The 72,089-nt window shown below is 44.9% G+C and overlaps 1 protein-coding gene and 1 pseudogene across 1 annotated transcript; both read right to left on the bottom strand.

Annotated features, from left to right (window-relative positions):
* Nucleotides 1-4,852: 4,852 nt before the first annotated feature.
* Nucleotides 4,853-31,147, bottom strand: LOC126184841 (putative glutathione-specific gamma-glutamylcyclotransferase 2). Its single transcript, XM_049927449.1, has 4 exons — nt 30,917-31,147; nt 14,410-14,445; nt 9,409-9,695; nt 4,853-5,299 (listed from the first exon to the last, which is right to left on the bottom strand). Exons 1-4 carry the CDS (start codon nt 31,076-31,078, stop codon nt 5,050-5,052), a joined length of 735 nt encoding a protein of 244 aa, XP_049783406.1. The 5' UTR covers nt 31,079-31,147; the 3' UTR covers nt 4,853-5,049.
* LOC126186064 (5S ribosomal RNA) lies at nt 16,662-16,779 on the bottom strand (annotated as a pseudogene).
* Nucleotides 31,148-72,089: the final 40,942 nt, after the last annotated feature.

The raw sequence follows: 72,089 nt of genomic DNA on the forward strand, positions 1-72,089 counted from the left end.
CAACGCTATTCTGGTGTCTTAGCAGGCAGGTAAACTTCGTATGGAACAAGAGAACCAGTATAAAACATACAGGGCACTCTCAATAAATAGTTAAAAACTAACATTTGATTATACAGGGTGAGTCACGTAAGACGTAACATCCTTTTTATTTCCTGAACAGTTCCAAATATCGAATCGAGGTTTTCCGAAATTGATGATATACTGGGTAGGACGTATCGTTTTATGTGGATAATGCACTGCATTCTGGTATCAACCGAGATATTGAAACAAGCGTATTTTTTTTAGTGGGGAACCTTATGCTTTTGATAACTTCATTCAATAGCTTTTGGAAAGACAATTACAGTGATTCAGTAATTTTGGAAAGCAATGCTACAAGAGTCGGCTATTGCGTCACGCAGAGCTCTTGTGCCAGGCATGCAGAAAGACAGGCTTACACTACTAAGATAAAACCGTATTTTCTATATGACACAGACACACGGTGAGCTACAGTTTTTGTATATGAAACTATGACACGTTCAAACATTGGAAAATCCATATGCTATCTAATGGCATACACTAACTTCTGGCGCATCAGACTTAGGAAAACTACTTCAAATGTGTGTACGTTTCCAGATTTTTGTGGAAACTTCTACAGTTTCGTCAAGCAATTTTCCGTTATCATTTCGATAGCATTGTTGGATATTCGCCGTACCATCTCTAACCTCTACTCACTGATGTATATGTCTCCACGTAAGAGGACTGATGACCAAACAGTTTGGGACTCGCCCCCCTTTTGCACCAACCAGCCAACCATCCACGCAAGAAATACTGCAGCTGAAATGACCCTACGATAGACAACACAGTTTCTGCAATTTCTGCAACGCAGACAAGTAAACAGTCGAAAGGTTTGATACAACGACGTAGCCTGGCATGAGCGTACTTACGCAATAGCCCATTTCGGCCGACTAGTTTTCAATTTCAGAATATTTCTCGGATACTTTGGTAAAGAGTTCCAACTCAGAATTAACAGGTAGTATACAGTCTGGATCACTTAAAACCTGCACCGCAAGTATTACGAAAATGGGAATTGCTATTGACGTGCAGGTTTCACAGAATGGGCTGGTAGTCGGAGGCTTGTACTGTTAGCCAATCAACAGAATGTAATAACACTAGAAGTATTTTTTATGCAAACCTACACTTTCTTAAACGGAAAAAATGCCTACCAAGAGGGTTGTATCAACATCAGCTAACGTCTATGCCTTAACGGATTCGTATACAATTATGCATGGTAAATTGGCTTAAAAGTTATTTATTGTACTGTGAAAGTCGGAGGTGCTCCGTCCCTACGTTTCTTTCTTGTGTGCGTGATCTTGCAAGGGCAGTAGGAAATATTTAAGTCACAGTAAGCAAGAGCGGGAAAATAGGCGTAAGAGAACTACAACTGTCGTATGAACACTGCTTTTTGTCAATAGCTGGACAAAATAACCTGCTTTTGCCTCATTCCTAGTCAGTGTATAAAAATCATACTCCTTTAGAGCAAACTATTCATCCTGAAATTTGTGTGACACTGCAGGTCATGCCACATGGAACCAGAGGACAAATCCAACCTCTGGACGTTTATTTTTTCCGTGCCTATGAAACATATTATCGCACTATCTGCAGCTACGCCTTTAAGGAGAGCCAGTTTCACGGTAAGCTTCACGACAGACCGTTTCGAATTCGCTTGCTTACCATCACATCCCATCTGTTCTCATCACCCCGTTACACCAATATGATTCTGTATGCATTCTTTAAGAGTGGTTACCTAGCTAAACCTCGTACACGGTTTGTCACACCAGAAGAGTTCACCTTCGATCCTGATGGTGCGAATATTTGTGATCATTGTGGCGCGCCATTTTTCATTTTGTGAAGTGTAATACATACATCGCATCGAAAGTTGATTTCTGCGCCTCCCAGACACTCATTTTCTGTTGCCCGCCTGATACACATGTTGAGTCATTAGCAGCTAGTATTTTTCCTTTCATAACTATTAACACAGTTGTTTCAAATGAGCCTTACTAAAGGCTGATCTTGTGACCTTGCACTCAGAGTGTTCCTTGTATGCTATGTAATCAGTTCATAATCCTGCTGAAAAAGCTACTGTAGAACATTGTTATCTATTAGTTGACTCCAGAATTTTACCAACTATCATAATGTTTGTTGTGAATATGGTCTGTAGAAATTAGCTAAAAAAACTATTTGCACTTCCATTTAATTAATGTAGTAGTCTTTTGTGAAAAAGAAAAGATTTTTGCTTGGCAAGAGATGTCAGGTCTCTAAAGCAGTTTCCACACATCTCTCTGCAGGAAGGATCTGTGAGACCAATTAACAAGTTTTCTTACAGATCACACAAGTCTGTAGTCATATGGTTGTGTAATTAAAATAATTCTCTTACTTAGTGTTAGTATACTGAATTGGCTACAGTTTGCTAGATTTATCTATATTTTTATTGTCCATAGATGATAAAGTAAAGAAAATGTAATTGATTTTCTGTTCTTGGTTCACAGACATGCCTCAGAATGGTAAAAGGTTAACTAAGAGGAGCCTCTGAATACATGTACTCCTTTAAAACAAAAAAGTAAATTTGCCCATTGTCTTAATACCTGAGTAGTTTACTTAGTTATTGAATAAAAAACCTGTATGCTACAGTTATAAGATGGTATTAAAATATGGCAGTTCTCAACTCGGACTGTGATGTATTTAATAAGTTCATAAAAATTAAAAAGTTTTCCTTCATTTGATCTTCACCTTTCTCATGAAAGTTTTATACTTATGACAACTGGAATTCTTGGCGCTCTGCTATACAAATAGATGATACAAAAGTAAAATTCACTGCAATGTCTTAGTATAATTATCATGTGGCTCTAGCTGTATAATGTCACAATTAATGATTCAGTGAAGTTATTGTGTGCCTCACATACATGTTTTGCAGGTTTTTGTCTGAAAGAAGTCTTTTTAAGAAAGTCTTGTTTTCTCGAAAGTGATATTCTGTGTACACTGGAGATCAGTGGATAAGAAATAGTTTGTAGCTATCCTGAATGGGTCACAAATGAAGTGTCGGTGTAAATTGCTGGAATGTATCCAAGTTTATTTTGGAATAGTTTTTTATATAGAGAGGTCCATAGACAGCATGATGTGTTAAAAGAAAATTCCAGTACTTCAGAATAGGTTTCCTGCAAAATTTAATTTCCTCTATTTACCTTTGGTAAATCCACTGCTAGGTTGACTGTTGACTGCAGTGGTGCTTGTGAGAACTACATGAGAATACAAATTTCACCAATACCCAAAAATCAGCCTGTGTTATTTCTGTTAAGAAACTTGCTCATATCTTATCACATAGTTACATAATATGTTACTTTGTAAGACAGGTAGGTGAGTACAACTGGTATCAAATCGGCACTTTCGAATACTGACTGTCGATCTGGAAGACTGTCGTTTTAAGGGAGTTTATTGTTTACTGTATCTGTGTAGCCTAATACTGGGCTAGCCACCAATCTTCGCCTCAAACACACAGTACCCCAACAGTTGTATAAAAGGGCAGAAGTTCACAGGATTTGTACACAGATGATGTACACGAAATCCCTCCATTTGGATAATGGTGGCGTTGTACCATCTGCTGCCAGGTTCACATCAGTGCGTAAATTGACTGCTGGGAAGGGAAAGCGCACCATTACGTAAGAACGGTGATTTTAGTAGTTTGGTATTGAAGGATATAAGTGTCTGGGGAACTGCGATCTATTTAAAAAAAGAGTCTCTTTCAGGAGGGGTAGGACGTCAAACGGGCCGACTTGGAGCAGGAGAAGCACCACAGGACATTTTAATTTCCGCTGTCTATACTTTTACAAGTAAATTCATAAAACTTTGTCAGCATGACCAGGAAGGATTCAGGATGCGCACTCGTAGCAGCGGAAGTTCAAAAACATAACAAAATAATTGTTTTACATGTGAAAGTTCATCATTTTTTTCACTTACTATTGGCTGCATTTGTTGCTATGGGTGCACTTTTCTCCATAAGTAAGAGAGACTGTTCGATGAATTTTGCACAGCATACAAACCATACTTACAGGTGTCTGAAACTCTAGAATCTATTTAATTTATGAAAAAATGAATGAGCTATTACGTTTTAAACTTTATGTTTAGAAAAAATCAAATTTTGTAGTTAATTATTTCAAATTTTTACGACAGTTCTTAATAGATTTGGAAAATTCTAGAGTCTCATACACCTGTAAGTATGGTTTGTATGCTGTGCAAAATTCATCAAAGAATCTCTCTTACTTGTGAACAAAAATGTACCTATAGCAACAAATGCAGCTAACAGTAAGTGAAAAAACGATGAAATTTCATATCTAAAAAAAAAAATATTTTGTTATGTGAATCTTCAGGTTTTGGCAGCGCAAAGACTGTTCCATTAAGTTTCGGGTGTGCAGCCGCAAGAAAGCTGGCTGAACGTTATACGGCCGAAATATTAGAAGAAGAAGGAGATTTCTTGCGGCTGCACACCCGAAACTTAATGGAACACTTATTTTGTTATGTTTTTGCACTTCCACTGCTATGAGTGTGAATCCTGAATCCTTCCTGCTCGTGCTGACAAAGTTTTATGAATTTATTTGTAAAAGTATAGACAGTAGAAAATAAAATGTCCTGTGGCGCCTCTCCTGCTCCAAGTCGGCCCGTTTGACGTCCTACCCCCCTTAACGAAATTTCTCGTTTCTTCTAGCCTCAGCCAAAGAGAGATACCTGTGGGAAAGTACAAACTGGGTACAGGAGACAGTTCTTTAATTTCGAAAGGGTCGGAAAGAAGGTTTGTTAGGAAGGCGGAAAACTGAACAACATGTCCGAAAATAAAAAAATAGCTTTAATTATCCGCAAATAAAATTTTGCGATAAATAAATATCTCGCTTGTGCAGCACAGACTAGATAAGCGACGCGACGTAAACGACAGCAGACGAGGAACGGACGAGCGGACGAACGGAGAAGCGACGAGACGCGACAGAAAGTCAGTCTTGTAATTGCGGCGGCAGCGGCGGCCGCCTACATGTTGAGGCAGCGCAGCTTCTTGGAGGGGACGGTGGCGGTGAAGTGGCGGCCGACCCCCGCGCCGGCAGCCTGGCCGTCGCCGTCGCCGTCTCCGTCGCCGTCGCTATCACTGTAGTCGTCGAAGCAGTGCAGCGGCTTGGGCGGCGCGCCCATCAGCGCCTCGACGCTCTGCCGGCTCTCCCGCACCGCCGCCACCACCAGCCGCTCCAGCTCGAACAGCTCCTCGTCCGAGCCCGGCGCTATCCTGGCAAATTCATCTTACCGTTACATTACAATTTTAACGAATAGACGGATCATTTTTATTACACTACTGGCCATTAAAATTGCTACGCCAAGAAGAAATGCAGATGATAAACGAGGATTCATATTATACTAGAACTGACATGTGATTACATTTTCACGCAATTTGGGTCCATAGATCCTCAGAAATCAGTACCCAGAACAACCAACTCTGGCGGTAATAGCGGCCTTGATACGCCTGGGCATTGAGTCAAACAGAGCTTGTATGGCGAGTACAGGTTCAGCTTCCCATGCAGCTTCAACACGATACAACAGTTCATCAAGAGTAGTGACTGGCGTATTGTGACGAGCCAGTTGCTCGGCCACCATCGACCAGACGTTTTCAGTTGGTGACAGATCTGGAGAATGTGCTGGCCAGGACAGCAGTTGAACATTTTCTGCATCCAGAAAGGCCCGCACAGGACCTGCAACATGCGGTCATGCATTGTTGTTTGTTGTTGTGGTTTGATGCAGCTCTCCATCCTAATCTATCCTGTGCAAGCTTCTTCATCTCCCAGTACCTACTGCAGCATACATCCTGCAGAAATGTAGGGTTTCGCATGGATCGAATGAAGGGTAGAGCCACGGGTCGTAACACATAACGTCCACTGTTCAAAGTGCCGTCGATGCGAACAAGAGGTGACCGAGACGTGTAACCAATGGCACCCCATACCATCACGCCGGGTGATACGCCAGTATGGCGATGACGAATACACGCTTCCAAGGTGCGTTCACCGCGATGTCGCCAAACACAGATGCGTCTACCGTGATGCTGTAAACAGAACCTGGATTCATCCTAAAAAATGACGTTTTGCCATTCGTGCAGCCAGGTTCGTCGTTGAGTACACCATCGCAGGCGCTCCTGTCTGTGATGCAGCGTCAAGAGTAACTGCAGCAATGCGCTCTTAGCTGATAGTCCATGCTGCTGCAAACGTTGTCGAACTGTTCGTGCAGATGGTTGTTGTCTTGCAAACGTCCCGATCTCTTGACTCAGGGATCGAAACGTGGCTGCACGATCCGTTACAGCCATGCGGATAAGATGCCTGTCATCTTGACTGCTAGCGATACGAGGCCGTTGGGATCCAGCACGGCGTTCCGTATTACCCTCCTGAACCCACCGATTCCATATTCTGCTAACAGTCATTGGATCTCGACCAACGTGAGCAGCAATGTCGCGATACGATAAACCTCAATCGCGATAGGCTACAATCCGACCTTTATCGAAGTCGGAAACGTGATGGTACGCATTTCTCCTCCTTACACGAGGCATCACAACAACGTTTCACCAGGCAACGCCGGTCAACTGGTGTTTGTGTATGAGAAATCGGTTGGAAACTTTCCTCATGTCAGCACGTTGTAGGTGCCGCCACCGGCGCCAATCTTGTATGAATGTTCTGAAAAGCTAATCATTTGCACATCACAGCATCTTCTTCCGTCGTCCTCCTGAATGCGAGTCCAGTGTGCTAGCCACTGCGCCACCTCGCTCGGTATGTCGTATGTTCATCCCTATGTTTCATATTACAGTTTATGCTCGATTTTTGTTTCCATTTCGAATATACAGGGAGATAATTATTGAACTATATGAAAAAAAACGTAAATTAGTTACAAACTACAGCGATCACACAGTTTATTCAACCTGTAAACGTCACTGCAGATGTCCGGATGTAGGTTATGAAATGTTCGATATCCCTGCCGTCATTGGCGATGGCGTGGCGCAGACGAATAGCGAAATATGCATGACCCACAGAAGTATCGGAACATCAGTGCTAACGATGATCTCTGTAAGGTGCCTCTTACGTGAGGAAGACATTTTTACCAGTTTTAATAAATTATTGTCTCTCAGTGATGTATTCGCGATAGTTAGGAAGTGCTGTAGTTCGTAGCCGGCCATGAGTCGGAGAGCATTTCCCGCACTGGCTGGCTAGGTGACGAAGCGACCATATGTCGCGCGTAGTGGAGTGGGGCTCGGCGCTGGACCGTAGCAACAGTCAGCCTGGGAAATATACATGACGGGAAGTACCGCCATCTTGGCGCCAAAGTCACCGATTTTGTTTATTTATATTTAATAATTAAAGTCATTTATGACAACATGAATACTAGGAGGGCCTCTGGATGTTTAAAACTATTTATCATAATTTTGCGTCGTTAAAATACACAACCGTTCATTAACAAATGCATATCTTGTACGAACTTGATCGGAAATCCACGAACTGTGACGAAACTAGTAAGAGATACAGACTGCGCGCCAAAGTCGGCAGTCGGCGTTAAGAGCTCTTCCTGTCTTGTTCGATGGTAGACATGCTCTCGGTTACGAGTAGTTTGTGACATGAGTGTTTCATTATTGATCTAATAGGAATAAAAGTGATATTACGGCATTCTGAATGTTAATTTCGAGTAAATAGATACCCCAAAGTTGACCGGCAGCAATTTCAGATAATTAGCTTCCACCGACAGAGACATCCAATGTGCCAATGAAGAATCTGCACGAGACGACATTTACAAGAACTGCACAGCGCACACGTGGGAGGAAATCCTACGACACGACCCACCAAGGCGCATCAAGGAACGTCCAACTTACACTCGAAAATTCCGGGTGGAAATGCTGACCAGTCATACTGTACGTCACATATACCACCCTCTACGGACTCGCGGCTAAGCTGAGTAATAACAGTATCAGTTTAGAAGCGAGGGGATCTTGCACCTCCTGAATGGCTGATTTCAACTCAGCAATGGTATGGGAGTTATTTCTGTACATCTTGTGTTCAGATCCGAAGAATTGAGGCCCATGCCAGTGGCCTCCGTGTGCCCCAGAGCCAGAATGAGGTCCGAAGGGCTCCTCCAGGACATCAGTCTCCTGCTTCGATGGGGGTCGAGCTCCGTCTTGCATGAACCACATCTTGTCGAAATTGGGGTCACTTTGGATAATGGGGATGAAATCATATTCCAAAACCTTCACGTACCGTTCGGTAGACACCGTGCCATCAAGGAATATCGCACCGATTATTCCATGACTGGACGTTCCACACCACACAGTCACCCGTTGAGGGTGAAGAGACTTCTCGATCGCGAAATGCGGTTTTCTCAGTCCCCTAAATGCACCAATTTTGCTTACTGACGAACACATCCAAATGAAGGTGAGCTTCGTCGCTAAACCAAACAACAATGCGCAAACTAATTCCCATCATAAGTTTGGAAGGTAGGAGACGAGGTACTGGCAGAAGTAAAGCTGTGAGGACGGGGCGTGAGTCGTGCTTGGGTAGCTCAGTTGATAGAGCACTTGCCCGCGAAAGGCAAAGGTCCCGAGTTCGAGTCTCGGTCCGGCACACAGTTTTAATCTGCCAGGAAGTTTCTTAAGTCCCATCATGCCCCGCGGCCCACCGTACAGTTTGAAAGTCCTAACGCAAACCGTGCAGAAGTTACGGCAACTTTATTTCATATAGTTCAATAACTGTCGCCCTGTATCTCTATGACAACAAACTCTCATACTTTTGAGAACATAGGAATTTACACAATCCAAAATCAAAGTCCGCATTTACTGTTATCAAAATTTCACTTAGAACTACGATTAGGAACTCAGGTCCGCAGAATATGACTGTACGAGCGAGTAAATGAAGGGATTTTTTTTTTTAGTCATTTCGGCCTACCCTCCGAAAGTCTTTCTCTAATTTTTTTCCTTGTTGGGGGCGGGGGTTCTTTCCCACTCTGACTTGGCTTACTAAACTTCCTGCGGTTTACCTGTTCTGCTTGTGGACTCTCGGCCCGTGTCGGATTTGTTGTACGGTCAGCCCGTGAAAGGGCGCCTTTACCTGGATTCGATGTTCTCTACAATCACCCTGAACTGAAGCCCATCCAGAAATGAAAAGTAGTTTGTAATTTTCTAGATTTCCTCGCCACCTTAGCGATTCTTAGTTTCTACGGCACTCTATTCCCCGAAAGTTACCAGAGAATCTTGGAAATGCACACGTAAAAATATAAACGTTTGTACTAAAATTACACCTCGACCCCCACCCACCGTTCGGATCCGCGCCCGGTGGATAGAAGCAGAAAGTGCAGAGGCAGGAGAGGGAGACTTACGTGCGCACGAATTGTGCCAGCCGCAGCACGTACTCGACGTTGTGGCCCGAGGCGCCACTGGAGGAGGCGATGTGTCGCGCCATGTCGGGCAGCGGCGCGTCGCCCAGCCAGTGTCGGTTGTCGGGCGTGGCGACGTACAGCAGCACGGGGAACGCCGGCCGGTCGGCGCGCCGCGGCTCGAAGTTGGCGACGAGTGTGCGGTAGCCGCCCAGCTCGCACTCGCGGTCCTTCAGGTACGGCAGCGCCGCCTCGCCGCGCACCAGGAACGCGCAGCCCCACACCTCGCCCTGCGCAGCCACAACACGCACCACTGTAGGTTATGCAGTTCCACTAAAAATGGTTCAAATGGCTCTGAGCACTATGGGACTTAACTTCTGAGGTCATCAGTCCCCTGGAACTTAGAACTACAACTGACCTAAGGACATCACACACATCCATGCCCGAGGCAGGATTCGAACCTGCGACCGTAGCGGTCGCGCGGTTCCAGACTGTAGCGCCTAGAACCGCTCGGTCACCCCGGCCGGCGCAGTTCCACTAACTCGACAATATAAGCATTGGGGCCAAACATTAGGAGACAGTCTGCTAATACCGCCTAACATCGCATCTAGCATCGATTCGGCGAGGAACGGAGTCTCCGAGTTCCTTCGAGTATGCCGTATCGACTGAAGCCTGTCAATCGACACTCGATGATCAGGTACGCTACGTTTCATCCACTGTACTGGATAGTCCTCGGCATTTTCTACGGAATTAACAACGGATCTTTTAGCGTTCCAATCGAGATGCGGAATGTTATGGCGTAAAGTCGAGCGCCGGCACGCCAGTCAGGAACGAAAGAGCAGAGACGGCTGTGAAGAAGAAGTCAGCCAATTGCACGCTAACCGAGCCCTCTCCAGGACGACAACGCGACGGTAGCGGCCTCTATGTGAAGAGAACGTAAGCGCCGCGCCCGATTTGCCTCGGCCCAGTTCTACGAGAAGCTTCGAGACCGGCGACCTGAATAGAAGTGTCAAAGCTCATTACTTCACTTGTATTAGAATTGCATTTTATTGTATGTTAACCGGGGACCTAGAAACAACAGAGAGGCTCCGTCCCCGCCGCAGCCACAGTGGTCCACAACCCCACGACGACTGCCGCAGTCCACTTCACCCCTCCTCTGCCCCACACCGAACCCAGGGTTATTGTGCGGTTCGGCCCCCGGTGGACCCCCAAGGGAACGTCTCACACCAGACGAGTGTAACCCCTATGTTTGCGTGGTAAAGTAATGGCGGTGTACGCGTACGTGGAGAACTTGTTTGCGCAGCAATCACCGACACATGAGGCGGAATTAGGGGAACCAGTCCGCGTTCGCCGAGGCAGTTGGAAAACCGCCTAAAAACCATCCACAGACTGGCCGGTTCACCGGACCTCGACACAAATCCGCCAGGCGGATTCCTGCCGGGGACCAGGCGGTCCTTCCCGCCCGGAAAGTCGTGCGTTAGACAGCACGGCCAACCAACCGCGACGGCTTGTATTAGAATCGTTATACTAAAGAATATTGATTATTTTGTCTGTCGCTCTTTGCTTGCGACACATCTATTTAACACGAAGTTAAGTATCGTCAATTAATTTTCGTAATAAAACTCGTTAATACGATTTGCTTGAATTGTTGTACAGCGATCCGAAAAAGCAGGTTTCCTAGACGCCCCATATTCGACGACTAGGCAGGATTCAACACGGAATGTTCGTCGAAATAGCGACGTGTTTACGCAGCCCTGTGAACACGGCTGTCGATATCTCGGTAGACGGGACTGCCCAGACCAGACGACGACCTAGAAGATGGAGAAGAAAGGCAACACTTGGTCACCGAGAATCTGTTCACGGTAACCTGATCGAGCGGGCTCAAGTCGTGATACGAACAATACCCAAGGGACATCACAGTACCATCATTCATCTCGAAATACACCATCCAGAAAGTGCAGGTTATACGCCTCATTAAATCATCTGTGCACTCGACACCTCGCTTCATTCGAAAAGAGGCCAAATCGAGACCCGTCGGAGTACACTAGGCGCCCACTGTCCGCTGTGTGCAGTTTCTACGTTATTTGGTCTATCGAAGACGGGCAGCTTTACGGGCCACTGTCAAAAAAAAATGGTTCAAATAGCTCTGAGCACTATGGGACTTAACATCTGAGGTCATCAGTCCCCTAGAACTTAGAACTACTTAAACCTAACTAACCTAAGCACATCACACACATCCATGCCCGAGGCAGGATTCGAACCTGCGACCGTAGCGGTCGAGGGTTCCGGACTGAAGCGCCTAGAACCGCTAGGCCACTGCGGCCGGCGACTGTTTCTGACCACCTCGTATAGCACCATGTGGCTTTGTACAGATGATGTGATGTTTGTTCATCAAACTTGTAGTCATACTGTGTAATGATTCACACGAGTGGAAACACTGTCTCTCAGGTAGGTAAGCCCCGTCATAGACAATGATGGCCTCGGAAACCTGACTTCGTGTATACTCTCCGATATGCTATGAACCATTCGCCTTGCACCGCTAATCATCTCACGCTCAAAGTCGGTTAACTCGCGATGCGGTTCCACATTCACCACAGACCTGCCTCAACAAATTGCTTAGAAATCGTTTTTACACTCGCGCCATATGCAGCATCTGTCCTCAACATGCGGGCGTCATACACGGCACATCTTCAAACGGGACAACCGTTCCCTTACTTTTGGTCACTCAGTTTACGTTCTGTAAAGCAGTTTTAAAACGACTGCTCTAGTTGCCCAGAGAGCAGTAACAACAAAAACGTATAAAGAGAAATATAGATACATATACGGATAGATAGATAGATAGAGAGATAAGACTGCCGCGCAGGATTAGCCGAGCGGTCTCAGGCGCTGCCGTCATGGACTGTGCGGCTGGTCCCGGCGGAGGTTCGAGTCCTACCTCGGGCATGGGTGTGTGTGTTTCTCCTTAGGATTTAGATTAAGTAGTGTGTAAGCTCAGGGACTGATGACCTTAGCAGTTAAGTCCCATAAGATTTCACAAAAAAAAGAGAGATAAGACTCGATGTTACAGAGAACAACATGTGCACACAAAATCCTTAAATTTACATCTACATCCATACTCCTCAAGCCACCTGACGGTGTGTGGCGGAGGGTACCTTGAGTACCTCTATCGGTTCTCCCTTCTATTCCAGTCTCGTATTGTTCGTGGAAAGAAGGATTGTCGGTATGCTTCTGTGTGGGCTCTAATCTCTCTGATTTTATCCTCATGGTCTCTTCGCGAGATATACGTAGGAGGGAGCAATATACTGCTTGACTCTTCGGTGAAGGTATGTTCTCGAAACTTTAACAAAAGCCCGTACCGAGCTACTGAGCGTCTCTCGTGCAGAGCCTTCCACTGGAGTTTATCTATCATCTCCGTAACGCTTTCGCGATTACTATACGATCCTGTAACGAAGCGCGCTGCTCTCCGTTGGATCTTCTCTACCTCTTCTATCAACCCTATCTGGTACGGATCCCACACTGCTGAGCAGTATTCAAGCAGTGGGCGAACAAGCGTACTGTAACCTACTTCCTTTGTTTTCAGATTGCATCCTGCTTAACAGAAACGTGTGTATTCTGTCTATGGACGTAATTCAAATAATCGTGGATAGTTAAATGAGACGAACGCAAATAAAGCTTAGAATATTCATGAAGACAGTGAAACATACGTAGATACGTAGTATTCATCGTCATGTCCGAGCCTTGTCAAAGGTTTTTAGACAGATCCGATTTTATTCAGCTCATGTGTAATAGTATATCGGAGATTGTAAGTTTCCAAAGAAGCAGATAAAAGAAAACGAGGCACAACACGTCCAACGTGTATACATTCTGTAGCATTCATTACAAGAGAAAAGCACAGCAATGTGTATGTTCTACGGTATTATACTGTAAAAATGTACAGCATTGTGCTTTTGATTTGCAATTATGAAGTTGTTCTACTAAGAAGCGACGGAAGAATCAGTTAACACGAATTGTATCTCCTGATTACGGAGGAAATCAGTACTTTTGGTCAAACTCACGAACTTGTAAGTACGAACCACTGTTCAGTTACGAGCAGTTGTGCACAAATACGATTGTACAGAAGTTCTAATGGGGACTGCAAACCTAATATCCAGCGGTCCTAATGTTTGTTGTTTGCTCCCCTATATTCGTTTAGGTGAACTCTCAGGTGACTCTCAGTGGCACTTAAGTAGCAGCTCATTATCTGTGCGTGAGCATGTGTAACACAATTTATATTTCATAAACAGGTCATCACTCAGTGTACCACTGTTACGTAGTTGGGGTTAGGTGTCTCGCCTAGCCTACTAGACAGCACTAACAACCAAAGAAGTGCTGCAATCATTGGACAAATAGAATGGAAGGCTAAAAAACTTTAACGAAGTCGCGGGTCACACACCGTTGAAATCAAAAATCTATGGAACTGACTACGTTTTCCCTTAATAATTACCCTTACTCAGTTTTATGCAAGAAATGCACACTCAAGCTCAATGAAAGACACAGATAGACTGAAAATCGGATCTGAAGCCCTCATTCGAGAGCACGGTTTCAAATACTCTCGCAGTTGTAACTGTCGGTGAAAACTAACACGATAAGAAAGCGGACACTTCCTAGCTTCTATAAAATGCCACACTTTCATTCCAGAACATTCTTTAACATACCATTACCGCCAGGAGAATACCTCCACTGTGATTTATTATCTTTTTTATGGTCTCACACTGATGAGGAGGAAGTTAGGAAAGACTGAATACAGAGAGTTTTCATTTACGCATGTAGTTCATACAAAGTTGCGTCAGAGCACTGACAGCCCAACAAAGTTACGTATTTGACGTAGAAGGGGATATTTACATGTTGAACCACTTTTGTAGATATCTCAAAAGTGATAAGCAAACAGCGCCCCGCTTGTAGTGCTTAATGTCGCGGAGATGTTAATGTTCAACGTTATCAAAACAAAACAATGTCATGACTCACCTCTTTCTCCTGAACCATCGTCGCAACGCGGCCAGGCTGTTGACAAAAGAGAAACTACAATTAGTATTTCTATATACAAAATGTGAAGGAAGAAGTTACCTTTGATAATAATAACTTGTAAGTACATTGCTGCTGGTATACCAGATAATTATAAACACGAAAATCGTAGGTATAGTAAAAAAGGACATCAGTTAGACTAATACCAATTCTTAACTACGCATGTATCAATTATTACTTAAATATGATTACTACTATGCTGCTTCACTACAAGACTTTATATAAACACTAAAACCATATTACGCAATGTTCTTACGGAATACGGAGTCAGAACTTGTCTTTTTATTAAACGATCTCATCTGCGCCTACAATGAGAGTGGCAGTGAACTGGTTGAACAACTTAACTCGCATTTGATAGAATCTAAGTTCACATCTCGGCCCAACAGTTCTGTATTAGATCTTCCCTTGTTTCCCTATATGCAGCTTAATGCTCAAAAGGCCCCTTAAAAAGGCTACGCCTACTAATTTGCCCCAGGCCAGCTGAACTGACGATTCCTCTGTAATGATCTCTCCATCAGCTACACTATGCCTGGACATTGATTCCTGCAATGGCCAAAATCCTTTTTCTTTTATATATCATAATATAGAGGAACCTGAAAAAAATGCTTTTCTACACACATATCGCAACAGTATTCAGATATTTTCTCCTTATTAGTTAGGAGAGAGAATGGCTAATTACTGGAATTTTTTTGTTTTCTAAAAGCTCGAAAGATAATCTTTGTTGTTTGGAGAATATTATCTTAGAATTCCGCGAACATGAACTCCGTCGAAATCTATCCGCAAAGAATATCTCCGAGTTGAAAAAATTCTATAGAATGCAAAAATATTATTTCATCATGTAAATGAAACGAAATGTATTAACAGATAATCTTCCCGGCGGAAGTTTACACAGATAACGCACAGATCGCCTTCTCATACAATGAGGTGGTAATTTCGTACATAACTTCACGACCGACTTCACCGCGAATAAGTTCAAAATGGTTCAAATGGCTCTGAGCACTACGCGACTTAACTTCTGAGGTCATCAGTCGCCTAGAACTTAGGACTAATTAAACCTAACTAACCTAAGGACATCACACACATCCATGCCCGAGGCAGGATTCGAACCTGCGACCGTAGCGGTCGCTCGGCTCCAGACTGTAGCGCTTAGAACCGCACGGCCACTCCGGCCGGCGCGAATATGTAAGAGAAAAGATAAAGAAAGGATAATGTACTACCGCATGTTGCAGGTCCTGTACGGGCCTTTCTGGATACAGAAAATGTTCGACTGCTGCCCTGACCAGCACATTTTCCAGATCTCTCATCAACTGAAAACGTCTGGTCAATGATGGCCGAGCAAGTGGCTCGTCACAATACGCCAGTCACTACTCCTGATGAACTGTGTTGAAGCTGGATGGGCAGCTATACCTGCACACACCATGGAAGCTCTGTTTGACTCAGTGCCCAGGCGTATCAAGGGCGTTTTTACGGCGAGAGGTGGTTGTTCTGGGTACTCATTTCTCAGGATCTATGCACCCAAATTGCGTGAAAATGTAATCACATGTCAGTTCTAGTATAATATATTTGTCCAATGAATACCCGTTTATCATCTGCATTGCTTCTTGGTGTAGCAATTTTAGTGGCCAGTAGTGTAAAAGGAGAATAAATTTGCAGTCTGTTAGTGTTCACATATTTACAAGAATCCATGTCATATTACGGCATAGAAACAGGTTAAAAATGACATCAGCCTTGTAGGGCTGTACCACACTTGATGGTAATAGAGTTAACAGCTGTTATCAATGACACGAATAACGTGATACTTAGATTTTTGTTACTTACAAGCAACTTGAAGTCGGTCATCGTGCGGTGGAGATAACAAAGAGTAACTAGTCAGCAGCAAGTTATCGATCATGACACTTCCTTTTCTGTAGCGTAATCTTGAGTGGGCGATATACATCACAGTGGGCGTTTAGATAGCTAAAAGAGTGTACTGATAGCATACTAGAGTAAACAATCACTCCGTGTACAGGCCACAAGTGGCCCATCGGGACCATCCGACTACCGTGTCATCCTCAGCTGAGGTTGCTTATAGGACGGGCGTGTGGTCAGCACACCGCTCTGCCAGTCGTTATGATGGTTTCCTTTGACCGGAGCCGCTACTATTCGGTCGAGTAGCTCCTCAGTTGGCATCACGAGGCTGAGTGCACCCCGAAAAATGGCAACAGCGCATGGCGGCCCGGATGGTCACCAATCCAAGTGCCGGCCACGCCCGACAGCGCCTAACTTCGGTGATCTGACGGGAACCGGTGTATCCACTGCGGCAAGGCCGTTGCCTAGAGTAAATAATACAGCGATGAAAAATCTCTTATGTCTGAGGTCCGTTAGTTCACTGAATATATATTTCGGTTGCTCTTTGAAGGCTCTACAAATTTCAATTTCTTCCAGAGCGTCCATTAATATGCTCTTCTATGCACTACCTCCGAAGATTCCTCACTGCTGCTGATATTACGATCGTAAATAAGCAGATGTACACTACACGAGGACCTCTCTCACATGTCCTTGCTTGCTCTCCGAATCTGGCGGAGACACAATGCGAATAACGCTATAAAAGGACGTGATGAGTGGGTATGTGTGGAGGAGTGTGCAGATGGAGAGCGTGCGTGGCAAGTCGTCACGGGTGGGAGCAGGAGAGCAGGTGGAGATTTAAAGGTCCAGGTGGAGAGCCGGCACGAGGCGGAGACAGGCGGACGCGTGACGTGGGCGCCAGCAAGGCCGGCCGTCGACTTTGGCGTCATGTGTGTGTTGCACGTGAAGGCCTTGTGCCGCGCTAAGAATACGGGCTCACGGCCGCGCGCCGGTCCCTCTGCACAGATAAAAATATGCCACCACCTCACTGCCTGCACTACGCCAACTGCTCATTACTTATTATCCCTTTTCGTGGAACCAAGTATTTAGATGTGCAAGTCTCCCACATGCGCTGCAGCAATCTCTTTTATGATGAGAATACGTCCTGGTTAACTCGACTTTGCATAAGTATTGGAAAACCACCTTGCAGATAACAACTGTACGACAGATCGGAACGCGAAACACACTACTGGCCATTAAAATTGCTACACCAAGACGATATGCAGATGATAAACGCGTATTCACTGGACAAATATATTATACTAGAACTGACATGTGATTACATTTTCAATCAATTTAGGTGCATAGATCCTGAGAAATCAGTACCCAGGACAAACACCTCTGGACGTAAAAACGGCCTTGATACGTCTGGGCATTGAGTCAAACAGAGCTTGGATGGTGAGTACAGGTATAGCTGCCCATGCAGCTTCAACACGATATCACAGTTCATCAAGAGTAGTGACTGGCGTATTGTGACGAGCCTGTTGCTCGGCCACCATTGACCAGACGTTTACAATTGGTGAGAGATCTGTAGAATGTGCTGGCCAGGGCAGCAGTCGAACATTTTCTGTATCCACAAAGGCCCGCACAGGACCTGCAACATGCGGTCGTGCATTATCCTACTGATATGTAGGGTTTCGCAGGGATCGAATGAAGGGTTGAGCCACGGGTGTAACACATCTGAAATGTAACGTCCACTGTTCAAAGTGCCGTCAATGCGAACAAGAGGTTACCGAGACGTGTAACCAATGGCACCCCATATCATCACGCCGGGTATTACGCCAGTATGGCGATGACGAATACACGCTTCCAATGTGCGTTCAACGCGATGTCGCCAAACACGGATGCGACCATCATGATGCTGTAAACAGAACCTGGATTCATCCGCAAAAATGACGTTTTGCCATTCGTGCACCCAGGTTCGTCGTTGAGTACGCCATCGCAGGCGCTCCTGTCAGTGATGCAGTGTCAAGCGTAACCGCAGCGATGGTCTCCGAGCTGATAGTCCATGCTGCTGCAGACGTCGTCGAACTGTTCGTGCAGATGGTTGTTGTCTTGCAAAGTCCCCATCTGTTGGCTCAGGGATCGAGACGTGGCTGCATGATCCGTTACAGCCATGTGGATAAGATGCCTGTCATCTCGACTGCTAGTGATACGAGGCCGTTGGGATCCAGCACGGCGTTCCGTATTACCCTCCTGAACCCACCGATTCCATATTCCGCTAACAGTCATTGGATCTAGACCAACGCGAGCAGCAATGTCGCGATACGATAAACCGCAATCGCGATAGGCTACAATCCGACCTTTATCAGAGTCGGAAACGTGATGGTACGCATTTCTCCTCCTTACACGAGGCATCACAACAACGTTTCACCAGGCAATGCCGGTCAACTGTTGTTTGTGTATGAGTAATCGGTTGGAAACTTTCCTCATGTCAGCACGTTGTAGGTGTCGCCACCGGCGCCAACCTTGTGTGAATGCTCTCAAAAGCTAATCATTTGCATATCACAGCAACTTATTCCTGTCGGTTAAATTTCGCGTCTGTAGCGCGTCATCTTCGCGGTGTAGCAATTTTAATGGCCAGTAGTGTACTTATTATCCCTTATCGTGGAACCAAGTTTTTAGATGTGCAAGTTTCCCAGGTGCGCTGCAACAGACTATTTTATGATGAGACTACATCCTGGTTAACTCAACTTTGTATAAGTATTGGGAAAACACCTTGCAGATAACAACTGTACGACAGATCGGGAAGCGAAAGACTTAAACGACAATCGTCTAACCAATTCATCTTTTACGGCAAGCTTCACGGCCCAGATCAAAGTTTCAATCACTTCCATTTTCCTACTTTCTAATTTTCACTAAAGGACCGAGCGAGGTGATGCTACGGACTCGCATTCGTGATGAGCTGGACTCAAATCGTCGTTTACTCGCTCGGACATTTCTCACAGTCTCACAGATACGCTCCAGCAAGTGCTGTCTGTACAGTCTGTACGAATAGCATCGTCAGCAGAGTTTTTCACGATCTACTGGATAAAGACTTCTTCTTGAACTCTCAGGATATGAGAGAACTCAGCGTTACAAATGCAAATATGACGTACCTGTCTCCTAAATGTTCTCTGCCCACCTTCCGTTCGCGTCGATATGCTTGTCGTTTTCTGTCACGAAGAATTCATCTGGATGTACGCCCAGCCGATGTCTATTTCAGTTTCAAAACACCCCAACTCCTGTAACTTCTCTTAATCTTTTCTTCATCCATCAATATCTTTTCGTTTTCTCTAACAATCTTCTTTCTATCAACTATCAAGTTTTGAGTAAGTTATGTTTCATATCTTGATACAATAGGTTCGAGCATGTAGTATACAATGGTTTTGGGCTTTCATTTTCAAGCAGATCATGAGGTAACTTCTGAATTAGACATTTCATTTCCAAATGAACTTCGTACCATTATTATCCTCCAGCCGAATTCATGTAGTTAACCCAGACATATAAACTGGTTCATCAGTCTTTTCGTTAGACATCATCTGCATCCTTTCAGTAAAATTACTATACAATACTTCAGGCTTTTCAACTGTATATCGACCTACGTGTCTCCTTCTCTGCCAGTCCCCACAGAATCTTTTCCACAGTGCTCTAACTTCGGCAGCTCCGATAGGAATGTTATTGGGGGAACAATGACTTACTAGCAGCTTCAGAAATATTTCGAGAGGCAGTTCCTAAGGCGCATACAGATGGCTCGATTGCAAGTGCACTGTCTGCCGTATGCGCGTACCTTATTCGAATGTTAGTGCAAACTACAGTTTTGAACTGTTACGAATGTTCAGGACTTTCATTCAGTCTCGAAGTGACGGAATTCGTTTGCTGTGACTGTGGGATGACATGAGATTCGTATTAAACGACCCCAAAGCCGCAATTACATCCACGGCTTGTATTTTATCTGAGAGGATAAATTAATTAATGATTATTTAAAGGTAGTTAAGTTTATCACAGTAATCGAGTCGCGGTTAACATATAATTCGACGTTTGCTGTAGGGTCGATATCGATCTTATCAAAAATTAAGCGCTTCTCTAATTTTTCTAGCAAAAAACCTGAGGCATTATGAGAAACTTGTGATTATCAGAAAAATTTACTGTTGCATTGTACGTACCACCCTACACAGGGTGATCAGCTATAGCATTATGACTATGTACCTAGTAGCCAATATGTCCACCTTTGGCACGGCCAACAGCGGCGATGCGTCGTGCCATGGAAGCAATGAGGCCTTGATAGGTCGCTGGAGGAAGTTGGCACACACCTGGACACACAAGTCACCTCATTCCCGTAAATTCCGTGGAGGAGAGGGGGGGGGGGATGGGATGAGCTCCTACGCAACGTTCAATCAAATCCCAGATGTGTTCGATCGGGCTCAGATCTGGTGCATTGGGGGGACAGCATATCAATTGTAACTTGTCACTGTTCCTCGAAGCACTTCCATCACATTCCTCGCCTTATGACATTGCGCATTATCTTGTTGAAAAATGCCAGCGCTATCGGGAAGTACGATCGTCATGAAGGGGTGTACATTGTCTGAATTCAGTGTACGATACCCCCTGGCCTCATGGTGCCTTGCACGAGCTCCACTGGACCAATGGATGCCCACGTGATTGTTCCCCAGCGCATGATGGAGCCGCCACCACCTTGTCTCCGTCCCGCAGTACAGGTGCCAAGGATCTGTTCACCTGGAAGACGACTGACTCGCGCCCTCTCATCGGCATGATGAAGAAGGTATCGGGATTCAATAGATCATGCACCGCTCTGTGCCTGCCCCAACGTCCAGTGCCGATGGTCACGTGCCCATTTCAGTCGTATTTGACGATGTCGTGGTGTTAACGTTGGCACATGCATGGGGTCGTAGGCTGGGGAGGCCCATCATTAGGAGTGTTCAGTGCACTGTGTGTTCAGACTCATTTTTACTCTGCCCAGCACTAACGTCTGATGTTAGTTCCACCACAGTTCGCCGCCTGTCCTGTTCTACCATTCTGCCCAGCCTACGACGTCCGACATCTGTAAAGAGGGGTCGCCGCTCAGCCTCACAACGTCTGGACGAGGTTTCACCTTGCTTTCTCCACATGTTGAAGACACTCACCACAGCACTCCTCGAATACCCAAGTCGCGCAGTTACCAAAATGCTAGTGCTGAACTTCCGAGCCATCACAATCTGTCCTCGGTCAAACACAGATAGATCGCACGGCTTCCCCTATCTACACACGGACAGCACGCTCACCGATACTACATGCACCGTGCGTTTCTCTGACAAGCAGTCATTCCTCGCCAGGTGATGCTGCTATCGCCTGGACGGGTTTACATCGATAGTAGATCAGTAGTCATATGGTTCTGGCTGATCAGTGTAATTTGGTCACTCTCTTCGATAAGACTCTTTGTCGAAGTTCAGAAAGTTGTTGTGGATTGGCAAGAGAGCCAACCCGGTATGAGAGGAAGCCGAAAGGCACGCGTTTTAGCTCACGCAGGCTGGCGTGAGGTCTGGAACAGGTCAAGGAAATTAGACTAGCAAAAAAGGACGTAGCTGCGGAATACTTAACTTTCATCCATAAATGGTGAACATCGCTCTTGACGGTACATGTTTTACAGCATCAATAGTAACTGGTAATGGCGCCTTGCTAGGTCGTAGCAAATGACGTAGCTGAAGGCTATGCTGACTATCGTCTCGGCTAATGAGAGCGTATTTTGTCAGTGAACCATCGCTAGCAAAGTCGGCTGCCCAACTGGGCGAGTGCTAGGAAGTCTCTCTAGACCTGCCGTGTGGCGGCGCTCGGTCTGCAATCACTGATAGTGGCGACACGCGGGTCCGACGTATACTAACGGACCGCGGCCGATTTAAAGGCTACCACCTAGCAAGTGTGGTGTCTGGCGGTGACACCACAAAAGTCGCCTGTCTTGAATCGTATTGGTATGTTTCAGATACAGTCTGTAAACGATCTGTTCATCTGGAATAAAAGGAGATAGCCAGCACAGACTACCATGGTAAAAGCTATGTGTGTCACACTACTTGCAAAGTTGACTGATTGGTGCAAAGAGGTTTTGCTCCCATCTATGAGCATTGTCAATGCCAAGAGTGACGGTAAGAAATAAAGAAACAAAACCATGTATCGAAATATTTCGTTTACGTCGTTACTAACCTGAGTCTCGACCAGTCGAGCTACTGAGGTAAATTTCGTGATGCTACTGGTCAAACGTGTTTCACCTCATCACGGCCGTTTTTGATCTGTCGCTTTTCCTGTTTCTACATTTACATCTACATACATACTCCGCTAGTCACCGTACCACTCCAATCTAATCAGATAAAACAATAATGACAATGGTGAACAAAGCTATCAGGATCACGCCAGATGGCTGGGACTCTTAACGGACAATTTCTTGAGATGCGATTATCTCTTTCTGTCATTACACACGAGAGTAGATAAGTGAGTCAGCTTTCTGAAACCAGATTGTGGCGGTGAACATTTAGCTAATTCCCAACAGACCTTTATCTTTCGTGCCATATGGTGATAAATCGGCTTAATCTGATACAGTTAGGATTATCATACCATTAATGCGTTCACAGGCTGAAGTAACACGTCCACTGACGATATTTTCGTACAAAACCCCAACAGTTGTTGTGGCTGGATACGTGCGGTAACGGAAAACCTCTACACTAATCTTCGTAGTAATTAAAAAATTCCACCTGTCCTTCAGACAACCAAAATACTGGTCTCACACATTCTAAACAGAAAATTTGCCTTTAGAAACTGGTAAAACTACTCAGCGGTCCACGTCCGGGTAAGGGAAACAAACTTTCATCTCTGCGGATGAGTATCTTCCTAATAAAACACACGACATCTTCACTGTGGAGGGCTGCCGTTGTGTCAGAACAAGAGTGCAGGCAATGTCACTGGCCATTTCCTTTTCTCGCTAACTGCAATTGTGTGGAGAGTGATGCTTCCTGACAAGAATCTTCAAAAGTTCATTTCTGACAGGAGTTGGAAAACTCGTGTCATAATAGGGAAGTCGCTAGCTCTTCAGCCCGACCACAGCCCACTTTTCGGTTATGGAGGGACCAACCCACCAGCTCTAAGCTAGACAAAGGCCATATCCACCAGATTCCATCTCTTGCACCCCTAACAACCAAGGGAATGACCGTACGGCGTCGCCGGATATGGTGCGTAATATGCACTTTGATTCAGTGGCTGTCTGTTGTGATCACGAGGGAAATTTTTTTCTCCAGTTTGGTCATTACATGGAATCTACGAAAATAGACAACAGAGTACAAGAACACAAAATTTCGTAAAACGCTAACAATGATTTTTTTTTCCTTTGTGATCGGTGCTTGTTGCTATAATGACGACAGTCAATCTGAAGCGGTTAATATGATGTGATAACGTACTCATCCGTCCTGTATGATTAATGATGAAGACTGTCCCAGTACGAACGCACAGTTTCATTTTTGAATAAAGCACATTAGTTAGTTGAGAAGTGGAAATATTTTTATCAGGGGCCGTCAAATGAAAACGAGACATATAGAAAGAAAGTAAGAAAACTGTTTACAGTTTAAAAAGTAATCACCACAACTGTTAACATATCTACCTCACTGGGACAAAACGGTCAATGCCTTCATGGAAAAATGTTAGCTGTTGCCTACGAGATCATGATTGAACCCAGGCATGCGCCTCTCTGTCCGAAGCAAACTGACGGGGCTCCAAAAAATATGTAAATGAGGAGATATCGGGAGTGTATGGGGGATGTGTAAGGCCAGGCCACTTGTTGCCAACATTGGTTTGACTATGCTGCAGAAGTATCGCTAGGAATCTCTGAAACATCCTCCAGAGTCCCGATCTCTCGTGTTCTGGGGCCCTGAAGAAAGAGATTAGTAGCCGTCGATTCGTTTCGGACGAGGACGCGCACGCCTGGATACAATCACAGTTATGTAGGCAACCGCAAAAACGTTTTTTATGAAGGCATTGACTGTCTTCTCTCACAGTGGGATACTCCTTATATTTTGTACTCATCAGTACACAATGTGGTTGCGTGTGAAAAACAATGTCCACCACAACTGTGTTGACAAATCCTAACTCCTTTTCCAAACTTTTAATGAGATTTCCTCACATTTCTAGATCTAAGTTTGCTCCTTTATCCCAGGACTCGTTCTCGGTTTTTTCGTGTAAACACGTGACTTCAAGTAATCCCGTAGGAAATAGTCATGTTGCAAGTTCTTTGTGGTCTGAGATGACAACACACGGATGTTCTCCCGCAACGATGTCCGTGATTCGTACGCGGTAAGACAGGTGGCGCCATGTAACCGGGACCATTTGTTTTCCAGGCCCATCACTTCCGCCAGCCGCTGTGTCCGAGCGGTTCTAGGCGCTTCAGTCCGGAACCGCGCTGCTGCTACGGTCGCAGGTTCGAATCCTGCCTCGGGCATGGATGTGTGTGATGCCCTTAGGTTAGTTAGGTTTAAGTAGTTCTAAGTCTAGGGCACTGGTGACCTCAGATGTTAAGACCCATAATGCTTAAAGCCATTTGAACCCATCACTTCCAGTTGGGGCCAAAGGAACTTACTTATTATATTGTGATAACGTACATCATTTGCCAAGACTGCGTTATCTGCGGTTTTTCGAAAAAAGTAAGGGCCAATCAGTCCGTCTGCTCAACGTCTGCAGTAGTGGCTGAATGTGCATGTATCTGCTGTTCAAGTTTTATGCGATGATTTTCATAGCCCCAGATCTGTCAGTTATGCTTGTTGATGTAGTTGTGTACTTGGAAATACGTAATAACGCTAGAGATTTCTTGCAAAATTGTCATCCAAATTTTAGTTTTCCAGTACACATTTTTCGAATTTACGCAGTTGAAAAAAGCCTGTTGATAGTAGTTGTGGCATTAGTCGAACCTATGGACGGTTTAGATGATGATCTACTGTCAGAATTCGCTGCAATGCTCAGTTTTTGTTATCGACGGTTTACCGAGTTTCGGGGACTTTTGGCTATATTCATTAACTGAAACTATATTTTCATTAGACCGGCTGGTACGACGTCGCTTTGGAGTCTAAACATCAGCAAGGAACCATTTTCTCAAACTTAAGAGTCACTCGTCGAACTGTAGGCGAATAGTGTACGTTTCTGCGGCCGAACACTGTACGCAATTCACCAAGTGCCCCAAAGAACTCTTCCCCCTATTTGTAATGTTTTGGCGATGACAGCTCGTTGTTCGACGGTAAAGCGATTCCTCTTCGCTGACCGCGATGTATCTAGATAGCAACTGACCAATAGGAAGCGTTTCCAATCAACTGGAACAAAACTGGCGTGCTCTTTAAATTGTGCATTCTTGTTGGGGCACCCTACACATGACTCACGTGAAACAGCTCACAAGTTGTGTATAGTCACCCCGTGACTTCGTGCGACACGTTGAAGATCATGCAGCACCACATCACTCACGTACACTCTAGTTTTGTTAGATGGTCCAGTCACATTAATATTGCCACCGCCTATGTTCGACGTTGTAATGGTACTTGAATTACGTAACCATTACGGCAGCTCACCTGAACCTCTCGATACCAGCAATATTCTACTGTGTTTCTGTTAACTACTTAACATATTTCTGAGACAACATTCAGATTTGATTTGATTAATGTAGAGGTACTTTGATGCATCGATATGTTTACATTGCAATGATATTATTCTTATGTGTATTCTTTCTTTTGTCACTATGATCTTTGACGTACTTGTAACTCTGATTTTTGGGCGCGTAAGCGGTTATTAGTTTGTTGTTAGAGAGTCGGACCTAGAAAAAGTCAAGTCTTGGACGTCATGTTGGAAAGACGCATATTGTAGTCAGCTTATAAAATATGAACTTTAACAGTGACTGTGAGGAAGATGTTTTCAAGTTTAATCTTCAAGAATGGTTTGTGAAGCGCATCTACAAAACTTTTGAATATAGCAGAATAAAACCTAGGCCCCTTTGCATCCGAGCTTGGAATCATCACCACCTAGATTTTCGACGATTGAGCCATGATTTTACAACGAGACCAGCGTGGGAAACACGAAAAGATGAGTGCCTAGTTTATTCATTATTACATGAAAGGACTTTATTAACTGTGCTCTAATGACACCTGCCGCATAATAACATTGTTGTTGCCCGAAAATGCAGTATTTAGCAGCGTGAGCAACACCACAATCATTATTAAATTTTGACCTTTGTTGTGGTAGGGTTGTTGGAACGTCAACCTGCAATATCCACACACAGACGACAGGTGGAGAGGACATAAAGCGTGACTGGGGGACGCGGAAACAAAGAAGAAGTTTCTGCAATGCGGAAACGACGTCCAAAAGAGCGTGATCCCTGGCTTGCGAAACACGGGTGAGAGAATTTTTGAAACGGTTAAGTTTGTAAACTGCTCGCGTGCCGCCGTAATTAAAGTATACCGTGCATGGCAAAATGGCGCTATTCAAAACCGGCGACGAGCCAAGTGTAGTGCACCAGACGACAGGGGGTGATCTACGGTTGTAGACATGGATATGGACGAGCAGACGTCCAGCTGTTGAGCTACTGATAGCCCGTATGAACCAAGGGGTAACCAACTGTGTCACCTCAACGACCATTCACTGAACGTTGGCTGCGTATGGGCACCGGCTGTAATTTGCACGCTAGTACTGCACTGAGTGGCGACAAGGGGCATTTCCAGATGACTCATGTTTTATGCTTCGAAACCTCTGAAAGTGAACACCCTACAACAGCCGTCGGACGCGTCTAGGCTGGAGGAGGGACCGTTATGGTCTGTGGAATGTTTTCGTGGCATTACCTGGGTAATCTGGCCATCCTGGAATGCACAATGTATCAACACAAGTATACATCTGTCCTTGGGGAACGTGTTCATCGCTCCCGGCAGTTTGTTTTTTTCCTCGGCACGATAGCATCTACCAGCAGGACAATGCAACGTGTGACACAGCTCGCAGTATACGTGCGTGGTTCGAAGAACATCAGGATGAGTTTACCAGCACGGATCCTCGACCGAGAAACCTAGCGCAAAGGGCACGGCACTGGAGTCAGCATGACCTACATCCCAGGCGACACCTTCCGGAACCAGATTCACTCTCTTCCTGCACGTCTCGCAGCAATGGTCATTGTAGTTTCATATCTTTAAGGCAAAGCTGCCTTCAACCTGAAGATTGGTTTGAACACCGCAGTGCTTTACTAGACATGGTCTTGCTATAGCTGGTGTGCCGTTGCCTTCCTCCGGCCTCTGAACTGACATACCCAGCCAGTTATAGGGACACCAGCAGTTTAAGGTGGATTTTGCGCCACGGTGCAACTCGGCAGTTTTCATATTAACAAACAATGCTAGAAGTGAAAGTAATGTATCTTTACCATATCTAATAAGTCTTCTTCAAGATTAGTGAAATCAGTTCAGCGTTTCAACATGATTATTTTACTAGAAAGTTAAAGTGAGCGTTTGGTTGGCCTAAATCTCCTTTATTGCATACTTATCCAATATTGTTTGAGTCTCCTATAAATACAAAAAGTGTCTTCCACGACTGTTTCACTTTTGTTATCGAAAAAGAATAATCAGGGACCTGGAATTTACTCGAAAAAAAAAGAGAAAGAATAGCTCTCACTTTGTACAAGGGTCAATTAAAATTGTATACCGCACTACAGGAAAATATATGGGCCACACGAAATGTTTAATATTGTTTTCATCTTAAGTAAAAAATGGTTCAAATGGCTCTGAGCACTATGGGACTAAATATCTGAGGTCATCAGTCCCCTATAACTTAGAACTACTTAAACCTAACTAACCTAAGGACATCACAACATCCATGCCCGAGGCAGGATTCGAACCTGCGACCGAAGCGGTCGCGCGGCTCCAGATTGAAGCGCCTAGAACCGCTCGGCCACATCGGCCGGCCATCTTAAGTATGGGGACCATAAGCGATATTACACCGACTAAACCTTTTTCAGTGACCTACCCAGTCACCCCTGGGGACTCTGTAGTGTTCCCCTGCCCACTGTTCGGAGGATCACAAATGCTCCAGTTTACTTTCCATTTTATCTTACACGGAGAGGAAGACCGCGACAACGTTTTCCATGCCGATATTCCCCATCGCGATGCAAAGTGACAACTTGAAGTTCAATGGCGTTTAGCATATATCTAATTCTCTGTTCACTTGCGTAAATTCAGGACTTAATACAGTCTCTTCACAGGGAGGAAAGAAGGAAACAACTGAAAAGTGTTGAGACACTGCACTCTCATTCAGCAGCAACAGAGTTGCAATCTCTGACTGATCACGTTGATATTGGTTTACGTAAACACTTCAGGATAATGATGAGATTCTTTCTTCAACAATGCTACAAAAAATGGTTCAAATGTCTCTGAGCACTATGGGACTTAACTTCTGAGGTCATCAGTCCCCTAGGACTTAGAACTGCTTAAACCTAACTAACCTAAAGACATCACACACATCCATGCCCGAGGCAGGATTCGAATCTGCGACCGCAGCGGTCGCGCGGTTCCAGACTGTAACGCCTAGAACCGCTCGGCCACCCCGGCCGGTAACAGCGTTACATCATGATTTTATTCCTCGTTCTTGTCCAACTGAGATGGTTCCCCGTCTCTCAATAATACAGTCGTCGAAGGGTGGAGGGGGGTGGGAATTAGCTGCAAGCTTCGAACCTCTTTTTAACTACAAAACTTGTTATTGTGACTCTCTGATATTTGTCTTATGGTATGAGAGTAATTCTTCTGTTACCGACTGTCGGATGATTTTGTGGACGCACTCCTGAACTACAATCGCTCAAGAGGCACTGATGACCTTCAACTGCCAACATTCGGAGAGTCGGACTGAAATGCACAACTTATCGAGTGGCAAATGTGAGGGCATTCACTTTTTGAAGTTCTGATTCAGGTCCGTGACCAGTTAGAAAGCTCATTTCATGTCTGTCTTGCTCCTACATGTTATTAAAAATATTAATTACTTCATATCACAGAATATTCTGATGCCCAGAGTAATGGGTCTCCACCAACTAAAGTTGTTATAGAAAAAATACAGATTGGATTCGTTGTGAGGACGTTGCCTTAAGAATATATTATCAAGGACTGCAATACTGATACGTCGGCAAACAGCATGGAAAGAGGGCAGCGCGGTAGGGCATGAACTCTCAAGTGAGACAAGAAAACATTCAACTCTTGTCACGCTGCTATCAGCACCTCCTCCCCTCCACCCTTCCCAAGGATACCATCTTCAGTGTACTTTCCTTCTTATTCTTCTCTCCAATTCCTGTATAAATTAGAGAGGATTTTAAATAACATTAAACAGGCGTGCATTGGCACCGCATGATAATAACCGTAATCGCATATGTATTCTTTGGGTGCTTCCTGAAACAGTCTCGTACGCTTCGTACTTTCTGTCTCTCTCTCTCTCTCTCTCTCTCTCTCTCTCTCTCACACACACACACACACACACACACACACACACCCACACACACAAAACAAACGTACAACACTCACGCACGGGAACGACTAGAAAGTCGACTGGAATAAACACTAAAAGATAGCAAAGCCAGAATGCTGTCACCAACATAAATACTAGCCGTTTAAACTGACGGAAGCATGAAAGACGCTTTTGGCGAGCCGTGCATAGCCGCGCTGTGAAAGGTGAGCGACTTATGTCCTTTAAGTAGTTCAAGGTCACCGCGCTGGATCCACCTGTGCTTAGGAAGCTCCCAGCTGGATACAGTTACTTTGGAATGCAGTCGCTTGGCGCGTGTATTTTACTAGTATAAAACTTGTCTCCTGCGTCTGTCGCCTAAACTTGATGATTTCGAGTGACTTTTAAGTTGCAGACTGGATCGTACAATGATTACCATTATTTTGTATGTGAACGGAAACACGACAGAACACACTAACAGTATGTCATACGACATTAAATCACGACACGTGTGAGGAGTGACGTTCCATATTGTAGCATTAGATACGTCCTCTGAGTCGATATTTATGCTTCCCTTGCAAATTTCATTTCTTGAATCGACAAGTCGTTGAACATCACAGAGAGAAGAAACAATATCATATTAGTTTCTGCGAGAACCAAAGGATCCTAGTTTTGCATAATCGCTATATATAATTACAGAAAATGGTGACTCTCGCAGATCGTTTCGACTTCTTTTTCGAAAATTAACAGCAGCGCTTCAACACCAATGGAATATCTATCATCGTCCGGTCAAAAATTAAAATTGTGACCTTTACAAATACCTGATCCGGAACACGACGTCCGCCATTCCGTTAAACATTCACACTAGGTTACAAATAATTAAAGCTGCATATTATAACGCATTAAACGGCAGCCTATAGAGCAGCCGTCACGTCAACTTCGCGATGTTACCGAGTGAAAGACATTTGGTTGCCGCGTCCGAACGGAAGGGCAGGAACGCTTCTTTTGTCGTCTTACTAGTGCTAAATTATCAGGCACAGCGTATTCACTAGCGAAGATATAAATAAGTTTTTGGCGAAGAAAGAAAACTACTACACGGCTTAGCAAGCTGGCTTACCTTTCCTTCAGTTCCACGATGTGTGGTGTTGCCCTGCCAGAACTTCCGCGACCAGCCACGCACGCATCCGACGAGGCAGCATTCGTAATCGAAGCCCGGGTTCCAGCAAAGAGACCCGTAGCCGAACACCCACAGCCCCGTCTGGTGATGATCCACAGCCATAGCCGGCCTGTCAACAACACGAACCGCTGCCGCCGCCACTGCCGGGCTCTCAGCTGATGTAAAAGCGGCGCCGCGTCGCCGCCTTTTTGCAGTCGCGACGCCCGCAGGAGGGGGGCGGAAGGGACGGCGGCGCGGGAAAGCGTATTCGAATCTGATTGGCCGCCGGGCGGCGGCGCGCGCATGCGGTCAGCTGATGCAACCGGGCACGGGGATTTCTACGCAGCAGCCTGCTGTCAATGAGTTGCGCGCTTCTCCGTCCCTCTCGCAGATAGACTTCTCTCTTCCACACACGTGCTCTCAGTGTGACTAAGCAAAAGGTCAGTACCATCCGCCAGCCAGCACCCGCGTACACAAGCAGAATGACACTGCGGGAAGCTGAGGATATGCGCGAATGCAGTCGCTGTCTCGATGGTGCTTGAGATACAGACTTGCCTCCGGCTGTCATCGTTCACATTTCACTCCGATTTCGCCTCTGCGGTTCTTTGATATCTAGCACGCTGAAGGCGCTGCCGGCTTTAACCACTAAGGAGTTAGAGCCAGAGTAAACAAGCGATCGGACATGTAAATATTTCGGCATTTGAACTACTTTAGGACAAGAAATACTTTGCGCATATGAAATTACATTGTGAACGCTCGAGGCTGTAGAATTATTTAACATTGAAGGGCGAGAAATATTAAAACTGAACAAGCCGACGTGCAAGTATTCGGACACTTAATAAATATTCGCCTCCTGGGCTTTGTGACTTTTAACTAGGTTTCCGTGGGCAAACTCTCGTCTTTACGTCGACCGATGGGTCTGGAATTTTGTGAAAAATATTCTGACACAAAACATTTTGCGTCTTGCGCGAGGCTGAAATTCTGTGTCCGTTATAAACAGGTTTCAATTAAGTTCAGATTATCTGCTTACTCAACATGTCGTTTTTCTGCATAACCATCTGAAGATGTGGTATACCGACCATCTGCAATTTGCATCAATTATGAAGTAGCGTAGGCACATTTCGTTCCTATTCGACTGACGTCGATTTAGTTGGACTCGAGTTCATTTTTCTATAGTGAAGCTCCGTGGCGCTTATTTTAAAGTGTGGGGTGTGTGAATAATACCCTACCAGATTCATGATTTTATATTAATCTTTTGTCCCATAGCCAGTCCCAAGTGAGCTCGGGATTTGTTATAGGACGAAAAATTAACATAAAATCACGTATCTGATAGGGTAGTATTCACACACTCCATATTTTAAAATAACCGTGACGTAGTCTCACTATAGAAGAATTGACTCAAGTTGAAAGAAATCGACCTCAATCGAATAGCAATGAAATGTACCTACTCCACTTCATAATCCATGCAAATTGCAGATTGTCGTGATAGCTCTCTCGACTCTGTACAGAGGTAAACATAACTTTGTGTTGCTGTAAAACACTAGAAAACAAGCCAGTAGGTTTACAACCTCTGTCTCTCCCGATTAGCTTATTACATAGGCGACCTGAAGTCAGTGTTCCAAAAGTAATGTCTGTATTAATGAAATAAGGCAGTTGTAATATTGAGGTGCGTGTTACGCTATAAACTGAGTGTGTCTCCAAAATCGAAAAACAAATGAAGTCTTGTTAGAGCGGGCATCATTTGTCCCGTTAAAATGACAAAGGATTTTCGATGTGACTGTTACGCCAGCATTGTCACAAATGCCTACAAAAACGCTATGAGATACGTATTCACCAAATGAATCCAGACCAGTCACATGATATACTGTACACGAAAACACATTTATCAGTTCTCACCGAAAATAGTTTCGGTAAAAGAAATAAAGTGTTTTCGTGAAGGTAGACTAAGAAAGCACCGAGCACGAACACCTTCATCCCCAGTACAACATTAGATATGTTAACAGATATTGTAATATTGAAAACTTATACTTTGTTGTTAACTACAGCATTTTTTTATTATTTTGCTAGTCATTTGTACAAAGTCGTTCTGTCTCAGGCAATGAAGACTTAAAATTGGCTTCGGCAGAAGGAGCATTTGCCTACCACACTGTGTGTCACAGTTACAACTATAGATCCCTGGACTGCACATCGAATCTGATTAAGAAATTGTATGATATCAAGTTCATGTGTAAAAGGAAAAAAAAAGAATTTATTGTTAATAACGTATTTGCTCCATCGTGCAAAGAGCGTCTTTCTGAAGACCTTAATGAAGCGAATTTTATAATCATTTCTATGGATACCAGTAACAATAAATCTATTAAATTAATTCGTCTCATTTTCAGATACTTCAAACGTCAAAGCCGGGTACATGTACACTTGCTAGGTTTCTGTTCTGTTGAAAATGAAATATGAGCTGTTTTATCACAGCCTATACTGCATGTTCTACAGGCCCATAATATGGAGTCAAAATTTATGCGTCTCTCAGCTGATAATACGAATGGTGGGGTTCAGAGAGGAGGTAAAGAAAACGGTTTCAGAAAATTAGAAGTGAGTCTGAAAAAGTTTCTTACAGGGATTGGTTGCATGGCACATATACTTCACAACAACGTAGAAACAGCAGTAGGCAAGTTACCAATCGATGTAGAAAACACTGTGTGATTTATTTATAAGTATTTCCACATACGCAGTCTTGGAGTGGAATGACTAAAGGAATTCTGGAATTTTTGAATATTGAATATCAACAAGTACTGTGTTACAGCAGCACAAGGCGGTTAGCACTTGAAAGTATTGTGAAATTTTACCCTGCTTTAAAATCATTTTTCCTGTCACAATCAGGATGCCGTGCAGCTTTGCATTTATTTTTCAATAACGAGGAATCAGCATTATGATTATGGTTTGTGCACAGTCAGCTAAATATAATTCAAACAAGCATGCTAGAAACTGAAAGGCGGAATATTTGTGTTGCAGAAGCAGTAGGTTGTTTTGAGCTACTAAAAACAAAGGTACAAATATGAGTTAAATCCATTTCTGGAATTGTATGAGTGTGACCAACCAGTTCAAGATAGATTTTATTCATTTGTAAATATTTTCTACAGTGTAGCATATGACTATCCACTCTCATGGAGTCAGAAATTTCCACATGACACTGATTTCAATCGGTCTACTTTTAAATCAAAACCAAAATGGTCAGATGTGGAGGCCAGTATTTCAACAATTACAAGACATAGGCAATGTAATCCTTGTCTGTTCACTCATGTTGGATGATTTTTGTATGGCTAAAGCAATTATAGTAGAAAAATTATGTGAATGGAATGCTAACAATGTAGCAGTACAGGATATGTGGGTGGAAATTTTCAAAGTATTCAAAGAGGCAAACAATCCTCTATAAGGTTACAGAATTTGTCCTTTGCCTTCCAGGCTCAAATGCACCCCTAGAATATATGTTTTCAATGTATTTTTAAAAAAATGAGTAAGTACTGGTCATGTGAAAAGACCAATGTTTTGGAATCTACAATTGCAAATTGTTTAATGCTACAACGTAATTTCACTGTCCCATGCGTGGAAATGTGTGGCAGATTGTTAGGTCTCAGAAAGATTTGTAAAAATACTCACTCCAGTGCAAAATATGTAAATAAGCAAACATGAATGAATGCATGAGGTTTGTCCTATGCATGAAAGATTTATGACAAATATTAAATTCCTTTAAATGTGGCAGTGTTCTTTAATTTAGTGTTTTGTACTACTTTTATATAAACAATAATGGCTTTTTATTATCTTTGAAATGCAATTTCCCTACATTAATATCGATGGTAAAAGTCATCATCATCACCATCATCATCGTCATCACCATAACAGCATTCCAGTCACGAAAAGCCATTGTTGACCCATTTCGGTTCCAGTTAAACAGTATCCATAAGTCGTTTTAGTGAATGTCTAAGTCGTATTAGTCCCTGAGGGTGATACTGGAGTATCGTTGTAAGTGTCCGGCATATTTTAAAATATATATAGTAGCCTAATAAATGGAGGCCCTGGTTGAGGATTATAGCAATTTCGCATGATGCTGATTTCTCTGTCAGAGGTCTCGCCTGCATATACAGGGTGAGTCACCTAACATTACCGCTGGATATATTTCGTAAACCACATCAAATACTGACGAATCGATTCCACAGACCGAACGTGAGGAGAGGGGCTAGTGTAATTGGTTAATACAAACCATAAAAAAATGCACGGAAGTATGTTTTTTAACACAAACCTACGTTTTTTAAATGGAACCCCGTTAGTTTTGTTAGCACATCTGAACATATAAACAAATACGTAATCAGTGCCGTTTGTTGCATTGTAAAATGATAATTACATCCGGAGATATTGTAACCTAAAGTTGACGCTTGAGTACCACTCCTCCGCTGTTGGATCGTGTGTATCGGAGAGCACCGAATTACGTAGGGATCCAAAGGGAACGGTGATGGACCTTAGGTACAGAAGAGACTGGCTCAGCACATTACGTCCACATGTTAACACCTTTTTATTGGTCTTTTTCACTGACGCACATGTACATTACCATGAGGGGTGAGGTACACGTACACACGTGGTTTCCGTTTTCAATTACGGAGTGGAATAGAGTGTGTCCCGACATGTCAGGCCAATAGATGTTTAATGTGGTGGCCATCATTTGCTGCACACAATTGCAATCTCTGGCGTAATGAATGTCGTACACGCCGCAGTACATCTGGTGTAATGTCGCCGCAGGCTGCCACAATACGTTGTTTCATATCCTCTGGGGTTGTAGGCACATCACGGTACACATTATCCCTTAACGTACCGCACAGAAAGAAGTCCAGAGGTGTAAGATCAGGAGAACGGGCTGGCCAATTTATGCGTCCTCCACGGCCTATGAAACGCCCGTCGAACATCCTGTCAAGTGTCAGCCTAGTGTTAATTGCGGAATGTGCAGGTGCACCATGATGCTGATACCACATACGTCGACGCGTTTCCAGTGGGACATTTTCGTGCAACGTTGGCAGATCATTCTGTAGAATGATGTGTTGCAGCTGTCGGAGGTTTCAAGCGTCAACTTTAGGTTACAATATCTCCGGATGTAATTAACATTTTACAATGCAACTAACGGCACATGGTTCCATTTTTAAAAAAAACGTAGGTTTGTGTTAAAAAACATACTTCCGTGCATTTTTGTATGGTTTCAAAAATGGCTCTGAGCACTATGGGACTCAACATCTTAGGTCATAAGTCCCTTAGAACTTAGAGCTACTTAAACCTAACTAACCTAAGGACATCACACATACCCATGCCCGAGGCAGGATTCGAACCTGCGACCGTAGCAGTCCCGCAGTTCCGGACTGCAGCGCCAGAACCGCACGGCCACCGCGTTTGTATGGTTTGTATTAAACAATTACACTAGCCCCTCTCCTCACGTTCGGTCTGTGGAATCGGTTCGTCAGTGTTTGATGTGGTTTACGACATATATCCAGCGGTAACGTTAGGTGACTCACCGTGTATACGCCGCAAACCCATGTACGGAGTATAGCTGAGCGTACTGCATACCAATATTAATGCTATTCATTTTTCTTCCACTTTCGTACGTGGGAGGGGAAAATGATTATCTATGCACAAGTTAGGTTCTCTTTCTTATTCTCTTGATCCATACTTTAAATACATGATAGAGGCAATAGAATGACTACATGCTCTTCTTTGAACATAGGTTCTCCAAATCTGTCCGATAGTATTTCGCGAGAACAATATCGTTTTCCATACAAGAATTCCTACGGAAGCTCTCTGAGCACCTCTGTTGTACTTTAGTATTGGCTATACGGGCCTCTAAGCAGATTTTCTCTGAATTCGCAGCAAGTCTGCTGCCATCTTCAAATGATAATCGCTCCAAATACTGGAGCAGCGTCTTACATGCTATTTCCCTTTCAGATACACTGGACGTTCTTGAATCTTTCCAACAAATCACTTTTCATTACCCTTTCCTATTATAGATTTTACACGTTCGTCTTAGTTGATTCGCTTGTTAGAACTGCCTTTAAATTTTCAAACGGTGTGACAGATACCAGATCTTTTCCATGACACTGTTACTGGATGGTATCGGGTTCTTTACGATAGTCATTATCTTGCAATTATCCACATTTAAAATGCTGTGATATTCGTTACACCAAACAGAAATTATGATCAAGTCGTTCTGCATTTCTGTTCATTCAACTACGCGAAAATTTCTGGCAGACTGTAGCATTTTCACCGAACAGTATGATGATGCTAATTATGTTGTACGATAAATCGTATGTACACTCATGTTCAGAAGAAACTGAACACCTAGAACGACTAGAGAAGAACGTTCATATTCACAGGACATGTACATTAGTATGTTCTGCAGAAATGATTAACATCTGAGTCAGCCTGGTAGGCACATGGTCCGTAATTGGCCCTGATAACTTGTTCCATGCACGATGGTATCGAGCCGTATGAGATTCGAATGGTGTCCTGTTGTATGGCCATCCATACTGTATTCACCTGGTTCCAAAGCTCATCTGTGGTGGTTGACATTGGGTCATAGCACAGCACCTGACGTTTCACCATATTCCACACATTTTAGATTGGCGACAGGTCTGGTGATCTTGAGGGCCATGGCAAAAGGCTGACTTCCTGTGACGCCAAGAAGACACATATTCGCGCTGCAACATGTGGTCGTGCATTGTCTTGCTGAAAATGGGATCTGGGGTGTTGTGGAGAAAGGTAATGGTTACGAATCGCAGGATGTCATTCACGTAGGTCACACTGGCTACAGTACCCTGGACACGCACCAGCTGTGAGCTGTGATTGTACCCAATATCAACGCACACCATAAGGCCTTCAGTTGGCACTGTATGTCTTGTGCAAATGCAGTCACTGTGATGCCGCTACCCCTGACTGCGGCGAACCAAAATGCGGCCATCATTTTCAAAGAAACAGTACCTGGATTCGTCCGAAAACACTATCTGATGCCAATCCTGTCACATGTGATGTCGTTCCACATACCATTGTCGTGTGGCATGTTTCTGCACATTCGTCAAAGATAGGCGGAGAGGTGGACGACGAGCACGTAACCCGTGCCGTAATAAGCGGAGATGGACTGTCACCTCTGATAGTGTACGATGTGTTACACTGTTGCACAGGAGCCGAGGAGGACACAGATCTGTCCTGCCATACCATTCGGATGAGGTGCCGATTTTCTCGTATGGTGGTCTATATGGTGTGACCTGACTCATCTCATCGTGTTCTATGTCCTTCACTAAACCATTCTGCTCACAGCCGTTGCACTTCCGAAATACTTTGTCCCACACCGAGCAGCAACTTCCCAGGTGGTTGCATCACGTTCTATCATGCCATGCGCCCTCTTTCAAACTTATTGATTTGACGGTACGGTTCTCGCATTCGTCTGCGAGGCATCCTGCACGTCTGCTGAAGCCACACTGATCCATTACCTGCGGTTTACAACGACAACGAGAGTCGCAGGCATATTTTACCGATTGGTGTTGATCATGAAACCGCGGACAGACATGGTTCAAATGCTGATCATTTCTGCAGATCATACTAATGTACATGTCCTGTGAATATGAACGTCGTATCTCCAGTCGTTCAAGGTGTTCTTTTTTCTGAATATGAGTGTATGATATCGTATTACGCTTTCTTGGACCACACAAGACGTTACTTTTGTTCCTGTTTCACATAAGCAGTCCAATACAACAAATTGTCCTGATAAGAGGAAAGAAAAATATTCCAGCCAAACACATACTTGAAAAGGCAGTCGTTATGATCGTATCTTGCTTATTAGACGACAATGCCGTACTTTGTTGAACGTCTTTCATGCAGCAAGAAAGATGGAATCTACCTACACAAATGCAGATCATGTACAGCCCTGCAATCCTTATCATTTGCGTATTTGTATGTACATCATCTGTAACATTAAGTTTACCGGAGACAAATGTGTCCTCCTCGGTATTGTGGTTCCTCAAACGCTAGTGTATTTCTCTGTATCTATTCTAGTGTGTTTTTGTAACTAGAATAGGAGAGAGAATCCGTGTCGTAGAGCGGACGATTCCTGCTTGGTTAACTTCCTGTAGAGGAAAGAGTCGAGACGAGTATATTCTCGTTGGGCTTGTGGGGGCTGCGAGCACGGCTGCTGGCTGATATATCGCTAAGAATCTCCGTAGGCCTGCTGTCCACGTGAAATATAGCCAGCCGGCAATATTTCGCGAGGGCAATACAATACGGACGATCGAGTCAGCGATAAACTGGGCTGCAACCAGGTAGTATACCTCCGGGCTTTAGAGTCGGTGGTGGCAGGGGGAGCGGGTTGAAATTGCGCCTCGTCAAGGGTGCGGACTCCGAAATTGCGCGGAAGAATTAGTTTTACTAATAACTTTCAGTGACAGCAGAAATACATTTAATTTTTTGAGAATAATATTTATCCTTAACATAGTTCATGTTAGTAATTTTAGCAAGACTAAATAATTTTTATGGAATCTACTGACAGAATTATAAAATTTGCTATATCTGTGCAGCAAAAAAATGATCCAAATACTGTTGATTGGCTACGTAGATAACAGGCTTACAATCATAGACACGCAGGATCTTAGAACTGTATAATTACATATCAGCAGTTTGAAAACCAACTACACTAGGTAACTGCCACTTTGACAATAATCTATCTTTCATGTATCATCTTAAGCTTCATCATCATCAGTGTCATCATCATCATCACAGCAGCAACACCATAATCACCAGCCGTCTGACGTTTACTGTACCATGACTCTTAATGAATGTTGTAATGTCATTTTAATTCACTTGTCAGCTACCTGTCGAGATAAAATAGCTTTAACAACCTTCATCGAAGCGGTCCAGAAACTGACACTTGTCACAGACGAACGTACCTTTCGCCTGACGATAAAAATGAGCCTTCACTTGGGCAGGAAGTACCTTCAGGTAGAGATATAATCAAATGTGGGTTGCATGGCAGCCTAAACCAAACGGCTACCGTATGAGTGATTTAAATGCTATATCCTTATTTAGGAAAAGCACAGCTGTGGCTTGTCTCACCCACAATGAAGAAATATATCCCAATCGAAAGTAATGCTCACAGGACATTTACTGGACTCGCATTCGGGAGGACGACGGTTCAATCCCGGGTCCGGCCATCCTCATTTAGGTTTTCCGTGATTTCCCTAAATCACTCCAGGCAAATGCCGGGATGGTTCCTCTGAAAGGGCACGGCCGACTTCCTTCCCCATCCTTCCCTAATCCGATGAGACCGATGACCACGCTGTCTGGTCTCCTTCCCCAAACAACCAACTAACCAACCATCACAGGACATTTTCTATTTGCTGCTGTTTATGTTACAACATTTGAGACAACTTGGTGATAGACATGTCAGGGGATGACAGCAAGAAATAGTAATGACACATTTATTGCTGGACATCGGATAAACATTCTGTTTCCTCTTGAGTGACAATCTCTTCAACCCTCAAACCTAAAAGCACAGAAATGGCTTTTTTTACTCCTTCTGCAAATTACTTTGGAATAAACATGGAGGATCACTTACACTGGACTGAAGACACAACTGCAGCTTTTTTTTTTAAAAAAAATGGCTCTGAGCACTATGGGACTTAACTTTCTGAGGTCATCAGTCCCCTAGAACTTGGAACTACTTAAACCTAACTAACCTAAGGACATCACACACATCCATGCCCGAGGCAGGATTCGAACCTGCGACCGTAGCAGTCGCGCGGTTCCGGAATGAAGCGCCTATGCATAGGTATGTTTTGTAATATTTTTTGATGTGTTTTTTCTGTTCAGATGTGAGAGAGGGCCTTAAGGTACTAATCTGATCAGCATAAATAAACAATAAATGAATACATATGAGAAATGAACACCTCTAACGGCGTGATGTCGAAAGACTATATTTGCGTTAAGTCATGATACAGGGCAGTAACGGCAGTGATTTCAAGCGCTGTGCTGTGGGTGGAATGGGAGCCGGGGACTGAGAATGAATACTCTGAAGTCATAAGTATAGCGTTTGAGCTGCTGTTGTTTTCGAGCATCGAACTAGATTAGTTAGCATTATAGACATACCAAGATCGCATCTATGAATATGAATAAAATTCTTCAAAGTGACTGTAGCTTAGGAAAGTTTTAATTTGGGCCGGTGGAAAGCTAGATGTTCCATTTGAAGAATTATCCAAATCGTTGGACGTCAGATGTCAGGTCGGCACGTCTGGACTAGTGCTTAGACGGGCAGTCATTGCTGATCGATAGTCCGGCTTTCGCCGCCGTGCAGTGCGGACGTGTTGTTGTTTCCGCTTGCGGAGCGCGCTCCCTCGCTGTTGTTTACATTTCAGCGGCCGTCACTTACGTGTCGCTTACGTGCACTAGAATCATGGCCAACCGTTTTTGGAAATCAACTTTACGATTCAACTTCTGCAATGACTACGCACGACCAAAGGCCTTGGAAGTGGGACGCTTCCTACGCGACGTTGCTAAGATCCCAGCTTCTGACATCTTGGGCATCCATCTGTCCATATTAAGCAGTACTGTGTACGTCAAAGTCGTCAATGACGCGGTATGTGAAAGAATACTTCGTGACACCAACCATGGATTACGCTTTTGCCACGCCGACGGCAATGTCGGAGCGGTCACTGTCGACCATGCCGGCTTAGGAATGCGCACCATACGAGTTTTCGAACTCCCGTTCGAGCTTCCAGCGGAAGACGTTATCGCGGCTTTCCGCCCCTATGGCACTGTACATGGCCACACTGCCGAACGCTGGGCGCAATTCCAAACGTACCCTGTTCTTAATTGTGTACGGCAGATCACCATCGACCTCCATCGCCACGTGCCATCTTACCTGCAAATTAGCGGGTGCCGCGCGGTTGTCATATACGACGGCCAACCCAAGACCTGTTCTGGGTGCGGCAAAGAAGGCCACCTCAGATCTGAGTGTCTTCAGCGACGAATCACCCAATTGCCAGCCGCTACCGTGGCACCTCCGCCTCCGACGACGGTTTTACCGGTCACCTACGCATCGGCGCTCTCTTCTCCTCCCACCGGCCGCCGCCCATCGGACCATGCACCGGTGACCCTTCCAGCTGCTACGGATACCGCTGGGGCCGACGCGTCGCGCTCAAAGCCTGACGCTACTCCGGCGCCACTACCAACAGCGACGACTTCCGACACCCACCCGCCTGAACATATGGACGCCCCTTCATTTGACGTTCCCGCGACGGCCTTCCTCTCAGAGCGACGCGACTCCCTTCCGTCTTCCGACACGGAGGGACGAACCCGCAAACAACGTTCACCTAAGAGGCGCAAGAGGAGGCGCCGTACGGTCTCGGAACGAGACGGATCACCTCCCCCTGATGGTCCAGAGGCCGTCCGACCCGACGAGGCCTCGGAGAACCTACACGACGATACGAATGACGACAACATGACGCCGACTGTGGATACGTCGATGCCTACTCTACTGGCTCGCTCAGGTGCTCCTGAACCAATGGACTCCACAGATGCGACTGCCGCCGAGACGTCCTCCGCTCCTACGACCGAAGTGGAACGTACGACCATCACAACGACAACGCCTTCAATTGTGTGGAGTGAGGACATCGATGAAGACCCGGACCACACGCTGGGGACAGGGTTACCTCAGACGGAAGCATCGTTACGCCGCTGATAATGCCGTCAGGTGGCGTACGGCACGACTCACCGTTGCCTCGTCCCTCTTCGTCCTCCGCCGGTGGAGTTCCCCTCCACGGCGGGGTACGGCTCCAAACCTACCGAATAGCGACGATCAATACTAACACCATTAGCTCACCCGTGAAACTTCAACTGCTGCGAGAGATGATATGGGCATCGGACGTCGATATCGCACTACTACAGGAAGTACACCTGGCCACACTTCCAGACGTCGCGGGATATAACACTTATCCTTCTCCTGGTGACCACCTGGGACGCGGCGTAGCCATCTACGCCAGAGAAGGCATTCCAGTGGCCGATATCACATACCTTCCATCTGCCAGAGGCATGGCCGTCACCGTCATGGGGACGCGTATCGTCAACATTTACGCCCCGTCAGGCTCCACCCGCAGACGCGACAGAGCACTCTTCTATTCAGAAGAAATCGCTCCTTTGTTTCTTGGACGCTGCGACCATTACTTGCTTGGGGGTGATTTTAATTGCGTCTTGCACCCTAAAGATCAAGTGCCCCACTACAACACCTGTCAAGAACTGCGTCTTGTCGTCCGAGATCTGTTGCTCCGCGACACTTGGGAAGTTTGGCACGGCGACGCGCCTGGACATACTTACCAGACGAGTCACTCCGCGAGCCGCCTTGATAGAATTTACGTCTCTCGGGAACTCACACCTGCAGTCCAAGGTGCAGAACTTTGGCCCCTGGCCTTTTCGGACCACTGTGCCTACATCTGCAACATTCTCTTCCCCAAGCAAGTGGTCTGGCGTAGTCGTGCATCGTGGAAGCTAAACACCTCCCACCTTCATGATCCCGAATGTCTTCAACGTGTTACCGAGACATGGGCCACCTGTGAACGTCGCTTACCTAAATACTGCACGACCTTGACCTGGTGGCTGGAACGTGCCAAACCTGCCATTCGACGTACTTTGATTCAGTATGGAAAGGAAGTTGCTATGTGGCGCCGGCACACTACCGACTATTTCTACGCCGTTCTCCGCGACCTGGACACCCAACCGCCCACCCCCGACACCCACAGGGAACGCAGCAGGATTAAGGCGCAAATTGTAACTTTGACACGCCGTAGACTGCAGGGGGCTATGGTGCGAACCCGACGTCAAGATTCGGCGGAACAAGAACATCCGACCATGCATCATATCGCCGCCGATAGGAAACATCGACGACAACAACTCATCACCGAGATCACCACCTGTCGCGGCCAGCACGTCACTTGCCAGGCCGAAATCGTCAGTGCCTTTGTCGACCACTACCGCACAATGTACCAGGAGGAGACTACCGACAACCACGCTGAGGAGTCTGTGTTACCACACGTAACTCGCACCCTCACCAGCGACGAAGCGGACGAGCTGATGGAGCCCATTACGCGTGACGAAATCCACGATGCAATCAAAAAAGGTGCTCTGAATAAGTCACCTGGTGTCGACGGATTGCCGATAGAATTTTATCGCGCTTTCTTCACACTAATGGCGTCACGGTGGACAACGATGTTTCATGAACTGCTGACGATGGGGAACGCCGTACCGCCGTCCTTCGTCACGGGAATTATTATACCCATCCACAAACCGACACCAGGTGTGACGACAGCACATTACCGTCCCCTGACTCTGCTTAACGCAGACTGTAAAATTTTTATACGCCTACTGGCAACGCGATGCCGCAAGATCCTGCCTAACATTCTATCCCCGGAACAGACAACTCCGGGCGGCTCAGTTAATATACAAACGGCCACAGGAGAATGTCGCGATTTAATTGCTCTGGCAGCGGCGTGCAGACTCCGCGCCGCAGTGGTTGCCATTGATTTTGACAGCGCATTCGACAAAGTGCGGCATCTTTTTCTGTTCTCCGTGATGAACCGCATGGGTTTTCCACCAGCCTTTATCGACGTGATCCGGCGCCTGTACGGCACCGCCGAATCGCTGATCCAGGTTAACGGCCGTGTGGCGGGACCAGTGGCGATCCGGCGTTCCGTACGGCAAGGCTGCCCACTTTCGACCCTACTGTATGCCATAAGCCTGGAGCCACTCATCGGGAGTCTGACGAGCCACCTTTCTGGCCTCACTTTGCGACAGCACAGTTTTCGATGTCGTGCGTATGCGGACGACCTCCTCCTCTTGATCCGCTCACGGATTGAAACACACACGGTACTTGATTTGATATCAACGTACGGCACTGCAGCGGGCAGTAACATTAATGTGGCTAAATCCGCAGCGATGCCCATTGGACGCGGCCTCTCACACGACGACTTAGCACCTATCCCGTGTGTACAACAACTACGATATCTTGGTATCATTTTTACCTCCACCGTGCGACGCTCCGCTGCCATCAATTTTCGACGTGCACTCCAAACTATCCGCACGACGGTGCGACAAAATCTTCTCCGACGACTCGATTCTTTACAACGTGTCCAATACCTCAATCAACATGTGGCGGCCAGAATGGTCCACATCGCACAGGTCCTCCCGCTGCCATCAACTATTGGACGCCGCCTCCAGGCAGCACTCGGATACTTCCTTACGGCCGGTACGATCTTTAAGGTCCGCTACGACACACTCACCCTTCCCCCGCGAGCGGGGGGCCTCGGTCTTGTCAATGTGCGACTCCGCGCGGCGTCCTTGTACATGTCCACCATGCACAAGCAGTGGCACGGGGGCACCTCCCTTACGCGCAGCTTTCTGGAAATTCTTGTGCCCGCGACCATAACACCACCAGTACCAGTCGGACACATCAAGCACCATCTGACGCACATTTCTGATTTCATCGTCGACTTCAGTTATGCTCACACACACTTACCGACCACGCGTTCTCCTCGACCTAAAGATTTTTACACCCCACTCCTTCGTTCCATATCCAGCAACAATATCGAACTGAGACATCCGTCCACGCGGTGGCCAACGGTTTGGCGTCACATCCACCAGCCTTTTCTTCCCTCCAACGTCCGGGCAACATGGTACCAAGTCGCAAATGAAAAATTCGCCACAAATCATCGCCTTCACGCCATCGGACTAAAGGACTCTCCACTTTGTTCCATTTGCCACCTCGTGGATGACGATGTCCATCAACTGACTTGTGCTGCCACCAGTGACGTCTGGAAACTTGCCCGACAGTTCGTTGCCTGTTACCTCCGCGTTCCGCCGGACTCGATTGACCCACGGACTTTTATCCATCCTGAGAATACTTATTTCCCCGCCTCCAAAAATCATGCGATTGTATGGGTCAAGGGATGGACGATCACCTACATGTATAATGATGGCGACAAATCACGCCTTGATTTCTGGCAGTACTTACAAACCGCCCACAGTGAAGTCGAACAGCGACCGCGCTACCGCGCCTTCTTCGCCAATTACCTACATGCGATCTTTACTTCACCCCCGCTCAGTTGGATGGTGCCACACGCCGACAGCACTCCCACCCCCCCTGCTGACATCTGAGACTCCCCGCGCTACTTTCTACATTGTAACGCACAGTGGAGTAGGCGCATGGACACGCGCCTCCTTTCTTTAATGCACTACCCCAGAAAACACTGGCCTTCCCTCACTCCACTATATATTGCTTCACACCTCTTAGATTACATCAGAATTATTATTCTTTTTTTTCCCTACACCTTGTTCATAAAAAAAAATTGCTCGCCTTGTACGAGTATATTGTCTTGTGTTATTTTCGCCGGAAGGATGGCATTTCTGTTGTATTTAAGTTTGTACCAATAAAGATCATTTTTTCATTTACCCTTTTCCTGGTAAAAAAAATAAATAAAAATAAAACAAAAATAAATCAAAAAGCTACAAAAAAAATCGCTCGACGACTAGCATGCTGATTAGAAACATTTTTGCAATCATAGCGTCAGGATCAAGATAGCACGAATCGAAGTATACTACTCGATTTACCTACGACAGCCTACGTGATCGTTTCATTTCATATCCCTATAAACTGCTAAATCCAGCTATTTCTACGATTTCACCAATTCCGACTATGAGTCTTTGATATTTTATTAGTTTACTACGTTTCTTTGCTTTGTGACGTACACAATTTTAAATCTCTAAACATTTAAAGCAAGTTACCAGTCTCTGCATAATTTTGAAATATTATTAAGGCCCTACTTGTTTTGTAAATAAAACCGCCTTTTCCTGCTGCCACTTAATTAAAAAAAATACTCTCTCTCTCTCTCTCTCTTTCTCTCTCTCATACACGCACACGCGATGTAAACATTTGGTTTTGAACATATACTTCGTTAGGTTGGCAACAAGTAGGTAAACACACCAGAGAGGATAGAGTTGCAATATTTACGTTGTTAAAAGCAGTGTCTGTAGAAAAAGTTATATCGAGTGGCGAAAGAACAATAGTACACACCAAAAAAGAAGGAGAAACATGGTGAACAGTGTGAAAAAGGTCAGAACTCAAAGTTGTGCTTATATGTCGGTAATAAAGTGGTAGTGCTACCTCCAGACCAGATGTGAGGAAACGCAGATCAGCAAATCGTAAGTAATTACTTTTTTACATAAAAATCGCGACTTTAACTGTTTGATAATCTAAAAATAACAAAATTGTATCGTTATAGATCCCATTGATGATGCCTTAGAACAAGAGAAAGGCGAAAGGCGTCTGAGAAAAATAACTTAAGTGGCAGCAGGAAAAGGCGGTTTTATTTACAGAACAAGTATTTCTATGCTTGTTGCGGAGGATAGCTACGTAAACAAACTTGTTATTATTAAGATCCGTCTGAATATGGCTCAAATGGCTCTGAGCACTATGCGACTTAACTTTTGAGGTCACCAGTCGCCTAGAACTTAGAACTAATTAAACCTAACTAACCTAAGACATCACACACATCCATGCCCGAGGCAGTACTCGAACCTGCGACCATAACGGTCGCCCGGCTTCAGACTGTAGCGCCCAGAACCGCACGGCCGCTCCGGACGGCTCCGACTGAATATTTGTGTATCTTTGTAAGTCTTTACTCCGGTCATTTTGAATTAAGTTTTTCCTACTATCCTTGTCAAACTAGGCCTGTAAGTAAATGCCTGTGTGTTTTTCTCCTGAAACTGTAATACCATGATGTGTCTAATATCCTCGTAAAATTAAAAAAAATCCACGGATAAATGAAAATACTACTACTACTATTGCTACTACTACTAATATCACTGTAGTGCAAAATGGACTATAAGAGAAAGCGCTGACGCTCTGCAGTTCATGGGCTTGCGTTTTATCTACAGATGAGGAGAGTTTCGTAAAGAGTAGGATAAAAAATTACCACAGTAACCACGTGTAGGTAGGTTCAGATCCTCTCGCGATGGAAGCAAGGCGTCAGGTTGGTATTAGTATCAATGTGTGAACAGGAATTGAGGATGACTGACTCTCTGGGCCATACACTTCACCGGGTAAATTAACAGCTGCGCTTTTTCTCCAGTTCCTGCGCGAAAAACTGGCCGCGATGTTGAAGAACTGTACCCTCGCAGAAATATAGCTGATGTGGTTTAATCAAGAACACATTTTCCGTGCCTGACATAAATGTTACATAGGCGGCGGATTGGTCGAACCCAAGGGCAGCCAGACGTGGTTGCACATGTTTGTGTTTCATTGAGAAGGCGGCTGACGGACGTGTAGAAATTAGTGATAAACAGATTGAGCACATCCTGTAGCGTCAACAAACAGGTGACTGTCATGGGACGGAGTAGCCCATTTCTCAACAAGAATTTGTGTTTGAACATATATCGGACTTTTATTTCTAGTTTTGACCAAAGGTATCACCCACAAGAATACGGGGCACTTTTTTAAACACTTTGTGTACAGTGAACAACCAGACTGAAATTTCGTTATGTGATGCCATTACTGCAAGATATTCATCTTTGATTTTCGACTCGGGTATTGGCATTCCTTAGCTATTATATCCCAGACATTCCCACCTTAATGATAAATAGACAGCTGATACAGCGGTGTCACATTGAGCTACCAGACGTCTTACGTGCTAAGTTGTTAACTCTTTGGTTAACATTCGACACTGCATCCTGCTCATGGTCAACGTCAGAACGCATCTTTTAGTGGTATAAGTTCGCGCGAGTCTCTTGCCTCTCTCCGGATGTCAGTGAACTGTTCGCGTCTTTCACGTGGCGTCTCACCGACTTCCGTACATAGTGCGGACGCACTTACGCACATTATTTCTGTTGGAAATTGTCCCGTATGATTTAGAATCACAATATTTGGTTCAACGTACTGAAGTTGTTCGTACTCTGATTCTACTTCTGACCCAGTAGCTCCGTCATTTGTTTGTTTTTGTGAATTCTCAGACTGTGATACCAATCGTGTAACTACCACCATTCCCTCTGCACTATCACTACGTTCCGTTCCTTGACTCACACTTGATACTTTTTGTTGTACATCAATCTCTATCTTGTCAAGATCTTGAGCTTGCCGTATCAGCGATAATCTTAGTTCCTCTGCCATCTCCGATAGTCTAACTACCCTCTGTCTTCCTCGAACTGCGCGAGCTTGCACTCTCGCCAACATCAAGTTATATGATCTTACACGTTTCCAAAATATCGTAGAAAGTTTCTTAGCCTATGTACACACCATTATCAACGCTGTTCGCTGTTTGTAAGCCGGCCGCTGTGGTCGAGCGGTTCAAGGCGCTTCAGTCCGGAACCGCACTGTTGCTACGGTCGCAGGTTCGAATCCTGCCTCAGGCATGGATGTGTGTGATGTCCTTATGTTAGTTAGGTTTAAGTAGTTCTAAGTCTAGGGGACTGATGACCTCAGATGTTAAGTCCCATAGTGCTTAGAGCCCTCCGACGGGAGGGGCCATGCAGTCCGTGACACGGCGCCTCAAACCGCGCGGAGGCATCACATTCCATCAGTTTTCGTCACCCTGTTACACCAAGATGATTCTATATGCATTCTTCAGTAATGGATACACAGCTGAACGTCCTGCACGGTTTGTAACTCTCAAGGAATTCGTCTTCGATCTTGATGGTGTGAACCTTTGTGATCGCTATGGCGCGCAGTGTTTCATTTGGTGTTCATTGTGCAAGTTAATGTTTTGTTCTGAATATTTCTTGAATGTTGATGATGTCCATTTTGTGAAGTGTAATACATAGTCTACATTCCAAAGAAGATTGATCTCTGCACATCCCGGAGACTCATTTTCTGTCGCCCTCCTGATGCACATGCTGAGTCATTAGCAGCTAATCCACTCCTGGAAATGGAAAAAAGAACACATTGACACCGGTGTGTCAGACCCACCATACTTGCTCCGGACACTGCGAGAGGGCTGTACAAGCAATGATCACACGCACGGCACAGCGGACACACCAGGAACCGCGGTGTTGGCCGTCGAATGGCGCTAGCTGCGCAGCATTTGTGCACCGCCGCCGTCAGTGTCAGCCAGTTTGCCGTGGCATACGGAGCTCCATCGCAGTCTTTAACACTGGTAGCATGCCGCGACAGCGTGGACGTGAACCGTATGTGCAGTTGACGGACTTTGAGCGAGGGCGTATAGTGGGCATGCGGGAGGCCGGGTGGACGTACCGCCGAATTGCTCAACACGTGGGGCGTGAGGTCTCCACAGTACATCGATGTTGTCGCCAGTGGTCGGCGGAAGGTGAACGTGCCCGTCGACCTGGGACCGGACCGCAGCGACGCACGGATGCACGCCAAGACCGTAGGATCCTACGCAGTGCCGTAGGGGACCGCACCGCCACTTCCCAGCAAATTAGGGACACTGTTGCTCCTGGGGTATCGGCGAGGACCATTCGCAACCGTCTCCATGAAGCTGGGCTACGGTCCCGCACACCGTTAGGCCGTCTTCCGCTCACGCCCCAACATCGTGCAGCCCGCCTCCAGTGGTGTCGCGACAGGCGTGAATGGAGGGACGAATGGAGACGTGTCGTCTTCAGCGATGAGAGTCGCTTCTGCCTTGGTGCCAATGATGGTCGTATGCGTGTTTGGCGCCGTGCAGGTGAGCGCCACAATCAGGACTGCATACGACCGAGGCACACAGGGCCAACACCCGGCATCATGGTGTGGGGAGCGATTTCCTACACTGGCCGTACACCACTGGTGATCGTCGAGAGGACACTGAATAGTGCACGGTACATCCAAACCGTCATCGAACCCATCGTTCTACCATTCCTAGACCGGCAAGGGAACTTGCTGTTCCAACAGGACAATGCACGTCCGCATGTATCCCGTGCCACCCAACGTGCTCTAGAAGGTGTAAGTCAACTACCCTGGCCAGCAAGATCTCCGGATCTGTCCCCCATTGAGCATGTTTGGGACTGGATGAAGCGTCGTCTCACGCGGTCTGCACGTCCAGCACGAACGCTGGTCCAACTGAGGCGCCAGGTGGAAATGGCATGGCAAGCCGTTCCACAGGACTACATCCAGCATCTCTACGATCGTCTCCATGGGAGAATAGCAGCCTGCATTGCTGCGAAAGGTGGATGTACACTGTACTAGTGCCGAAATTGTGCATGCTCTGTTGCCTGTGTCTATGTGCCTGTGGTTCTGTCAGTGGGATCATGTGATGTATCTGACCCCAGGAATGTGTCAATAAAGTTTCCCCTTCCTGGGACAATGAATTCACGGTGTTCTTATTTCAATTTCCAGGAGTGTATTTTTACTATCATAATTGTTAACACAAGACTTTCAGTTTAGCCTTACTAAAGATTGAACTTTCGGCTTCGCACTCACGGGGTTTCTCGTCAGATGACAATAATGATCAAACGCTGGTCCAATCATCCTCTTACAGATTTCCCGTGTGTACTCTAAATCACATCAAACGTGTACTCATAATGTGCTTTGAACGTGATTATGCAAATGTGTTGTCTTATGTTTACAAAATTCAGATGGCACCTACAACTTCAACGTCATTTTTGTCAATGAAGTGTTAAAGGTTAACATACACAGCTGTCTACATCTAAACCTATGCTCTGCGAACCACAATGTAATACATATTCGAGTCACGTTCTCAAAATTCACAGTGGCTCGCTTCAATATCTTCTCGATTTACAATATCTATTATGTCACTTCGAATAAAACACTCAAGCTTTCAATAGCTGTCGCCACCATTGTCATCAAGAATTAAAACCACCAACTGCCTTCTGTAATGTAAGGAATGTAGGTTCTCGAAAGTTTGTAAGTGGGCTCACGTGTAATAACGTTATTCGGCAAACAGAGATTTTACGAAAACGGATCCCCATTCGTCCATTTGATCCAGAACACCACAGACATCGGCGCCACGGTCGATGGTGTGTTACTTAATATCAGGAAGGTATTGGATACAGTCCCACACTGTCGTTCAGTGAACAAAATACGACCTTACCGAGTATTTGTGACTAAATTCGGGATTTTCTTGCATGTGAATGTCAACTCCTCACTCTTAACGAAACGAAATCTACAGACGTAAAGACAGTCTGAAGAGTACTCGTCACTGTTTACAGGATATGTAAATCATTTAGTGGATAACTTCCAAAGCTTCATGAAAATGAGAGAGATGGAAGGATTAATAACACATTCGACGATCTTTTCCTTCTCTTTATTCTGCCAGGATGTTGTAACAGATCTCTCCTGCTGATGTTTCGCAACAGTGACCGACTGATGTACAGAGCATGAACGTAAAGTCCATCAAATGATTGTGACTACCATATCCCGAAGAATGGTGGGTGGAATGGTCATATGCATCAAATTCCACCAATAGGACAGCACCACAGGAGTGGGGGAGGGGAAGCGGCCATTTTTTGGATCATAAATTATGGTCATTAAGGTAAGAATTGGATAAAAATAAGTAGAGACCGTTTTGTGCCATAAATTATGGTAATTAAGATGACAACTGTGTTATTATAGTGGGCCTTAAATTATGGTCATTAAGATTTGGCTAAGTAGTTGGCGAGAAATTAGATACGAAATAAACTTATCTACGAGCACAAATGAGCACTTTGTTTACATTATGATCATAAAAATTACACCAGTTTGTTTACATAAAGGCGCTAGGCCAAATGGTTGGTTTGGTTCAAATGGCTCTGAGCACTATGGGACTTAACTTCTGAGGTCATCAGTCCCCTAGAACTTAGAACTACTTAAACCTAACTAACCTAAGGAGATCACACACATCCATGCCCGAGGCAGGATTCGAACCTGCGACCGTAGCGGTCGCGCGGTTCCAGACCACCTGAAGTGGAATGCCAACGTAAAACAGGTTGTAGGTATGGCAGACGCGAGGCTGAGCTTCATCTAGAAAAATCTTAAGGAAATATAATTAATTCACGAGAGAAATGGCTTGCAAAACACTTGTTTTACCTATTTTTGAGTACCGCTCATCTATCTGGTACACTTAAAAGATTGCATTAATAGAAGAAGTGAAGAACATTCAACCAAGAGCGGCATCTTTTGTCATGGGATCGTTTAGTTGGCACGAGGGCGTTACGGAAATGCTCAACGAAGTTCAGTGGCAAATACTTCAAGACAAGCGTTGTGTTTCACAGAGTTTGCTATTGAAGTCCTGAGTGAGTAAGTTCCGGGAAAAGTCGGTCAGAAATTTACTTCCTACCACAAACGTCTCGCGAATTGGCCACAATGAGAAAATTAGATAAATTAGAGCCGATACGGAGATTTATCGAACATCATTACCATGTGCCATTCGCGAATGGAGCAGGGGAGGGTGAAAATGATAATGGGACCAGAAGAAGATTTAGAAGTACAGTCTGGTAAGTAAGCTCGGGGTCGGGTTAATCAGTAGGAAAATGTATTTGACAACAAAATAAAACATATACATACATCATACATGAGCAAAGGAAAAACGAAATTACAATTAATAATACGCCCAGACCCTCACAGCTTTGATAATTGCTTGGTATCTTCGAGGCATCCTTGAAACCAAGTTTTCCGCGTGTTCACGTGGAAGAGATCTCCAAATTCGTCGAATATGCGTTGACAGCTATTTCAAAGTAACGATCTGTTTTCCTTGCAGATTCTTTTTCGTGAAAGACCATACATTTTCAAAAGGATTAGCGTCAGGCGACAGTGAGGGCCAATTCGGTATCTGCACACCTTTCTTCTTTTACAGTCACTGCAAAGCCTACTGCGGTGCTTGGGATCGTCATCCATTCTTCATTTTCGTCACGGAACCAACGTTTGGCAGTCGGCATAAAATATCTTTGATAACGCGACGTGTTAGCTGCACTCATCTCTTTTCTTGTGTATCTCAATCAAGAATTTGAAGTAAACTAATGCGTTGTGGACATTGCATGAAGGACAAAGGTATCCCCTTGCGGACTGTGAAAGAACTAATGCGATATCCTTTACCATATGTGTGTTACGCGACCACGCTCTTATTCAGCATACTGTAGTCACATGCTTTTGTGGAACAGTGGGCGTTTATCTTCAAGTGTCTGCCAGTTCAGGTTTCTCAGCGTCTTCAATAGGTCAAACAAATCGGTGAGTATTTGAGGCGCCTTTCTTTCTGTACTTTTAATATCTAGCTGCATTTGCACATGGATCTGTGGCGCTTGATTTGTATTCGAGAGTAGCGGATGTCAAATTCCTGTCAGGCATCCAGATATAGGGTTTCCATCATTTGTCTAAATGATTTCAGGTGATTGATCCATTATGAGACAGGTGTCGGTGTGGTGCTAAACGCACAGAAACGTCAGAAGTCATGGGATACTCACTTAATACGGCGTAGGAACTTATTTAGCCGGTTTGAGAATTGAAACGTAATATAAATTATATGTAATACTTTACGATTCACTGTGATCTTCAAAAGATACAGTGAAGTCATTCCAGCTCAAATGTCAAATTAGACCTGAAGGTATGCGAATACAATTTGGTTGGTTATATTGTGAAACCACGCCTCTCTGTAGCAAGATATGTGTATCTCTGGGCAAGGGACATCAAAAAACTCCAGCGAAAACTTTCAACCGTTAAGAGGGATCAGAGTTAGGAAGGGCAAGATCGTAAAGACGTCTGTCCTCAACAGCTAAGTTCCCCAAAGATGACTCACACTCGATAAAAAGTCGGTGGCTCTGGCTATGACGATGGGATGGAAATTTACACTTAGTTATTGTCTGCCTGCAGACATTGCTAAATGCTTGCTAATAGAGGCTTTGTTGGTGGCGTCTTTAGCATTCGTGACACAGCGCTTGCGACTTTTCATGCATTTTCCGAATGGTCCTCGTATATACGATACTTTAGTTTTACCGCAGAGTCAGTGTTTTGTACCAAAGATGTAGCGCAGTTAGCTAATATCCTCTTGCTCTAATGATTATTTCCAGTCACTCAGACAATCGTACCGCCGCAACTGCGACGAAGAGTTATTATTTGCCTTGGAATACTGACAGGTGTAATCTTTACCTCGTCCGATGAAGCTGTAACTACAGCACAGAAGCAAAACACACAATACTATGACTGCAGTCTCAATGTCTACACACAGTTAAACGTTCTGTAGAGTGAGAAAGAAAAACCGCTTCGTTACGTCTTGCATTACAAAGTCTTATTTAGCAGCCGAGCAACAACGAGACAGACATAATACGACATATGGCCTGAACATACACTTCGTGATTTCAGACTGTATTTGAGAGTGAAAGAACAGAAACTGATGTAATCCTAACGCAGCACTCTCCAGACTGAAAGCTGTGTGAGTAGTGAAATTACGAAATCTTGCGATTGGAAAGTCTGACCTTGTGTCTCGCGTGTGTCTTTGCAGATAACGCGACAGAGTTTTTCAGTGATAACGCAGTGAACCGTGAAGGGACGATGTGCTTATGGAGTAAATCCAGGTCAAACACTGTCAATTAGCGTGAATAGGTTGTGGCGTATTTGCATCGTGGGATGAAGAGATGCTCACCTACCGGATAGTTGACACTGGTTAGACACTTTTACAGCTAACTTCACGAATACGTAAAATACTCCTTTTGTTAATGAAAAGTGAATAACATGATTACACCGTAGAGGTGAGTGGCGTTAACACTTGTGCACACAACTCAAAATGCTTATTGGAGGCGACAGACTTGTGTTTGTTGAAAGCCGAACGACACGGCCGCTGTTTCAACTTTTCTGTTGTAATCAGTTCTGTGACTGGAATCAACGTATAAGGACCTGTGAATGGAATACACACGCAGTTGTATAAACAGTTTCTCTGCTGCAAAGGCTAATTTAATTACTATTGTATAGTTTCAATAAACTCTGTAACTTAATTACATTGCAAACCACAATGAGCCAGCTTAAAACAGCAAAATAATTCCTTGCTTCCAGGTATAATAACAGGCAACGAACTGGAACGGTAAGATACACACTCTTCTGTATACTTTAACCTTTTGCTGAGTTGATCACTTTTAACAGATTCAACACTCTAACCTGATAAATTAGCCATAATGCCGTCCGAGTGCAATGGTGGAAATAATTAAACATGCCACCATTACACAATAAAACTGCCCCTCTGGCGTCATGCGGTTGCAAATATTTTACTATCAGTCGAACGTTTGTCACTTTGCTGAGAGTAAAGAACTTCTCTGAGAGCCAAATTTTTAGTTTTCCACAATAACTCGCAAATTTAATACGCTCTGAGCGAACATGCTGCACTACCTACAGATTATTTCGCCACTGAATTATCTTCACGTCATCTGTCCGATGATGCACTATCTAGGAAACCCCTGAACATCTTAATAACACAAAAAAATCTGCTTCAGTCACCAGTAAGTTCTTACTTATTGCACGACCTATTTAGAAGCCTAAAACTCCGTCTGCATGTCCCACAAAATAATTATGGAAACATAAATGTGTTGAGATCGGGGCATTTGTTCGTGAGGGTCACACCCATGTCATACAAACGTATGGGGATGTAGGACCAGAAACCGCGCCGTCCGCCTCGACAACACTACGCGGAAGAGACAAGCGCCAACAGTTTTTTGTTCCCATAATTATTTGGCGGCACCTGAGGATGAAGCTTTGGGCTTCGAAACCAGTCGTGCAACTAACAAAAAATTATTGGCAAATGAAGCTGATTTTATATTCTACACTCCTGGAAATGGAAAAAAGAACACATTGACACCGGTGTGTCAGACCCACCATACTTGCTCCGGACACTGCGAGAGGGCTGTACAAGCAATGATCACACGCACGGCACAGCGGACACACCAGGAACCGCGGTGTTGGCCGTCGAATGGCGCTAGCTGCGCAGCATTTGTGCACCGCCGCCGTCAGTGTCAGCCAGTTTGCCGTGGCATACGGAGCTCCATCGCAGTCTTTAATACTGGTAGCATGCCGCGACAGCGTGGACGTGAACCGTATGTGCAGTTGACGGACTTTGAGCGAGGGCGTATAGTGGGCATGCGGGAGGCCGGGTGGACGTACCGCCGAATCGCTCAACACGTGGGGCGTGAGGTCTCCACAGTACAGCGATGTTGTCGCCAGTGGTCGGCGGAAGGTGCACGTGCCCGTCGACCTGGGACCGGACCGCAGCGACGCACGGATGCACGCCAAGACCGTAGGATCCTACGCAGTGCCGTAGGGGACCGCACCGCCACTTCCCAGCAAATTAGGGACACTGTTGCTCCTGGGGTATCGGCGAGGACCATTCGCAACCGTCTCCATGAAGCTGGGCTACGGTCCCGCACACCGTTAGGCCGTCTTCCGCTCACGCCCCAACATCGTGCAGCCCGCCTCCAGTGGTGTCGCGACAGGCGTGAATGGAGGGACGAATGTAGACGTGTCGTCTTCAGCGATGAGAGTCGCTTCTGCCTTGGTGCCAATGATGGTCGTATGCGTGTTTGGCGCCGTGCAGGTGAGCGCCACAATCAGGACTGCATACGACCGAGGCACACAGGGCCAACACCCGGCAGCATGGTGTGGGGAGCGATCTCCTACACTGGCCGTACACCACTGGTGATCGTCGAGGGGACACTGAATAGTGCACGGTACATCCAAACCGTCATCGAACCCATCGTTCTACCATTCCTAGACCGGCAAGGGAACTTGCTGTTTCAACAGGACAATGCACGTCCGCATGTATCCCGTGCCACCCAACGTGCTCTAGAAGGTGTAAGTCAACTACCCTGGCCAGCAAGATCTCCGGATCTGTCCCCCATTGAGCATGTTTGGGACTGGATGAAGCGTCGTCTCACGCGGTCTGCACGTCCAGCACGAACGCTGGTCCAACTGAGGCGCCAGGTGGAAATGGCATGGCAAGCCGTTCCACAGGACTACATCCAGCATCTCTACGATCGTCTCCATGGGAGAATAGCAGCCTGCATTGCTGCGAAAGGTGGATATACACTGTACTAGTGCCGACATTGTGCATGCTCTGTTGCCTGTGTCTATGCGCCTGTGGTTCTGTCAGTGTGATCATGTGATGTATCTGACCCCAGGAATGTGTCAATAAAGTTTCCCCTTCCTGGGACAATGAATTCACGGTGTTCTTATTTCAATTTCCAGGAGTGTATTAATATGTTCTGCAGTTGCGTATGTTCGCCTGATCACAAATTGTGCCCCAAACACCTACTAGAGGATAACCATATTTTTTCGTAAAAAAATTATGCTTAACACGTTTCCATAAATATATTTTACTGTGGCCATGTAATCTGCAGAGCGTCTATAAATTAACATCTTTACTACTTTGGCATCTTTGGAACTAATATTTTTCTTCCTTATGTGAAGCTGGGTCACGTTCTGTGAATGGGGTGGGTCGGTGTGCTGCCATGAAACGTAGGATGGGGTGTATTTAACCAATATTCCGACGATTTAACATCGCTCAACTAATGCACGTGCCATAATGGGGAAGTTTGGCGTCGTACAAAATATATTCCACGTAAGTTGTTGTCATATTTCATGTTGTATTAACCTTAAAACCATTGCGTCTTTCCGCGAAGCACAAAATAATTATTATCGAATAATTATTATCGAATTTAGAACGAAAAACTTTTTGTTTGTCATTGAGCACAAAACCAATAACCACTACAAAATGAAGCTCCAGCAGGTAATAAGGAAGTCTGTTAGAGCCATCTGAAGGTGAATTTGCAAGAAATCCGAGGTAGGCAGTGGTTTGATTTAAAAAACATTTTTTTAAACCATGGATGTTGGTGGTTGCTGTTTCAGATTATTGTAACAAGTGTTATAATTATACTACAGCCACGGTTCTCATAATGTATAGGGACCGATGACCTAGTAGTTTGGTCCCTTCCCCCCCCCCCCCCCCCCCCTCTCTTTAAACCAACCTACCAGAATGTATATTTTTGAATATTTTATATGAAATCAATACAGTAGTCTGATGATATGATGATCTATTCCAAAATTGGAGCTATTAACCATCTTTTTTCAACGTTAGGTTTCTCAGAAAACTTTTAAAATGCCTTACGTTTACGTTCTGACACCGTTAAAAAATCGCTATTGTCTTTATGACCTTCCTTTGGAAAATCAGTTTCATCAGTAAACGAACTAACACACATTGCCTCTCTAAACAATGCATACTGAGAGCTCCATAGAACAAAATTCACATATTCTACTACTGCAGTGGCTTCTGAACTCTTGATATTTCATTTCATATACACAGTTTAACTGTATTCACGCACTTTTAGTAAACGTAAGAAGGCAGCGCCTCTGCATTATTCAAAAGTTCTTCTCAGCAATCACAATATTTACGATGACAGTAGACAGTGCCGCTACTGTTCCATTTCACTACATCCAGTACTCACAAAGTAGCGTCGATCGCGTTTCCAGTTCACGTATCATACAAAAAATGCGATATAAATGTTGCCTTATCAAGCTCTCATGAAAGCTAAATCGTTCATGTGTCACCGTGCAATCATCCTCCACCACCCACTATATACCTTTCATAGGGACCATAGGAATAGGATAAGAGCGAGACAGATTTGGGCGAATAGTAGACTTAATAATTCGAGGTCTGTATCGCTTAACTAGTTTATGAGTTTATAAAGTGTTGCGAAAATAGCTTTGGCCAAAAACTTCTGGTAGTAGTGAATCAGTACCAGTTCTACCCAAGATAGCAATCTTATCTCAAGGCTACAGATAAGACAAGACTTCTGGAAAAAATCATCCCGTACAGTAAAGTACATGAAAATCGAAATCATTTTCCGAAACATGTCACGCAGCCGAAAAACAATTTTAGTTTAGGTATTATACTGCTGCTGCCATTTTCAGCTTCTTATTAGCAATAGTAGAATGGGAATGCAACACATACTGTTACGTATTTGTATTGTTAGAGCAATAAAGACCCTAACATGCGGAAGACGACAGCATGGACCAACCAGTCACGTAACACGATTGTACCAGTAACATCAATATGCCTATTAAATTTAGTAGTTTAGCGGCGTTATGATCACATCTACATCTGCATGGCTACTCTGCAGTTCATAATTAAGTGCCTGACGGAGAGTTCATTGAACCACAGTCAGACTACATATCTTTACCGCTCCACTCTCAATCAAGATGTAATTTGCGAACGTTCGTCTATTTCACGGTTCAGTTTGATAGTTGTTCCGACATACGAATACGCAATCCCTGGACTGGTTTTCCACATCCGCAATTAAATAGGCCTCCATGGAAGAACAACGAAGTTCTCGTAAATATCTGCTGGGTTATTTTTAGAGAAGGTACGTTTGAGGTAGGCTGTGCAATAATTCTACACTAGTCATTGTATACTTCGCATAGAGCCCATAGGAATAGGATAAGAGCGAGATACATGTGGGCAAAAAGTAGACTCAATAATTCGAGGTCTGCGTCGCTTAACTACATTGCAAACAGAACAGGGATGTACATAAAGATTAATGCATTGTCCATTTCTTCCCGCATTCTATTCGAGAGGCAATGACTCCGATATTAGATTTAGGAGCAATAACTGTGAAGTAGTTTAATGATCTGCCGAAGTCTACAACGCCACATTATACTATGACAAAGGACAAAACACACATTTAGATAGAATGAAATTTTCTCTTTAAGCATATTTTTTAAAAAGGTGACTCTAATATCATCGACAGAAAATCTATGCCAAGTACCCACCAACCCGTCAAATGACTGCCAAAATTGTGAGGTAACAACGAGGGAAATAGAACTGCTGAAGAAAATGAGGCAACAACGCTTTTCAAAAATCAAGAAGACGAAATTTGCTATGTTCTCTATGCCAGCAATTTTTAATGGCAATAATACAAGCGGATGTCGATTTTTAATTCTCCGGACTAATGATCAATAAAACTTTTAATTTTAATTATACTATGCTCACTGTAGCATCTGCAAGATATCAGATTCCAACAAGAGTAGAGTACAGCCCAAACATCCCACAGGGACTTGGACGGCATTTCAAACACAGCAGCCTTTTGAAATGATACCAGTGCTTATCTATGGAAACTGTACCGAGAAATAGGATTCGTAACACCCACATACCATCTCACAGTTTGTGACGGAGAGATTCGTCCTGTTCCATTTGCATAAAAGAATACATGTCGCTAAACATCCACAATTCCTTTTTGCAGCAATTTTGCGAGACGTTTGTGTGAGGAAGTAATCTACTGCTTGTAGTGTACTCTCCTGGATTTTTTCGCAACAGTAAAACTCTCCGTTACACACAGCACATCTAATGCTGGGGCTGTTATCTAGAGAGGAAAGTTAGAGGTACTGAAGCGACGCTTAAATCATACCTTGACAGGTATATTGCATCCTTGTGCAATGAAGTAACACATTTTACAAAACTCAAATTTATCTGCAATATCACCGGCCGCTGTGACCGAGCGGTTCTAGGCGCTTCAGTCCGGAACCGCGCTGCTGCAACGGTCGCAGGTTCGAATCCTGCCGCGGGCATGGGTGTGTGTGATGTCCTTAGGTTAGTTAGGTTTAAGTAGTTCTAAGTCTAGGGGACTGATGACCTCAGATGTTAAGTTCCATAGTGATTTGAACCATTTGATTTGCAATATTCTTCAGATGATTGTGATCCCACACAGGAAATTATTGACTAACATGCGAATTGTTCTGATGGCTACGAGCAATATGATTAGAACGTCTACCACCAGCAAAAACCCTTCTTTTTGATGCCGATTGCCCGTACCAGTAGCAAAAACCTTTGCGAAGGCGTAGCGGGTGCCCGCCTTAGCTGCCAGTGTATCACCGCAGATAAACATGCTACCCAGTCTTGTGTCAATCGGCTACATAACAAGCTTCCGACCACAGGAAGTTGGCTGCGGGATCAACTTCCACGTAGTTAACCACTCCACTAAAAAACAAAAGCTTGTTAAATACAATTATTCCACAACAACTAGGCAATGAACGTAAAGAGCTATTGTCGGCAAACCTACTTAACAGCTCCAACGTTCCGGAGTTTCCCATTGCGAGACGTATGCCGGAGGAAGTAATTCGTTGCACCGGTACAGACACTCCGTTTCTGACTATGCTCCACACTTGGGCTGTTAAGTGCAGCTAAGGAACAATTCTTTAACCAAACTTACTCTATGAACACCGAAACACTCCACAATAACAGGAACTACTCTCTAACTGTCTACATCCTGTACGTCTATATACTTTTACGTATGACACTCGTGATGAATACACAGGAGGTAGTCGTGTCCCCTTACCGACCAATAGTAATTTCCATGTGAAATAAGTCCTTGTGATCATACAATGAAGGCTTTCACGACCGGATGGTACTGTTGTTGATAATTCTTCCGGGTTATATGGCCATGGTCCATGGAATTCTTCTATTCCTAACGTTTCGTCCAATATTACGTTGGACATCTTCAGAGGTATGGCTGGTCATGTTGTCGGCAGGACTCAACAGGACCAGCCATACCTCTGAAGATGTCCAACGTAGTATTGGACGAAACGTTAGGAATAGAAGAATTTCATGGACCACGGCCATATATCCCGGAAGAATTATCAACAACAAGTCCTTGTGACTTTGCTACAGTTTAAATAGATCGTTCTTCATGGCGAACGAACCCCTGGATAGGTGTTTGATAATACTATATAATCCCTATGCCACCTACGTTAACGAACTCTTCCTCCTACTTTACAGGTACAAAATTAAGAAAACCGTAGGCAGATAGAGAATTTCCCCCGTAGAGAAATCTGCAGAATAAGAGTAGTGTCATATATGCTTCTTATACTCTGAAGACCTAAGATGGCAGCAGTTCCAGTCACGTGATCTTATTCTTTCGTTGTACTTGCGATCCAGTTGTAAACTCCTGGCCAAATTACACTGTTTTGTGTTTGTTGCATCGTGGATATCACAGGGTAGTGTGCGGGATTGGGTCCAGCAGTAATGACATGCAACTTGCATGTGTGGTTCTTTTTTTTTTCAATGCATAGCGTTACTCTACACATCAAGGCACTTATTTAGGTAGGAAATTTAATGGTGTATATTAACTGAAGTATCAGCCCCGATGTCTTTAAATGGCAAACAGTACATCTCATCTTGGCAGCTGCATAGAAGAACCGAAGTAAGAAACGAGGTGACCCCGATCCTTGCTTCGATGGTCATCATAATGTGTACATGATTTTGATATCATTTTAAGTGGAACTAAGACGAGTGCCGGCCGGTGTGGCCGTGCGGTTCTAGCGCTTCAGTTTGGAACCGCGTGACCGCTACGGTCGCAGGTTCGAATCCTGCCTCGGGCATGGCTGTGTGTGATGTCCTTAGGTTAGTTAGGTTTAAGTAGTTTTAAGTTCTAGGGGACTGATGACCACAGATGTTAAGTCCCATAGTGCTCAGAGCCAACTAAGACGAGTGTTTCGACAAAATAAATAGTAACCTTACCAGATAGGTTTCTTAGAGAAGGCCACAGCCAATTTATCCCCCATTCCTAGTTAACCCATATTTATGCATGCTATGAGTAAATGTCCAAGAATACGAGTACACTAACAACTTGAGTTTGTGTAGTCGATGTCCACATTAAATAATTAAAAACTAAAGACAGACAAATAATAGTTTATAACCTTGTCTCGGTCTTGGTTGTCAGGAAGGTGCACTTCTACACCGGGCAATTTTTGTTTGTTCTTATTACCCAGAATAGACAAATTGCACAATGGCAGTAGTGACACATGCGCGCTTTACTCGAAGTATTTAACAGGTAATGGATTAAATCTTCTCGACGCATTGGTTCCTTTAGATAATATCCATTTAGATACAGAACCTCGATGTGTGATATTTTACTTTAGCAGGATCTGGGATTGAGAAAATATGCTTCCCCAGCATTAATATAGCACTTACGTATAAAATCTACGTCGTCTGTGTTAATAAACGATGTCTACACTAAGCCTATCGTTCTCTCTATTAGTAGAATACCCTATAAGTTTCGTTATGTATACACTTCAGCTTCCTTTTTTGTAGGTGCGTTATGTATGGCTCCCAGTTTCCACCATTCTTTTTACTAGAGTACTGATAAGTGTAAGTCGCAGTTTGATGTTAGATAGCCACACAACACCATTTTGTTAAAAAAATCTCTTCCAAAATCTTGAGTTATCTCCAAATCCATAAGATAACTTTTCTCTAAGAAGTTGTTGCGATAGTCCATTTTAACGTCAACCAGCTCAACTTTATATGGCATAACCATGGGTTTTTATATTTCCTCAAAGTAGTTTGCAGCGCTTCCTTGCCAATTTCTCCCAACATCTGCCTCTTGATGCTGTAGTATTGCCCACATGTAGGAGAGTATAGCAGTTTCATTTCGACTCCGTACCTCTAGAATATCATGTATTTCTGTTATGAAAGCACACACATATGTGATTCATCCCTGTCTTGTAGCGAGTGCTTACATTAAAGCTCTACTGCTTCTTAACACATTCTAATTAATCCTTCTGAATAATACTTTTCCCATACATATCTACACTCCTGGAAATGGAAAAAAGAACACCGGTGTGTCAGACCCACCATACTTGCTCCGGACACTGCGAGAGGGCTGTACAAGCAATGATCACACGCACGGCACAGCGGACACACCAGGAACCGCGGTGTTGGCCGTCGAATGGCGCTAGCTGCGCAGCATTTGTGCACCGCCGCCGTCAGTGTCAGCCAGTTTGCCGTGGCATACGGAGCTCCATCGCAGTCTTTAACACTGGTAGCATGCCGCGACAGCGTGGACGTGAACCGTATGTGCAGTTGACGGACTTTGAGCGAGGGCGTATAGTGGGCATGCGGGAGGCCGGGTGGACGTACCGCCGAATTGCTCAACACGTGGGGCGTGAGGTCTCCACAGTACATCGATGTTGTCGCCAGTGGTCGGCGGAAGGTGCACGTGCCCGTCGACCTGGGACCGGACCGCAGCGACGCACGGATGCACGCCAAGACCGTAGGATCCTACGCAGTGCCGTAGGGGACCGCACCGCCACTTCCCAGCAAATTAGGGACACTGTTGCTCCTGGGGTATCGGCGAGGACCATTCGCAACCGTCTCCATGAAGCTGGGCTACGGTCCCGCACACCGTTAGGCCGTCTTCCGCTCACGCCCCAACATCGTGCAGCCCGCCTCCAGTGGTGTCGCGACAGGCGTGAATGGAGGGACGAATGGAGACGTGTCGTCTTCAGCGATGAGAGTCGCTTCTGCCTTGGTGCCAATGATGGTCGTATGCGTGTTTGGCACCGTGCAGGTGAGCGCCACAATCAGGACTGCATACGACCGAGGCACACAGGGCCAACACCCGGCATCATGGTGTGGGGAGCGATCTCCTACACTGGCCGTACACCACTGGTGATCGTCGAGGGGACACTGAATAGTGCACGGTACATCCAAACCGTCATCGAACCCATCGTTCTACCATTCCTAGACCGGCAAGGGAACTTGCTGTTCCAACAGGACAATGCACGTCCGCATGTATCCCGTGCCATCCAACGTGCTCTAGAAGGTGTAAGTCAACTACCCTGGCCAGCAAGATCTCCGGATCTGTCCCCCATTGAGCATGTTTGGGACTGGATGAAGCGTCGTCTCACGCGGTCTGCACGTCCAGCACGAACGTTGGTCCAACTGAGGCGCCAGGTGGAAATGGCATGGCAAGCCGTTCCACAGGACTACATCCAGCATCTCTACGATCGTCTCCATGGGAGAATAGCAGCCTGCAATGCTGCGAAAGGTGGATATACACTGTACTAGTGCCGAGATTGTGCATGCTCTGTTGCCTGTGTCTATGTGCCTGTGGTTCTGTCAGTGTGATCATGTGATGTATCTGACCCCAGGAATGTGTCAATAAAGTTTCCCCTTCCTGGGACAATGAATTCACGGTGTTCTTATTTCAATTTCCAGGAGTGTATAAATCAGTGTAGGCAATGAATAATAACTGGTAAGTTATTGATTGTCTGTGTGGTGACTGAACAGATACCCTGATACAGCATCGAGTCGCTACTAGCTTAGTGAAGTGTACATGTTGCTTCTGTAGTGCTATCCCAATATGGCATAATACTTGTTACCACATGATACAGACCTGAATGTTGTACCAACAGCACTCTTCGAAGAATAAAATGGCTTCTTTGTAACCCTGAAGATGACTGTCCACATCAAAAAACAGTGTCATTGTCAGTCAGTTCTACGTTTTAGCACTGAGATCATGATTCCTTAATGTTGGCCAGTTTTTTCGTACAAAGTTTTAAGATCACGAAGTTGACCTGTCTAGCACCTTACCAGCTGAGCTACAATTCCTGCACATCTTTATAGCCCTTATAGATAAGATTATCTCTCCACAGCTGGGTAGTTGCCTAAGAGGAAAGCGAAAGCACCAAGTTTCGTTATTCGATCATCAAGTGTATTTTCCATATTTATCACATTTGTACATATTTTCAATATTTTACATATTTTATTCAATGTTCTACATATAAATGTATATGTAAACACACTTAATATACAAGAAGGAAATCTTGTTCAGAATACTGATCCACTGCAGCTATCAAAGCTTCCATATATCTAAACACTAAAGATCCAGGATGTAGGCTTATGTATGTGACTAATGGAAATAATAATAATGTTCAAGGAACTGACTTTATCTTAATGGAAACATACATAACCGAATTGCACTATTTTGTCAGTGTGCATGTGTTGATTTTGCACAGGGACCCCCAGATCCTAACTGTTGGACATATTACTGGTGGCCCTACCTCCAGACGCTACCTCAGACCAAACATGGGTGGACCTACCCCAAACAGTATACAATATCCACCTCCAGACTTTTCTCCAGACATAATGCATGTGGATCCACATCCGGATATCACCCTGGACTTAATGTGGGCCGATATACCATCAATGATATTCTGCCTGTAATGCTGGTAGATCCAGCTGTGGACATCACCCCAGATGTTACACGTGGGGATTCACTTCCAGGCGTTACCTAAATTTAACGGGAGTGGATCCACTTCTGAATCCTATCACAAACCTGCCCTCGACAACTTGGCATGGGGAACCATATCCACCATCACAGTACCATCATCAAGCATGCATAGAAACAAGAAGGGCATCAGGTAAGCATCACATATAACATCCGCAACTCGTGGTCTAGTGGCTTGCTACCTCTGGATCACGGGGTCCCAGGTTCGATTCCCGGCCGGGTTGGGGACTTTCTCTGCCCGGGGACTGGGTGTTTGCGTTGTCCTCATCATTTCATCATCATCCTCGTCATTCGTGGTAGTGCCTCGATTGGACTGTGAAAACAAATTGGACTCTGAAAAAATTGGGACTTTCTACAGGTGCTGATGACTGTGCAGTTGAACGCCTCACAAACCAAACATCATCATCATCACATATAAGTCTAAATTATTGTTGTATAAGTATGAATAACTACTCACATGTTTGGCTGTCTACAACTGGAGTCCATCCTTGGCAGCTAATAGCCAAGACTGGCATCATACCTGGGGATGGAAAAATCTCAATTATCGTGTTGTGTTCAGTGTCGACAGTTGAAAAAAAAAATGCTTCTTGTACGCATTGTATGGAAGCAGAAATTATTATTGTGGAAATACGAAGTATAACTTATGTATGTGGTCATTTATAACTGGAGCCAGCTGTATGAGCTTATAGAGGAGAATGTTGTTATAGCTTGTGATAGCAAACACTCATAATCTACAAGAGTGCTGGACAGTTTATCGTCATAGGTCTGGTTTTCCCTGGTGTAACGCCAACCCAGTGTGCTTGACGATATCTCTAAAAACCACAAGATGATGACGTATAAGTATCAGGCATACATATTTATGCACACTTATAGAAGGAGAGAGAGAATGATGTTACTTACACAGCTCCACAGCCGACGGACTGTCCTCATCTAGGATAGGCATACTCACAGGAAATGGAGAGGGCTCATCAATCCACATACGACCAATGTCATTCAACAAACTTTGTTGGTTTAGTCATTGTCTATAATTTGCATGTGGAGCAGCGAACAGGCTCCACCTGCTGCTGGATCAGGAGTTTATAAGACAATGACTTGCAAGTACAACTGAAGAGCTTGATGAATGATATAAAGCATAAATGCTGGCGTGCACTGCCTCAGAACTGCATGTATTGTCATCCTCCCCCTGATTCCCCTGCCACTTTAAATGCAGTAGCAGCATTTAGAGAAATGCTGCTGTAGCATTTGGAGACAAGTAACGAAGAGGTGGCTGTCTGTGGGATGATACCCCATACTGCTGCTGCTGACCAATGTGTGTTGATAGCAATGGGTAGTGGAGCTATCGCGCAGTCTCATGTGACCACAGGAGCAACTGAGCATTGCGTGAGACAGTGGCCCGTCTCGATGCGGCCATGGCGTGGCGTCCCTCATCACTTACGTGGTGTGCCTGGCGTGATGAGTCCTGTCTTTCACTGTCTGTGGCACTTATTGGCTCTCCTGGTGCGTGGTATCTGTGTCTACGTACAGTGTGAACTATTGTAATGCACTAATAAAGCAAGAACAAGGTCCTTAGAGTTTGCAAAAAAAACTATAATTAAGCACTGTGCTTGTACGGTTTCAACAAACCGGAAGATGCATGCTATATCGCTTGATTTTTTGAATTCCCATTTTCGCATATCCACTGAAATGTCGAAGTGTCTGGTTAGCGACTATGATTATGAAGTCATTTTCGAGTCATAAATTACAGTAATTAAGGTAATTGTGTGTCCTCAGCCAAAGGGATAATGACTCTTTCAACTGACCTAGAGGATGCTAAGACGGTGAAGGGGCTGCACTGAAAGTGATTGAGGGAGTGGGAAAGGTGGCCGTTTTGACTTATAAAATATTCTAATGAAAGTAAGGTTTGTCAGAAATTATAGTAATTAATGATCGATTTGTTTATATAAAAGTTGTAAATTAGGTAAAGCCAAGTCACTGGTTTGTTTACATAAGGAGAACAAAAAATGGTTCAAATGGCTCTGAGCACTATGGGACTCAACTGCTGTGGTCATAAGTCCCCTAGAACTTAGAACTACTTAAACCTAACTAACCTAAGGACAGCACACACATCCATGCCCGAGGCAGGATTCGAACCTGCGACCGTAGCGGTCGTGCGGTTCCAGACTGTAGCGCCTTTATCCGCTCGGCCACTCTGGCCGGCCTAAGGAGAACAATGACCCCTTTGTTCCAGAACCCGCTGTGGCCCAGTACTAATGTGTTCTTGCCCCAGACTGGAAAGTGTCGTGTACGATGTTCCACACACAAGAAACTGTTCTGATACCACAAATTTTACTATATGTTTCCTCTAGTCGTGGATGAGTCTGATAGAGAGAAAATGCGCATCGGTAACAAATTGCTCGTCCGCAATGTAGGTGAAACGATTTTGGTGAAATGTCTCACAGGATAAGGACGCTAACATGCCATGATGTATATCTCGTTGGTAATGTCATTAGCTTGTGTCTATGTAGTGAATTAACGCAATTTTAAAAATTTCCAGCTTTCTCTAAGTATTCCGTAAGATTCAAGTAACATCAGTGCCATAACTGACTGTGTCCATCTTGAGAGAACTGGTCTGGTAATCTTTTCTAACCGTTTGAAATAATATTGGACAAAACAGATCTGAATTCTGTTGGTTTCGAAGACGAGTTCAGTAATTTCCTGCCGTGCACCCTTAGTCAGATAGTGCATTTACATATGGATAATAAGTGAGAGACATTGGCTAATTTGGTATTAAACTCTACAGATATAGTTGAATAAAGTGACTCTATGTTAACTGACTATAAATACATATAACTGCTACCGTCAGTTATGAAATATTTGTGTATTCCATTAACTAGTTCTCTAGTCCCATCAAGCTCATCTTCAAAAGGGGCATGCACAAGTTACAACGTTTCTGTTTGTAGCGTGATACTGGGTACTCGTTGTGTGACAAGAAGATTGGAAACACTTCAATTTGTCGCACTGAGTATTAATTATATGGTAAATTTTGCCGAAAAACGAATTTATTTACTTACTGCGACAGTGTGATCGGTACTGGTGTTGTCTATGTGGCAGCTTCCATTTTCATTGCCTATCGATCACAGAATTAAGGACTATAAACACACAGTGTACCTCATTAGGCAATGAGCAACGAATTAACTCGTGTAGATGAGGGAGTGAGGAACCCGTCGCGTCTACTGATCTTGGGGAACATGGAAGACCTAAATGAGGTTGGTCATCAGCGTTTGAGCCCTGCTCCACACGAATATGAGCCAAGAGCCTGAAGCACACCGACTTCACAACAGCAATGCCCCGAGAAATGTCGAAAAACACTAGTTATAGAGCGAATACCAAGTCTCACGCAGCAAACAGAAATGTATAAGTTATGCATCCCCCTTTCGAAGATGAGCTTGATGAGACTAGAGAACTAATTAATGGAATACACAAATGTTTCATAACTGACAGGTAGAGGTAATATGTATTTATATACAGTTAACATAGAATCACTTTGTTCAACAATATCCATAGAGTTTATTACCAAACTAGCCAATGTCTCTCACTTATTATCCATGTGTAAATGCACTATCTGATTAAGGGTGCATGGCAGTACACCGAACTCGTCTTCGAAACCAACAGAATTCAGTTCTGTTTTATCCAAACGACTAGAAAAGATTACGGGAACAGCTCTCCCAAGATGGCCACAGTCAGTTACGGCACTCATCTTAGTTGAATCTGACGGAATGCTTAGAGAATGCTATAAATTTTTAAAACTGGGTTAATTCACTACATAGACACAAAGTAAATGAGGCTAATGGCATTACCTATGAAATATATGTCGTGGCATGTCGGCGCATGACCGTTTTTTGGCCTTCAAATGTGTCCTTATGCTGTAGCACATTTCATAATAATCATTTCACCTAAATATCGGGCTAGCTTTTATTACCGATTGTGCATTTGCTCTACATCAGAAGGCAAGGACACACCAGGGTGATGTCCATATACTGATCAACCAGCATTACGTCCAGGATATTGTTCAGTATGCATCCACTTGAATTAAGTCCAGGGTAGTCTCAGGAAGTAGAAACATATGCATTATGTCCAGGGTAATGCCTGGAGGTGGATCCACACGCATTATGTCCAGGGTAATGTCTGGAGGGGTATACACTGGCATTACATCTGGGATGTTGTTCTGAGTGGATCCAACTATCTTCGGTCCAAGGTAGTATCTGGAGGTAGCTTCACCAGCAATAGGCTTTGGTAGGCTCTGGGGAGTACCCACAAGAGACAGACATGTGCACGCACAAAAAATACACTCCTGGAAATGGAAAAAAGAACACATTGACACCGGTGTGTCAGACCCACCATACTTGCTCCGGACACTGCGAGAGGGCTGTACAAGCAATGATCACACGCACGGCACAGCGGACACACCAGGAACCGCGGTGTTGGCCGTCGAATGGCGCTAGCTGCGCAGCATTTGTGCACCGCCGCCGTCAGTGTCAGCCAGTTTGCCGTGGCATACGGAGCTCCATCGCAGTCTTTAACACTGGTAGCATGCCGCGACAGCGTGGACGTGAACCGTATGTGCAGTTGACGGACTTTGAGCGAGGGCGTATAGTGGGCATGCGGGAGGCCGGGTGGACGTACCGCCGAATTGCTCAACACGTGGGGCGTGAGGTCTCCACAGTACATCGATGTTGTCGCCAGTGGTCGGCGGAAGGTGAACGTGCCCGTCGACCTGGGACCGGACCGCAGCGACGCACGGATGCACGCCAAGACCGTAGGATCCTACGCAGTGCCGTAGGGGACCGCACCGCCACTTCCCAGCAAATTAGGGACACTGTTGCTCCTGGGGTATCGGCGAGGACCATTCGCAACCGTCTCCATGAAGCTTGGCTACGGTCCCGCACACCGTTAGGCCGTCTTCCGCTCACGCCCCAACATCGTGCAGCCCGCCTCCAGTGGTGTCGCGACAGGCGTGAATGGAGGGACGAATGGAGACGTGTCGTCTTCAGCGATGAGAGTCGCTTCTGCCTTGGTGCCA

Source organism: Schistocerca cancellata, chromosome 4 (genome assembly GCF_023864275.1).
Source record: "Schistocerca cancellata isolate TAMUIC-IGC-003103 chromosome 4, iqSchCanc2.1, whole genome shotgun sequence".
Classification (NCBI taxonomy): domain Eukaryota; kingdom Metazoa; phylum Arthropoda; class Insecta; order Orthoptera; family Acrididae; genus Schistocerca; species Schistocerca cancellata.

Coding starts and splice junctions, on each gene's coding strand:
- LOC126184841 (XM_049927449.1), bottom strand. CDS start 31,078: ATGGCTGTGGATCATCACCAGACGGGGCTGTGGGTGTTCGGCTACGGG. Junction 9,696..14,409: donor CGATGGTTCAGGAGAAAGAG/GTGAGTCATGAC, acceptor GTGGCTGCGCAG/GGCGAGGTGTGGGGCTGCGC. Junction 5,300..9,408: donor CTGGCACAATTCGTGCGCAC/GTAAGTCTCCCT, acceptor TGAATTTGCCAG/GATAGCGCCGGGCTCGGACG.